Here is a 72,089-nt window from a genome sequence, read left to right on the forward strand (position 1 = left end):
AATGTAATTTAGTCTCATATATTGTTTTCAACATAGTGAACATGTTAGTCTATCACTTAATGCTTGGAACACAAGTAATGCATACAATTAGCAAGTGCAAGGAGGCTTTTGGGCTTAGATGTCTGATTACATGCTTTTACTGGTATCATTTTTTTCATTTTTATTAAAGCAGAATTCTGTAAATATCTAAGCACTCATTTCAATAGATAAGCTATGCAGCCTTAGGACAGTTAAGCTCATGTATGCTACAAAAGAGATGGAATAGCTTTTCCTATAATGTTCACTCATTGAGATGGCAAAGCTAAAAAAAATACAGGAGTTTTTCTAGAGGAAAAATGAATATATGCTGGGAAGAAAATTAACTTTCGGGATATGTATTACAATACAGATATTACTTTGTCATATTTCAAAGGAGAATACTGAGCTTGGAACACATTCTTCTCTGACTGTCCCACTTTTGCACACTCAGCCTCAAACCCCTCTAAAGCTCTCTCACGCACACAAAAGCACTGGGAAAATTTTAGTTCTCTTGTATTAAGAATGACACCAGCTCCCTCCTGCCTTCCCCTCAGCTTCTGACCTTCACGCTGAGGCGAACTGCACGTGCCCACGATGGCTGCAATGCCCTCATGCCTTCTGATGTGTGCCTTAAAGGCACCACGTGCTGCATCAGTGCAGGGCAGCCATTTTAGCACACAGCCCGGCTCTCCGTGCTGTGCTGGAGCCTTAGCTTACCCAACGTGAGTTGTGCAAGGGCTAGGGCAGCAGGAAGGCTGTGGAACCCGCATGCGAAGGTGTTCCATGACAGAGCTGTGGTCCTCAATGTGGGAAAATTTAAAGCAAAGCTCCTGGTGGAAAAACTGTAATGAAGGATGAGGAGCCTGGCTGTGTTTCATTTGCCAGCTTATGCTACAAAAGCACCAGCATTAACATCCCTTTTGAAGAAAAGTGGGGAACAAAGCCCTTTTTCTTCATGAGTTGTAGGTAGCTTAATTGTGAAGATTTAAATCCATCTTTTTCTCTTCTATTTCAAGGTGACTGCAACAGAATCAGCTGGAATGGTATTGTTTCCACCAATATTCACAGTGGTTTATCAGTGGTCTGCCCTGATGAGAGATGTGGAACTTTTAAATGCCTCATGGTAAGAGCACAACAGCTCTGTATGTGAGGAGTCTTCAAGGAAAATTCCACGTTTGTGCCCAGTGCCCTTCTTCCTGAGAAATGCCACTTGGCTGTATTCTGATGCTGATCCTGTGACATTCCTACTTAGGACAACTTGCAGTAAAATTATGTTAAAAATGATTCAAAGTGGAAAATACTTGATGAGTAACATGCTTAATTTGTTTTTTAAGCTTGAGAAAAGTGACATAGATGTGTGTCTGTCTGGTTTTCCATTAGAAATTTAGGCCTTTTCTCTACTTTTTTAAACAATGTCACTGGGAAAGCTTTTGGCCTCAATTCTGCATACAGATGTACACGAGTAATTTTCTTTGCATAAGGAATCATGATCCCACTGAGGACTCAGTAAGACTGTGTACTCGTAAGACTGGAAACTTCTGACAAACATTCCAAGCAGAAAACCTGGGAGAGACTGAAACAGGAATGATTTTTATCCAGGTGTTATTCAAAGTTGTTTTAAATACTCTTAGTTTCGAATGGCATCAGGTACATTTATAGTTCACATGGTTTATGCTGTCACTTTTGTTCAAGTTATTTAAAGCATATGCAAATAATTGTTATTGGCATATTGGAAAGATATGTCATGTATTAGTGTGCAGTGATCTGGAATGACTGCATGCATAAAGAGTCTGGAATAAAGAGCATGATTCTTAAAGTAGCAGATATAACCAAGCTGGGAGGGGTAGCATGCATTTTGAAGGACAAGTTTATGAATAAAATTATATTGACATTGACAAATTGTTTGAGTAGCCTGAAATATAGGATGAAAATCCATAGGGATATGTAGAAAGCACTACATTTAAATAGGATTCAAACCTTTAAGTGAATGACATTCTGATAACAAAAGGGGATTCAAATTTTATTTTATTTTTTTAGTAAATCAGAAACAGTATGAGTCAGTAATGTCATACCGTGAAGAAAGCAAACCTCACACTGGGATATGTAAACAGGAGTCTGGTGTACAAGACACATGAAGTAACACTTCCACTCAGTACTCACAGGGCCTCAACCAAAGTACTGTATCCAGGTGTTGGCACAACGCTTCAAGCAAGTGGACAGGGGCCAAAGGAAAGCAACTGGAATAATCAGAAGTCCAGAAAAGACAACCCAGGGGACGATGGGAAGAAGGGGAGCTGTTTAGTCTACAGAAAGCAAGACTGAAGACAATTTTCAAATACACGAAAGACTGCTGTCAAGTGGAGGTTATAAACTGCTGGTCATTATGCATAACAACACAATGGTTTGAAATTTGGTTGGGAATAAAGTTTTATTACTATTTATCTATACGGATAGCAAAGTTCTGAGCAGACATGGTTTTCTATGGCTTTCTGGGGGCTCTTGGAGGTCAGACAAACAGCTGATGAAGATGGCTGAACTGCAGCTTGGAGAAAACAGGCCAGACAAGGTGTGATGTTTGTTTTTTATGCTAGGACAACACTTCTTTATTGCACATTTGTTGCTCCTTACAAATACTAATAACAAAAGCTAACACGTTTTCAAGGTGATGCCTGAAGCAGGGTCGGAATGAAAGCTGCGAGAAAGCGGCGCACTGGTATTAACTCAGAATACAATGAGATCGCACCGTCAGCTCTGACCCCGCGGATCCACGTCCCTCAGCACGTAGGGGTGTGCCCCAACCCCATCCCCACATCACCCTGCCGCCCCAATCCCGCAGGCGGAGCCGGGAGGGCCGCCGTCCCCTCCCACCGAGGCGACCCCGACTCCGCCCTGTGCCCTCTGACCCCGCGCTCCTTAGTTACCGTGCGGGGCGTCACGCCGGGCCGAACCACTTACCGCCCTGCCGAGGGGGGAGATGAGCGTGAGGGCATCCCGGCTGCCCAATGCGTGCGCCTGCAGCGGCGCTAGCTCCTGTGCTCTCCCCTTCCCTCCGGTCTCTTGTTGGTTTCGTCCGGCGCGGCCCATAGCGACAGCGGCCGCGCTAGAGCAAGATGGCGGCTCCGTAATCGCCGCGCGCTCCTTCCTCTCCCCGCGCCCCGTCCCTCCCCGCTGCCGGGAGCATGTCCGACTCGGAAGAGGAGGAGAGCCCGGACCGCCAGCTCAAGCTCGTGCTGCTGGGGGACGGCACCGCAGGCAAGGTCAGTGCCGCGCCTCCTTCCCCGTCTTTCCGTCTCCCCCTGCGCGGATGTGATCTCCTTCTGTTGAGCCGGCGGAGCTGCCGTGCCGTGATTAGGATTAGTGTTGTGACGCGGAGCCGGAGGCCTCTTGTGAAGTGCACCCGCAAGTATTCCTTTGGATGTGTATTTCAGGAACACAGGTTTACTTCCTTCGTTAATAAGGAAGGGAGGTAGGAAGTTCGCCTCAATTGTATTTCAAGTGGAAAGCAGAATTACTCGAGGTGCTTTAAACGAACAGCGGATCCTTAACAGAAATAAGCTCTTTGTGAAGGACCTTTCATGGTCTTACTCACTTAAGCAGAGCTTTACAAAGCAATAGCACGCTTGTTTGTTTGTTTTTCCTTGAGTGTTTTGAAATACAGTTTGAAGTAGTGTTGTGTTCATATGATGCAGTATATGGACAGTTTCAGGCAACTGTGTAAGGAAAGAATAATAAAAGCACAGGAGTGGCAACTGTAGTGGTATTTTGCAGGTTGCTTTCCCCAGGAGTTTTCCATTCCAGTGGAAGAATCCTTTCACTATTCCCATTCAGCGCCTTGTGGCATGACCTCTCTCCCAGCAGGGTTTTTTGAGTGTTCTTGAGGTTTTGATGCAGATTCACCTTAGCTCCTATCCCTCTCTTTGGAGCTGGTCTTCACTGAATTTCTGCAGGCTCCAGGAATCCTGTGTGTTGAGTGCAGCTTATTTTCCATGAGCAGCAGCTATGTTGTGGTGGGCTGCTTTTCCTTCTGTCCCCCCTAGATGATGCTGTAATAGAGGCTTCTTGCAGTCATCTTTATGGCCTAGCAGCAAACATATGCAATAATGGATTTACTGTGAGATCTTGTAGAATAAAGAAGTGATTGGGTTTTGAAGTGGAAAGATATAACGTGCATAGTGATATTTCAAGCGCCTAGGAAGACTGAATTGTTGAGGTTCCTTTTCTCTTCTGGCTACTCATTTGGCTGACTTGTTGAAACATGCATATGCCTATATGTTTTCAACTAGCCTGCCTTTCACATCTGTTTTACAGCTGGTCTTCACACATGTACATACTTAGCCTCTCATTTGCTGTGCAGCAAGATTTTGTTTTTTTTCCTCTTCCTCTGTCACTGAGATCCTTGGAGAAGAGGATTGTAGGAAATGATGGAATACATCTTTGAGATACCACATATTGTGTGTTTAGTGTGAGATTTTTCAGTTTTGACTTCTTTCTGTTGTTTCTTTCCCCTCTGCTGCCATAAACAAATATTTTATTTCCTCCCTCTTGCCCATCTGGAGCTGTCTGGTCATCAGTTCTCCAGGAAAAAAAAAAAAAAGTCTTTGTGAATCAACAAGCTGAAGGTGAAAAATTTTTCTTCTTCATGTTAATTAGAAGCAACGTGAATTGAGTTCTGCAGGAGCATTAGTGACAGTTTTAAAACAAATCTGTCTCAGTCCTGAACTAAGGGTAGTATTTACATGTACTCTGGCTAGGAATTTCTCCCTCTGTAAGGTGAGGGAGTGATGTTGTGCTTCTATTTGTTAATTTTGTGGTGGTTCCATGAATAATAGAATACTTAAAGTTTTGAAACAAGGAGTAAACACTGCTGAAGCAAGCTTGAAAGAGGTGAGGTTGAAAAGGGAGGAAGAAATAAAAGAAGTGTGAGACTGTAAAATCTGAAAAAGCATTAGGATAAAATCAAGATACAAAGAAAAAGCTGAGTTGTTGAAAAGAAAAAACTGAGGAAGATAATGATTGGTTAGTGAGATATTAGTAAGAGAATGATTTTGTGTCTGTGAAACAGACTAGGAGAACAACCTGAGAAGAAATATAATAAGAAGCAGAGATAATGTGACCCAAAAAAGCCAACAGTTATTAATAACAATAGCTTCCTTGCTTTTGATGGCAAGAAGGAGGAACATAGATGCATAAAGCTGTGTATATAGATTTAAAATCAGCTCTCTCTTTCCAAGCCAAAATGATTTTACATTAAAATAACTAGTTCAAGTATGGATTGGAGGGGAAAAACATGACGTTATCACTCAAAACTTTCTACTCTCACTATGCACGGGTTGGCTTTTATTGGAACAGGTAACAATACTGGTTAGAACTGCACCTATTCTAGTTTGCTGGGCTTCTGAGAGCAAATCTGGGAGCTATTCATGGGCAGGGAGGTCCTGAAACCAGGGCTATGGGAGGAGGGGAGAGGCTAAGGTTCTGTCTTTTTGCGGTCCCTTGCAAAGGAGGCTTAAACACCTTCCTTCTTCCATTAGTGAATGGTGTAAATGAAGGAGATGACACTCAACCTTCTGTAGGCATTTCTATGAGGTGAATCATAGGCTGGAATATGGAGCAATGTCCTAATCCCTTTAGGATTTGTTAGGATACCTTCTTTAAGTGTTGTGCTAATTCTGGATCTCATCATACTTGGGCTCAATACGTTAATAAATGTTGACTAAAAATTGTCACTGTTTGATTTTGAAAATGGAAAACTGCATCAAGTGTCATGTGCAGATGGACTTCATAGAGAAATGTCTGGCTTTAGAAGTCCTGGTGGTCTTCTCCATGTTAGTGAATAAAGCTTTGTTAGTAGTTAGGAGTGGAAGGACTTTACCTTCACATGAAAGAACTGCTTCCTCTGTTTGCAAAAGGTTTCTTGTGCCTCAACCCACAGAGCTAGACTGTTCTCAGTCAGAAATTCCACGTTGGACAATTACTTGTTTTAATATTGCTTTAAGTATTTATTTTATTTTATTTTTTTATTTGGCCTAAGATTTTCATTTTACCTGTCTTAAGATTCTTGCCACCAGAGATGATACATTAATATTGCCATGCTTGGAGAGCTGCAGCTTGGTCTTTGAGAAGGGAGGGTGGGAAGGGATGGATAGGTGTTGCTTTTTGTTTCTCAGCTGGTTGGTGAAGTTGTTATGCGAATGGACATCTGTGGCTCTAATACTGTATGCTTGCATCCCATTCAGCTTTGGCTTTGGTTTTATTTACTTATGTCAGTGATACAATCCTTTGGCTTTGCTTTCTGAAAGCGTTCCTCTATGGGATTTCACTCAAAGGATTGCCTTTGGCAGGCTGATATAAGTGTCTGAGCTGCCTATCATTGCTTGTTCTGTTCCGCTGCTCTACTGCTATTTCGTTAATACTTCTCTTTTCGTTTTCTATTTCTGAGTGTGTAGGTATTTAGGAATGGCATGTCAGTACAGTTCCTAGAGTCTGCTGATGACACTGAAAAATATAAACAAGAGATTCTCATCTCACCTGCATGGTTTCCTTATATCTTTGTTTCCAAAGACGCCCTGTTGTGAGGCCCTGGAGCGTGTTCAGAGAAGGGCAACAAAACTGGTGAGGGGTCTGGAGCACAAGTCTTATGAGGAGCGGCTGAGGGAGCTGGGATTGTTTAGTCTGGAGAAGAGGAGGCTCAGAGGAGACCTTATTGCACTCTACCACTTCCTGAAGGGGGGTTGTGGTGAGGAGGGGGTGGGCCTCTTCTCCCTGATAAATAATGACAGGACGAGAGGGAATGGCCACAAGTTGCGCCAGGGAAGATTTAGATTAGACCTCAGGAAGCATTTCTTTTCTGAAAGAGTGGTCAGGCACTGGAATGGCCTGCCTAGGGAGGTGGTTGAGGCACCATCCCTAGCGCTGTTCAAGAAGCGTTTAGATGAGGTGCTTAAGGACTTAATTTAGTAGTTGGGTAGAGATAGTGATAGGAGGATGGTTGGACTAGATGATCTTATAGGTCCTTTCCAACCTTATGAACTTATGAACTTATGAACTTATGATTCATCCTCTGTGGTGGTCTTCCTTTCTAGAGTGATATAAATACATAACCATAGCCATGCAAGTTTGTCTTTACTTCTCCCCACTCCTGCTGACTTATTTTTAATTCTCTCTGGGCTTGAGTTTGAAGTACATAAAAATGCTGACATAGTCTTTAATTTATTTTTATTTTTTTAATTGCTTCCTAAACATATATTCTCATATCAAAATACCACTTACTGTACCTGTGAATGTCAGTGTAACTGAAAACAAGAAAACAGCTTATCTTCTGTTATTTACTTCACAGGTAATTCTATAGTTGCATATGTTTGCCTGTTAATACTAGAGCTTTAATGCTCTAGCACTTCTGGTCATGTTTTCATGCCGAAAAGAGTAAGTTACCTTTCCTCCCTGTGTATGTTTGACACATTACTAGTGTAATTCAGTTCTTTGTTACAAGAGGTTCATTAACAGATCTCACCTATTCTTGCTTTTTTAGAACTGTTGGTGCTATTTTACTATTGCATTTCTAACTAAACATACTCTAATAGCAGTTTCTAACAACAGTTGCCATGACTTCTATCTTCAGGTCTTGGTGGACTGAAATCTGGCAAAAGTTCCTTTTTGTCCATTTAGAGGGTTTTTTATTATTTTCTTATTTTTTCAAGTAGCACATGGATTTTGTGAAGCTTTCACACTTCTCTGTATATGCAAATACATATAATATCTTCTGTTTTCCTGCAATTACTTTATTTTTTTATATTTCAAATGCCATGCCATCAAGATATTTCAAACTATATGTCACTAACTTGATGTTGGTTATGTTAGCTACCTGACATTCATGTTTAATGTTTTTTTCCTTGTACAAACTTCCCATTCTCTTCGTAATTGCATTTCTCTAATTTCTTAACACTGGATTGTGTTGCTTTTATATTTTTTTACGTGGAGATCTTAAATTGCTAGTGAGAGAATAGAAATGCTGTGCTTTGTTAATTCGTGTAAGTTGTGTACACTTTTAGCAGTATGTAGTAAAAACTGATTCTTTACTACGCCTAAAGGGCATAGGTCTACTTTTGTAAATCCACATAATATAAGTTGAAGACGTAAGTTTCCAAAGTTCTGTCTAGAGGAATGATTCTGCAAATGTGTGTTTCTAACATGGTTTTATACTTCTCTTTGTTAAAAAAAAAAAACAACAACAAAAAAGTGCTTGCAGTCTCTCTTCCCATCTTAGCCATCATGTACTAGCTGGTCCTGAAGCTTCCATGTTCAGTGGCAGGAATCCTGCCCTGTTTTGGAGCCCCTGTGGGGGCTCTCCACTGTGTAGCTATCTATTGCCTTGCCCCTTGACTCTTCCAGGAAAAAAAAAATAAAAAAAATTGGTCAGGATTTGAGGTGTTCTGCATCAGGATGTACTCTAGTTTGAGAAGCGGACATTTATCAAAAGTGAGCCATTCAAGTATTGGTAGTGTCACTTGGATGTGTGTCAAGTTGAGTGTACTCATGGCACCTCAATTAAATCTGTGTAATATTTTATGATATGAATATTGCGGTGTCTTTGAAATGACAAGGAAATATGTGTCTGCTGATTTCTGTATCATATGGTGGCTTTTACTACCTCCTCTTGTTGTGTTGAAGCTACCTGGAATGCTTAATACGTATCTTTGAACACTGTCAGCATGCACTGGATTAACTTCGAGCTTTATACTGTTTGAAATGAGAACTTAATTTGATATTGTTCTGTTTTAGACATCCTTAGCTATGCGTTTTGCCCAAGAAACATTTGGAAAACAGTACAAACAAACCATAGGACTGGATTTCTACTTGAAAAGGATCATACTGCCAGGTAAGAGAATGCTCTGCCACTGAAAGATTGGGACACAGGAAAACTTGAAGAAACAGTCTTCAAAGTAATATATGCTAAATAAGGTTAGCACAGTGCTTTTATTGTAAAATTAGAATCGGTTACTAAGTAAGATTTCTCCAAATATATTCTTGCCAGGTGACAAAGGTGTCTCAAATACATAGTTCTTTAAGATAATTTAAGTAGGAGGTATGTTATGCTATCTGTATTCACAATTTTTGATATTGCTACTTGAGCGTACTCTAAAGCATAAAACAATGAAGTGGAACTTTAAGTATACTTGTTGGAAAAAGTATCTGTGTTTTGAAAGGAACACTTTATTTTTTTAAATGAAATACACAGCGTGTTTGGGTTGTGTGTGAGAAGCATAATGCAGCTATGGAATCGTGGTGCTCTAATATGTGAATGCTGTTTTATGCAAGGCAGCATGAAATTGCTGGCATTTAATAGACCACTAAAATTTAGGGTCCCTCGGCACTCATAAAAATACAGTTTGAGCATTCAAGATGTTTCACTTCACGACGGCAAAGAAACTATTTAGATGCCAATTGCAGCACACAGCATGGAAAATGCAAAGAAATAATTCAGAAAGAATAGTTGCTGCTAGAAACTTGTTTCTGAACAATTGGGGTTTTAAATAAGTCTTTTCATTGACTTGTGGTTGCTCAGTTTCCAAGCCTGAAAGTTTTTCAAGAAAAGCGATTTCTTCTGTTTTCAGAAATTAAAAGAGAAATGTTAAATGATGAAAGTTGTTGTGAGGTTCGATAAATTTGATGTAAGTTCTGTTTCTTCCGTGGGAGGTAGAGGGAGAAATGAACTCAGATAGTTAATATTTCAACTGTAACTTGTAAGAAAATACAAGATTCCTGAACTTAGTTTCTCAAAAATTACATTGCCAATAATATTTTGACTATGTTTATGTATTTTTCTAAAGTGAAACGGAATAATCTTTTCAGATATTCTTACAATCACTGATTTGGTTTGGTCATTTCGCTGCTTTTAGCGATACTTGCAAGTGGAATATGTCCACAAATCATGCTGTTTGCTTGCTGAGAACTTGTATTTTGCAAGGTTCCCCCCCCAAGTTGTAAAGCATGCAGAAACTGTTAGTACTTACTGGGATTCTAAACATTCTTTTTAAGTAGAAAACTTGGAAGATTATCATCTCTTGACCCATTTGCATTTTATTTGGTACTAGGTTTTTTATTTATTTATTTATTTTTTTTAAGAAAATCAGACAGTAGATAAAAATAGCACTGGAACAACAGCAAAGTGTTTGCATCTGTTCTACTTGGTAATTATTAATAAAATACTAACAGACGTGGAATGTATTCATATTTGGGAAAAAGCATTTTTTCAGTAAGTTGTCTTTCAGTTTTTGCCCGTGCCTATATATGTATTTAGGGAGAGATAAATCTGTATGTTTTATAGAAAAGGTGGGCTGGTGGGGGGAGTGAGAGGGCAGGGGTTAAATTTCTAAATACCAGTGTGGGAAGCATTACTTAAGTAAATGGATTTTTTTTTGATTTCTAGATTAGTTCTGGGTTTGCAAAGCCCTTCTCTTTATGTGAAACGTTAATGCACACTTATACACATTATAATTCTTGTGTAGATCAATGGGAAAAAGAGCTGTGATTCCTCTGTAGGAGAGGTGGCAGTTGACTATTTTACAGCATTTGAAGTTCACTCTTCTACTTCAAGCAACATCTCAGAAGTTAAAATTACTGATTGCTAGAATTTCATAGAAGTTTAAATAAAGATGTATTCAAAATCTCTTCTAACTCATTTAATAAAATATTGGTATTGTTGTTTTAATAAAGTCTATTTTTCGCTATTTCCCTTAGTAACGAATGCAATCTTAAAATAAAAAAGGAAAATATTTTATTTCATATAGCTTGATACAAATATTTTGACTATTTGCTGTTTATTTCATTGATGACTTAAATAAATCTTTGGTTTATTGTGAACAATGTCCTCTATTATTCAGCTGCTTAAAAATGCATGCAGTTGAAGTATTTTTTTCAAATGCAAATAAATTTCAGTGTATTTTGTGATGCAGTACTTTGTATAGTCTGGATTCAGCCACGGTGTAGATTTTACTGCTTAAATAGCTTATATGTTAGTCAGGGGTTCTGCTGATAGAAATTCTGAAGTGCCATAATCAAATACCTTTTAGGAAGGTTGTGGGTGCAGTCCAGTAAACAAGATTCTTCTGTGAAAAGGATTTTTTACGTCTTCAGTGCAAGAAGTGGGCAGACTCATATTTTTAGTTCCATCCTGACTGTGCAGCACTTTAAGTAAGGTTAACCAGTGCACCAAGTGTGCTGCAGCAGGGTCACTGTTCAATCAACCCAGTGGCTTCAGTTCGTACCAGAAACAGCCTAGATACCTACACTGTGCTGCTTAGCTATTTTAAATTCATACTTGCACACTTTTTCTACAGACTAAAGAAGTGCCAGCATTTTTCTGTTCTGGGATTCTTCCGTTGCTTTTGAATGTTGACTTTGTTTCTAGCAACTGTCTTTTTAATGCATAGGTTCTTGTTTTGTTTCCGTTCTCCTATGTGTTCCTATTTAATATATAAAAAAACAACAACAACAAACAGGTTTCAAACTTTTTTGCAGAACACTTCTGTGTTGCTCTCATGGTCGCTTATGGATTATTTGCTTGGCAAATGGTCTGGCATTCTTCCTTCTGTATTAACATGTAATTATGTGGAGATGTGAAAAGTTTCAGTTATAAGGGCTTATTAGTTTAGTGCTTCTGAGACATTGGTACAGTTTTGCAGTTCTCACTGTGAAACAAGCCAAATTGTATTATAATATTTGTAAGCATGTTGTAACATGGGCTGCTATGTGCGTGGACTGTGGATTTGAGTTTTTGGCCTCCAGAATATATATGACTTGTAGGGTATTAAATAGTTGGGATTTTTTTTGTTTGTAACTGTGTTTTGGAAACCTGTTAACAGTTTCAACAGTCTTCAGAGATGATATTAAAACTGTTTAGAGTAGAAAGGAAGATTTGTTCTTGGTGTTGATTCTTGGAAGATGAAATTACATAAATCATATTTAACTTGGTTGTCTGCTTTGGGGTGGTGGATAGAGGAAATTTAGTTGGCATTGGCAGTGTGGATTTGTATCTTCACCTCTGAATTAATGTCAACCACATAATTCTTTATAGTAATACTAAGGGCCTCACTACAAAAATACATTCACTCTGTGCATGTTCCATTGCGAGTCCTCCTTACAAATGTGGAGGTGAAGAACAAAGGGGACACAGTGTGTGAAACAATATGGTTAGGTTGACATCGTACCTTTCACTTCCAAGTGCTGCACTATAGAACTTTCCCTGTAAAGTTTTTATGCATTACTTGAGTAAAGTTTGTTGCATGATTTCTAGTCAGGAATGATATACTTTGTGTACAATTTTGTGAAGTAACTATGTTGGAATGTGAATATTTAGCTATGGTTTTATGGCATTGTAATGAGTTACCTGGACACAAGTGGCTTCTCTCCCAAATGATGGTTGTTTTTAACTTTGAATTTGGTTACTGTTTGTGCTATACTTGTAAAAAGCTATTGTTACTGATATGCTAAGGTGTATTTACCAGCTATAATAATATAACTAATTGTATCTAAGCTTTCCAGGTTATACAGTAATCTGTATCATTTTTGTTTCCAGGAAATTTGAATGTTACTCTTCAAGTGTGGGATGTAGGGGGACAAACAATAGGAGGCAAGATGCTGGATAAATATATTTATGGAGCTCAGGTACAGTATCAGTATGATAATTGATTCTATAGTAATTATATAGAATTAATTGAAACTGTTCTCAAAATTATAAGTATCTTCCAGTGCATTGCTTTGTATATCTTGAATCTCTGCTGAATCTAAACTTAATTGATATTAGCATGCTATTGTAGGTTTCTTTTTTTTAAAGCTGACTTAAAAAGCAAAGGAGGAGTGTGCATTTGTAGATCTGAATAGCTCAGTAACAGATGTTTGTTTCTGTGCTTTTGTCTTGAGTTAAGAAAAGCAATCATAGTAAATAGTAAAGGCTATTTAGATATCCACATGGTTGATACAGTGACTGCTTTAGAGCAGATGCCTCCTGGGGAGAAGAAGTAGAAGGAGGAAATTAAGAGCAATCCTACACCATTAAACTCATACATACAAGTGAGGTTATAAGAGGGCAAACAAAAGGAGACGACCAGGTAGCTAAGTATTTTCACAGAACTCCAATCCAGTGAATATTTATTTTATTTTTATTTTATTTTTAAATCAAGCAAGCAGTATAAAATGAGTGGTAGGTTTAGGTAAGAGCTATATATTATAACAGTATGTTGAGTTATGAGCTGATCTAAGAGGAAGTATGTTGTGCCAGAATTTCTAACATGATTGATCCTAAAATGTACTCTGTTCTTAAACTTGGAGTTTGTAATGAAAACAGTAGGCATAGCAGGTTTTAATATTATATTCATCTGAAAGCAAATTAATTTTTTTAGCCTACAGTAATTAAGCAAAAAGAGTAAGGAATTCTGAAACTTGCATTGGATGGAAGTTTTATGCTGATAAAAATAATTTAGGAAAGATTAATTAAGGAGATTAGATATTATTACTTTATTAGATAAAGACAAACTTATGAACTTAATGTTTTGTCACTTTCAAAAAAGATCTAAATGTTTTCAGCTGTTGCATCTGTTTTATAGTTTTTTTTTTCTTATTTCTTTAATAAAAGCATTTTGCTGCCTGTGAAAGATACACCAAGCAACAGGCTTCCATGACAGGCAGAATTTGATTAATCACAAATCGTTGCCATATGCCTCAAGTAAACTCACTGAAAGAAATAAAAGGCAATTAACCTTTTTCCTGTATTGAATTTGGCGATAAACCTTAGGAGTTCCTTGTGAATGATGGTACATCATGAAGTTAATAATGTCAGCGACCCAAAGTAGGTGAAAAAGTTATCAGTAAGTTCAAAGGCACAGTCATTTGTTTTTTAATCATTTTGAGCACTTTAATACAACAACAACAACAGAAAAGCCTACGTACAATCTCTATTTCTTTTGTTTCTCCTCAGCTCTTCATTGTATATAACTAATGACTATTTTCCTTCTCATTATTGGCATATGTAATATCAACGTCCTTATTAGATTTCTTATCATCGGAACTGTCTTTCAACACACTTTTCTATTAGCTTTGTAGTAGCATCTTTTGAAGATAAATAAATCTATCTTTATTTTCATATATGTGCAAAACACTGAGAATAATTCTGGAAAGCATTTATTTTAGCTTGCTGTCAGGCAGAAGCTTATTTAATGTTGAGCATCAGTATATTCTTTAAAGAAGAATGGGAAAGATGAATTAGTGTAAGTAGGAGCATTTAGAAGGAAAAAAAATTCTGTACATAGCAAAGCAGCAAGAAACTAACTAGGAGGAGCTAGAATGGAATCAGCAAGGTAAAATTAGGCCCAACTAACTCGGCTGCTTTCTGTGGCACTCTGCATAGAGGGGAACAGTGGATGTTATTCTCCTTGACTTAAGCAAGATCTTTAACAGTGTTTCTCCTGGTATTAATACAAACAAAACAGAGATGTAGGTTGAATCGACAGACCGTAAGGTGACTGGCAGCTGAAGTGTTCTGTAGCTTGATGCCTTTCTGGTGTCTGCTTATAAAATGGTTTCCTTAGGGGTTGATACTGTTTCAACAAAACATTGTTTCTAAGTTCGAAGAAGATGCAGAACTGGGGAGGAAGGGTCAATGTGCCGAAGGTGGGAGCTGGTCCTGAGAGAGACCATGACGAATAGAAGGGATGGGTCTGCAGAAACATGGTTCAGAGAAGGCAAAGTCCTGCATCTGTGACAGAATAACCTTGTGCAGCAGCATAGGCTGGGAGTCAACTGAAGAGTGTCTAGTGAAGAACCACTGGGCTGATCAGTGGATTGGAGCATCCCTCACATGAGGAAAAATTGAGAGATCTGGGAATTCTCAATCTGGAGAAGGCTTACCAATGTATATAAATATCTGAAGTGAGCGGGGTAAGAAGGCATAGCCAGATGCCTTTTATTGGTGCCTACTGATAGGTAATGGTCACAAACTGAGACAGTACTATCTGAGCATCAAGGAACACTATTTTCCCTATGAGGTTAACCAACAACTGTCACAGGCTGCCCAAGAGAGATGATGGGAGTCTCCCTCTGTGGAGATGCTCAAAAGTTAGCTGGATACAGTCCTGCACAGGTGGATGTTGTATTGAGCTGGATGAGCTCCACGTGTCCCCTCCATCCTCAGTTATTCTGTGAATTGTCTTTTGAAGTGGAGTTTGTGTAGGGGCAGGAGCTGAGGGGAGAGGTCAGGGGAAACCAAGTCAAACAAGGTGATTATCCTGTCCTCTGACATTTTTTTTTATGGCTACATATTCAGTTCTGGATTCCTCAGTACAAGAAATCTTTTAAAATATGGGAGAAATTCTGGCAGAGGCTTCTATAGAAGTGTGTGTACCTATGACGTATTGTGCCTGGTCAGCTTCTGTGGTGCAACTGGCTCTTTCAATATCCTGTTTTTTGAAATACAAGTAGTATACATAAGCATAAAGCAGATAGTTTGGATGTACTTGAGAAACTGTGTTCATCTGTATGTATTTTGCAAGTCTGAATCATTCCAAGTATTAAAGTATGTGTGTAAAATAGCATGTGACACGCCTCCAGTGTGCATTGTGCTTTTGTACAGTTATTTGCAGATGGCTGTAGCACGATTAACATTGTTGCTCATCTGGAAGAAGAAACTCAGAAGTCAAAAGTGGCTGAATTCTTGGTTTTCTGCTCAGAAATTCTAATATGTGGTAGACCTACCTAAAAAATAATGGACTAGCTGTAGGTGGAAGTTTTGAGAATCTACACCAGCTGAAAACATTTACTTCACCTCAGATGGAACATGATCGGGACACCAGGGGGAGTATGCAAAGGATCGATGTGTCCTTTTTTCAGAAGTTACTGAGAGTTTTCTAATTAGAACCAAATCAATTTTACAGGATAGATCATATAGTTAAGTCATGGTTCCATTTTTGATGGAGGTCCCTCATCTCCTTGTCATCTTTTAAAGTTAGAATGCGAGATTTGATGATAAACATCTACTTTCACTTAGTGTCTTAAAACACTTAGCTTTTCTTGCTTTTTCCTTCCTCACCCCCTCCCCCCACATTGGGTCTAAAACAATGCAGTTTCCTGTCACAGTAGTTTGAATTTCGCTGTTGAATCAGAAGAGTTCTGCAAGCTGGAGAGAAGTCTTTAATCTCTATAAATGAAAGTAGCTAAGAAACAACTTTCTGTCAGCACCAATTAAAGCTGGCACATTTATCTCAGAATTGAGAGAAGCTAAGAGAAGTCAGATAGTCAGTTACCACAGCTGAGCTGATAAATAGTTGTATTTCATTATATTGTGGCAACTCAGTCACATGTATCTAAGTAACCATATCCTCAGTATCACTGAAGACAACAGTGGTTAATTATAATTACATTGTAAGCTGTTTTGTCCTGTGAAAATGGTATTTTTGCAGATTTGTGAGGTATCACTACTCTGCTGAAATTGTTCTACTCCAAGGGAGGATATTAAAAATTTTCTCTAATATTTCATGAGTGTTTAATGAAAAAAAAGAAAAAATAAATCATATTGAAGTGTATTGTAGAAGGAGGGTGGCTGAAGATAAGCCTGAGGAGCAAAACAATTTCTGTAGTTATTGTTTTTTATTGCTTTCTTTTATTGTGATGAATTCTGACATGAACTTGATATCACTTAAGTGTTCATTGTCTGGTGTGAATATTTTGTCTGGTTGAATATTGTTAAAATACTTCCATAATTGCTATTCTGTTGCATAATAGTACTCGTGCTGCATGTGTGGTAAATGTCTCAGAACTGTTCCCATCTCTTAGCTGTAATTGCTGGCATGCACTACCATATGGATTGCTTTGTTAACAGAAGTGAGAGTATTGCAGGATCTGCCTTATCTAGAGACCAGCAAATCATTTCTGCAATATGCTCATATGTATTGCACTAATATAAGCAGATGCCTCTATTATGAGACTGCAATTATACAGGCAGGGTCTGTTTGCTCCACTGCTTCAGATGAGAGAATCATCATTAACATACTGTTCATGGCATGCTGTTGTCTGTATGTTTCAAACCTTTTTCATGGCAGGGAACGTACTTCTTTTTGAGTTATTAAAAAAAAATCGCCAATATTGATTTTCCACCCCAATTTCTCATGCATAATAGGGAAATAGCAGGTTTTACAGAAGTGTAGAATGAGTAGATAGCGTAAGCTTGTAGAAAATATATTATTTTTGTGAAAGAAATTGTGGAGTTTCTATCTTCAGTTTAAAAAAAAAAAGAAATTTCAGCTGTGAAGTTATGTCTGGTCCTTATTCACAATATATTAAGCTGCTTAGAGAGTGCTTTTGTAGCAAAAATCTAGGCAGGAAGTATTCTTTATGACTTGGGTGGTGTGCTGCGTTTTTCTCTGAGTCTGAGGTGTTGTATTTGCCAAGTATAACAAGTATTGACAAGGCTCAAAAAGAGAATGGTTAAGAAATGAAAATGCTTTCATTTCAGCACTTTTATTTCATGGAGAAGGAGACAAAAGTCAGGTGAGCTTTAGTTCTAGTCTGGTTCCTTCAGGTTTTCGTCACAGGTCAACTGCTCCAGCCTCTGGTTGTCCAGGTGGACCTCTGCTGAAATTACTGTAGTACATTGGTGTCTTGTAGGGCTTAAAAATCCATGTGATCTGGCAGGTGCTGGTTATGATCATATCTCTTGCTCAAGTTGCTGTGCTCCTGCTAAAGCAGCTCAGAATCCTGCTGGCCATTCTTGCTGCCAGGGATCATTGCTGGCTCTGATTTAGCTTGCTGTTTACCATTACCTGAAAGTCATTTTCAGTTCAACTCCCCAGTCAGTTCCCAGTTTGTATTATCTATTGCTCCCCAGCTGTGGGACTTTGCTTTTGACCTTGAATGCCTCCAGCATTGTCATGCCTGTTATCCATCAGTCTTATTAAAGCATTCAAGGTTTTTTTTTTTTTTTTTTTTTTTTTAATTTTCTGATGTAATGATTTCTAAACTTTTGGTGCTGTTACATTTATCTTCTAGCCTACCCTTCTCATAGAATCATAGGGGTTGGAAGGGACCTCAAGAGATCACCGAGTCCACCCCCCTGCCAAAGCAGGTTCCCTACAATGTTTTCTTACATTGTGTCCAAAGCCTGGGTGCAGTACTTCACCTGGAATGTTTCATGCCAATGTGATAATTGCTTTTGTGGCTACAAAATAAGATTTAACCACAATCTACTGTAACTCCTTGATCCTTTTCCATAGAACCTGTTAGAAAGCCAGGTGTTTCCTATCCTTGTGCTGTTGATTATTGCTTCTTTTGAACTTGTCATGGTACTTATTGAACTGCATCCTTTCATTTTTAGATTGTCTCATTTTATAATCTAAATTTTACTTAAATACTACTGCAATCTTTACTAGTTTGTTGTAGTCTGTGAAATTAATGCTTGCACTGTATTTTGTAATCTTGGGTAATACTAATGAAACAGTTAAGTAAGGCCTGAGCCCATACAAACCTCAGAAAAGCTGGGCTTGGAAAATCTTTTCTGTTGACAGTGAACCATTGAACCAACTAGTTTTGTATGGATGTTTTTTTCCCTCCTCCTTTTCTTCTTTTTAAGGATATTAATGAATATTTAATGTGAGGGACAGTGTGCAGTTGCAGGGATTTTTTCCAGATGTGAACTCTATAAGCACAATAGATTCCAATTCTAACATTATTCCTTGTGTACAAGATACTCAACAATGCTTATTTTGAGTATTTGTTACTTGCAGCCTGGTTCACAGCCTCCTCTTCTTGACTTCTTTTAGTATTTCTTTGAAAGCTAAAAAAGATTGCCAATAATGCATCTTGCTTGTCTACTACAGAAGTTAAGGAAGGGAGCAAGCCCTTCTTCACAAAAGGAGAGCAGAGATGCAGTAAGTTTTTTATAATGCATGTGCATTTTGGCATATTTCTAGTATAACTAATTGTATACCTTCCTGAATTGACACTTTTTTCAAGACACTAGCTGAGCTATAAAAGTAGAAACACTTGTAGTGCAGGAGAAATACTGAAATAACATTTATTATATCGGCTTGTATTGACTCTTGTTTAATTCCTTAGAAGATAAAATGTGATTAATTTTAAATGACCGATTTTATTATAATAATAAATGAGACTTTACCATATTAAAAATATTTCTACAACTTGTAATGTTTTAAATCTATTTTTTCTTCAGGGTATTCTTTTGGTGTATGATATCACCAACTGCCAGAGCTTTGAAAATTTAGAAGACTGGTATAATGTGGTTAAAAAAGTGACTGAAGAATCAGAAATGCAGCCACTTGTGGCATTGGTTGGAAATAAAAGTAAGTTATCCATATAAATAAAAGTAAGTTATCCATTTAAATATTAATTGGAACACTCTGGTTATTGCTCTCTAGTGAAGAAATGTCACAGGGCATATATCATTAGTAAATTGAAACTAAGTTCTGTCTTGTCTTTACTGTGTTCAGATGGTGTATTTGGGTGTACCTCAAGGGTCTGGGCAGTTAAGTTGAGGGACTTGTTGCAGTCTCTCTGCCTGTGTTTTCTTTTCTTGGAGAGTAGCATGCAGGAGTAGAGAGATGTCTCATCCATGTTTGAATTTGATAGGGCTTCAGGATATAATCATGGCATGCTTCTAGAATGGAGAACTGGGAAGCATTTCTGGATCTGATAACAGGTATAATTCATGATTCTGTATAGTAAGAGACTGGTAAATTAAGCACTGGTATCTATTAATTGAAGTAAGCACACTGGATGCAATGTTTGAGTCATTTATTAGATTTTTTTTTTACATGTTATCTCTGATTCTGCAGGTTACTTATTTCCTATTGCTCTTTGGGATTATTATTATTTTTAACTTGTCTTCTTTTTGGTAATGTAAGTAAGATATAGCGTTCTTCTTCCGACTACCAAAGTATACTGCTTTATTCAGCCATCACCTACTTAGTTCCTCAATTAAGATTCCTAATTCCTTCATTTCCAGTTAAGAAATCTAGAAACATCCTTATTAGTATATCTGAGGTCTTGATCCTGGCTCTCACCATTTTTCTAATAAAGATAAGAGCAACATAAAAAAAAAAAATGGAGGAAACAAAGTGAAGTGCTGGAAGCAGACTGGGGAAGAAGTTTTCATTTTAAGAAAACAGCAGCTGAAGGAACAGTGTACTTGCTACCAACTTCCCTTTCCATCAGAAGTTGTATATAAAGAAAGCAAACTATTGCTTTCATGTTATCCTGGAGATCCTTCTTGTTGTTGTACACACTGAGCTTCTTGGTTTCATTCAAAAGGCTGCGCATGAGATACTTTTTACAGAAGTCATTCTTTTGCTTTGATTTTATTTCAGTGTGATAAAAATTCAAACTTTTAGAAAGATATTGCTTTCATGACTTTGATAATGGGAAATGAATGTCTAGGAGGATTTTCACTTCATTACTTTAATGGACTGTGAGATATTACTTTAATCAGGCACTGGATGGGTATGGAAACAGGCTAAGTATTTACACAGAAGCATTCTTGCATATTACAAAAGGATGAAGCAACCAGGGAAGTTTAACCAACCCATGCCATGAGCAGATCACTAGATCAGGTGGCTGAATTCAGTCTGGCCTTGAACACTTCCAGGGATGGTACACGTGAATCTTCTCCATGTAACCTGTTCAATACCTCACCACTCTCAGTAAGGAATTTATTCCAAATATCTAAATCCACACTCTTTAGATAAAACCGTTGTCAGGGTAGGACACAGAGTCCTTCTTCAGTTTTCTTGTAGGCCCCCTGTAGATATTGGAAGACTTTAGTAAGGTTTCCCTGGAGCCTTCTCCAGGCTGAGCAACTGCATCTCCCTCACCTTGATGAGAGAGGTGTTGTAGCTTTCTGTTCATCTTTATAGCTTTCCTTTGGATTTGATTTATCAGGTCCATGCTGTTCTTATGTTGAAGATTCCAGACTTAGATGCAATCCAGGATATAGTTGGCTTTTGGCATTGAAGATCTCGCTGCTGGCTCATGTTGAGTTTGTAATGACGAACCAGCACCCTCGGTCCGTTCTCTGCCTAACCTGTGTTTGTGCTTGGAATTGCCTTGACCTGGGTGCAGGACCCAGCACTTGGCCTTGTTGAAACTCGCAAGGTTCACCCAGGCCCACCTCTGGAGACAGGTAAGGTTTCTCTGGATGGGTCCCTTCCCTCCAGTGTATTGACTACACCACACAGCTTGGTGTCATCTACACACCTGCTGAGGGTGCACTCAATCCCACAATCCATTTTGCCAACAAAGATGATAAATAGTGTTCCAGAAAGCATCTCTTATCACCAGTCTCCATCTGGATATCAAACTGTTTACTGCAACATGTTGAGTTTGCCTATCCACTCAATTCCTGAACTACAGAGTAGTCCATTCCTCAAATTCATGTCCCTCAAATTTGAGCACAAGTAAGTTATGCAGGACAGCGTCAAATGCTTTGGACAAGACCAGATCACTGATGTCAGTTGCACTTCCCTTATCCCTATTGTAACCAAATTATAGGTTTTAAGAATGAGTTATTTTTAATACTTAGGTTTCTTTCTGATAGAAGGTTTTACTAAATTGCAAAGAACGATTGAAAATAACTGCATGGTATTTGAAATGTTGGGCCAGCATTTAGATACTGGATGAAAAATCTGGAAGCTTAGCTGAAACTATCCTTTTTGAGACTGACCTAAATTAGTGCTGCTCTTCTGAGCATACATAGCCCACTTAAGCTCTCAGTTGAGATTTACTTGCATATTTATTTCAAGCAGTGCTTTTCCATTTTGAGATGAGTGCACCTGGAATTTCTGTTGTAGTGCTTCAGGGGAAAATATGTATATTTTATATGTATACTTACATAAATAACTATAGTTTAAAAGGAAGGGGAATAAAGCAGTGGAAAAAAAAATTTTCCTTCCCAGTGACATACAGAAAATTGTACATAAATTCTATTAGATGAAATAGTTTCCTTGGATTATCTTGGTGAAAGCAAGTTACTTCAGGTATGGCAGTTTATGCTGTGTAATGGTGCCCTAGCTGTTAAACTGGCTATAAACCTTCATGGTCTATTAGTGTTTTGTTACAGTAATTTGTAGTCACTCTGTTAAATTTGTTTGGCATTTTTTCAGAATTATACCACAGAAAATGTTCATTTGTGATTTAATGAATCAGTGCTTGTTTTGACTTTTCCATTATATTGCCCATTGCATTAGATGAAAAGAGTGAATACAGTAAGCTACTGTGTGTCCATTGAAAACATGATAATTAACCTCAGAGTGATTGGAAAATCCTGTTGTGATAGTAAGTAATTAAGATTTACTTATGGAACATTAGATAATTTTTCCATACAGAGCTCTAATCAATCTGCAGTTGTCTGTCATCCGTCAGAACCCTATTTTAAAATAATGGAGTAATGTGAATTGAGGTCTGAATTCTAGATCTCCAAACCTCCTTACCTAGCCCTTTTTTTTTCCTTCCATACTAGCTAAAATGAAGGACTGTCATTGCCCAATTCTGAAAATGAGCTTCAGAGATACAGTTTTCGTTTGCGAAAGCAGTACTTTAAGGTGACCATCTTCTTCCTGGGTGCTTTTTTATTTTTATTTTTTATTTTTATTTTTTTTATATTTCACTCATTCCCTTTTTTTTTTTTTCACAGCAGTTTCTATCAGAGAAAGTAGAAAACTAATTTCAGTCAGATCTTATGAAAATTGAATTGTGCCTAGGTCTGCTTTCTGCAGTTATGTTGGGTTAGCAGTTAATACTCTGTCCTCTAATAGTCTATTTTATCTGTTTTGTAAATGATAAATAGAATTGTAAAATTTCATGTCAAATTTCTTTTTGGTATGAATCATAAATCATAAGATCATAATCCTAAAATTTACAGTTGCTGTAGATTCTTAAATGTAACTTTCTTTGTAATATTACTCTGTTTTATTTGACATAAAGTGTATTTAAGCTGTTCTTATTTCTGTGCTGCTATATCCCATTTAATCTGCAGCAGAAATAAAGGTTTAAGACCCATTGTAAAGATTAACAAATGCTTTTGAGCTTCAGTGCAGTAAGTTTTAAGATATGTTGCTGTAAAATACTTTGATTTATATTGTATACTATAAATTAATCTATGGTTATTGTGTGAATAAAGTGTATTTTTTGCACTTAAAAACTTTGCTTGCAGTTGGTATTAATTTAAAGTTCAATAATTCACAATGGATCTTCTGGTCATTAATATGAGTGAAGAGGTTTCATGGTGTTATGTATGATGGATGTGTTTCTTTCCTGTCTACCTTGACTACTACCTTATATATTTTCCTTTGCACTAATCTGAGCAGACTGCTCAAGTGTCCTACCAACATTTTCAGTGGTTATATTGTAAACAAAAATTAACCCAGGTTGCATGGGAGCTGCACTCACTTTGATTTATAGTTACCTAGATGGTCTTAGGTTATCTGTAGCTTATATAGGGGCTAGGAATTATCAGGTACCAGTGTATAGTGGATGGATGAATGATTTCTATCTCTAGAGATATTAACCAGATCTACTCCTCAATGAATACTAATAACTCAGATATTTAAACAGTCTTCATGACAGATGTGGGCACAGAAGAGAATGCATCAACACTAATTAAGAATGTTGACTGTTTGTCCGTCTTAGCCATGATTAATTGATCTCAGAGTGATATCTTTGAACAGGAAGTGATATGCTGTTACATTGTGAAGTTTAAAGGTTATGTTTTAGCGTACCCTTTAACTTGCATTTACATACAATGTAAAATCTTTTTATCAGAAGGAAACATCCTTCAGCCCTGATAACTGTGAGTGTTTAGTACTCTGTACTAACGAGAATCTGGCTGGTAGCAGGACATACTCAGTCTGGGTTTGGGCTGCCTCAGCCACTTAATCTCTCCATTTGTACTCAAGGCACTTCATCAATGCTCTTTACGAATCTCTGGCACATTAAAGTTCAGGATTACACGTTCACTCTCGTGTTCCTCCCAAGCTCCCTCAGCTGCTTTTTGTTCTTGTTTTCTGTGGGCTTGCACTTGTTAGGTTCTTCACCTTTAATTAAGACAAGTGTTGAATAGTAAACGCAAAGACCCTTGTTCTTCAGAGTCTTATACCTGATTAAACTGAAGTTCCTCTATGTCTGACAGCAGGTCCCAAACATACTCATGGGATTGGAGGGTAAACTACTTATATGTAGAAACTCCCTTAAAATGAAAACCTTGTCCTGTGCTTCAGTCAATTTACCAACTCATTTGAATAAATGGATAATGCTACCCTGTTTGAAAATATGTATAGAATGTTTATCTTGACAAACTTGTAAGATTAATAGAAAATTGCAGTCGTATATTTGGGTTTTTTTTATCGGTCAGTTATTTTTTATGAAGTTGTCAGCTTTTATAAAATTATTTTTTATCTAAAACTGTAATGAATGGGGAAATCACAGGTGAGAATGATCTTTTTTTTCACCATAATATTATTTCCAACCCAGTCTCTGAGTGCATTAGATATTACTTTAAGGATGGGAGCAATCCAGAAGCCTGTAAGAATTTGAGTGATAAAATTATGCCGTCTGAGGAAGCATCTGTCTTGTGAGATTTTAATCATAAACCATGCTTGGCATAACAGCAGTTGAGCTGGCTGTTACATTGCCATGAGGACAAGTGTAGTAAATTGTGATACATATGCCACAGGTGTGGTTCTTAGCAAGTCACTAAGCTCACAGAAGACTGTACAGAAAAAAAGGAGAAGGAGAGTGTGTGCATGCAGAAAGTTTATTGCTGTTTTATAGTACTTAGATGTATTCCATTGCCTGGGAAGGCAGCTGATGGGGTTTGTCACAAGGACCTGGATGTATGTATGTAGTGCATTCTGGCTCAGATCTGTTGTGATAAGTGTGTCTGTTGCATCTGGTCATAAATCAGACCATGTTTTAATTGTACCCTTCTTTCAGAATCCTTTGTGAAGTCATCTCTTAGGTGGGAAGTCACAGTGAGCACAGCAGCTGCTAAGCCAGCTGGCTGAAACAAGATTGTTGCTGCTGGAGCATCTGCATGTGATTTTGATGGTGGCTTTTTAGGGATGGAAGCAAACAGACAAAAAAAGAAAAAGGAGAGTAAAAAGGAGAAATCTGTTATACTGTGCTGCTTAAAAGACAGATAATGATTGTTGTCATCATCTTCCACCCCACTTGTTTTGAGATGACTTCCTGATGCTCAGCAGATAGGATTGGCCAGTGGGAAGTTTGCTTAATTTTCTGCTGTGGTGTAGGATGAGGCTGAATAATGTGTGTGTTTCACCCCTAAAGGTATTTTGCTGTTATACCAGTTGTCCAAATCTGAGATTTGTATGGCTAGACATAGTGCTATTGGAAACAGGTGTACAAAGCTCAGCAAATTTGCACTCACTTAAAACCAGGGCAGATTAGATATTGTGTAAACTGTTTGCTGGAAATAACATTTTTAACGTTCTAATTGTATGGTGCTTTGTTTATTAATTTACTTACTTTAAATTTGCTCACGTAATTTTTGTGTTCTAAAAAACAATGAAGAACTGAGACCAGTTTCAAAGACCTGGTAGGTTGCTGTTAGTGTGGTTGGAACTCAAATGCTAGTGTGATAGAAGTACCAGTAAATAGTATGTTCTCATTCGCTCACAGTTATGCTTAAATTCAGGAAAATCTTTAAAGATGTCATTGAAAATGGAAATAGAAATAAACTGTTTAAATATAGAGGTTAGAACAGTATACGTATCCTATTTTTATAATAATACACAAGTGAAATGCTGAGAGATTTCTTGCTGTTTCCATGAATCTTGTCTGCAGTTTATTTAGTGATGTAGACATACATCTAATAAAAAAGATGCTGCATAAACCATAGTCCAGGCTGAATGTGCTTCTGTTTTTGGTTTAGGTGGAAATGTTTTTTCTGGCTGCGTCCTTCATACTTAGGTCTTCTTACAACAAATGGAAAGCCCTTAATTGTACCTAGGGGAATAGTTAATCTATGGTGGACATATGGTGGACAAAAGCGGAGTCTAGTAAATGAAAAAAATTATAAACAGAAAATGTGTGAATGTCTGCACAGTCTGAGAGTCATGGGAGATATTGTGCTGTTGGATTATAGCTTATTTTAAGTTAGTTATTCTTTTCTATTATTATGTAAACGGAAATCAGCAGCATAAAACACACTGTTTTGAACAACAATTCAGTATCTGTTTTACTGGACTGAAAACAAACAAACAAAAACCCAACAAACAGAACAACACAAAAACCACACAGAAAAGCCCAACAAACCTGTTTTTAAGCCAGGACAGAATTCCTTTTCTTTGCAAGTATTCCATCTCTGCCTTTGCCACGTGATGTAAGTGCAATTTGATTTCACTTACAGAGCGAAGCTCTTTGAAATTTTTAAAAGTTATAACTTCTGATTGGGGGCAGTTAATCAGTTTTAACCCTGAGCAGCTCTTGGGCTTTATGGATTCCAGCATTATATGTGGTTGCACTGCTCCAGCAAAAGGTTAAGTATTAATGGAAAATGTTCACAGCTCTTTTAGTCAAAGAAAACATGTTACTTGTAAGTTTTCTTTTGATTTTACTTTTACAGTTACATTGAATGTCTTCATTCATTTAGCCATCCATAAAGCAAATATTGTTGCACATGCAGTGGATAATAAGTCTTTTTAGGACTACTTGTGTGGTATGTCACAGATCATTAACTGCAAGTAACCACCTGACTTAAGGGAAGTCTGGAAGCATCATTACAGTGAAATAAGCTTTTATTTCTGTATCACTGCAGCACATTGATTTGTAGGAATGTCTCCATTAGCTACTGTGAAAATTTATTCTCATATATTATTATTAAAGGAAGTTGCTGATAGAGGATAACCAATACTCGAGTAGGGCACTCGTGCTAGGATTTTGGACAAAGCAAGGAAAAGAGACAAGTGCTATTGTGGCATTATTTTCTGTTTAGAACAGCTAAAACTTACCTTTTTTCAACTGCCTCACAGGTTTAGAGTCAGACTAATAAAATATAGTAATATTTGTACTGTTTCTGTATGCTGCAACTTCAACTGAAATGTATGTACTAATTGAATATGTTTACTACTCCATACAAGCAGAAAACGTGGAAGAGAAATTTCTTCCAAACCAACAGGGGAAACATAAGGTTTTTTCTATCAAAATACATATATATAAAAAGGGGATTTTATTGGAAATAACCAGTAAACGGTTCAGAGCTGGTCAGAAAAAGCAAAGTAGGCTTTGAAATGCTAATTACAGAAGATAATTAATAGATATAATAGATAATTATAATTATAATTACCTACAATATTTATTTACTAATTTATTAATATAATATTCATTTATTAATTATAATTGTTATAATTATTAATAATATTAATACCAGTTTGCTGTATGAAAAAATGCAGTTCAGAACCAGTGTTGTGAAAATACTTTAGATAAGTTGAAGTTCTCACAGTCTTAAAGTTAAGATAACGCAGAAGGAGCTTCTTGCTATGTTGCTCTTCTGTAAAGTAATTTTCTTAAGGTAAAAAATTGTAGTTGCTTACGTAGATGTGAACAATTATAGTGCAATTATAGGGCAGTTCTAGTGACTTCCCATGAGCTGCTCCAAGTTTACTCTGATGTTTTCACTTTGTATTGCTCTTTTTTTTTTTTTTTAGTAGATACCTTGTAGTCTTTGTTTTGCATTAAATATTGCCTAATAGGTTTACTTATGCAATAATACTTACTGTACTAGTATGTGCTGATAGGGTTCATTCATATTTTGAAATATTTTTCACACATGCAGGTTGCTCTGGAAGTAATACCTGCTGTTTATTTCCATGGAAACTACAACAGGTGTGAAGAGCACAACACCACTATTTAAAAGGAGCAAATTTTGTGCTAGAAAACACTCAGTGTAGTTACCACCATAAGCTCTGCATTTTGTTCAGTGATGGAAAGAAACCTGCATGCCACCCTCATAAAAATCTGTATCAGTGGGGGTGACCTACTGTTGCCAGTGCTGGAAACATACCTCCCACCGCCTTGCTCATCCTCAGTGGGTGCTCACCACTGCTTGGTCTCCACAAACGTTCAGCAAGTATTGATGAATGTTGGTGGGTGCTTTTAAAATTTTTTTAGATTTTTTAACAAATGAAGGGATTCTGTTCCATCCCTTTATTTCATATGCACTTTTATGCTGGACATTGTTTTGTCTGGCTACCCCTCTGCTGCCATCTGTCACATGGGAGCAACGTATAATGGATCAACCTCTACTGCTGTACCACCAGCATCCAAATAGAGCAGGACGTGGGAGTTGTTGGTCAGACTGTTAAGTAGATTAGTTATAAAATTTTACGTTCTGCTGTCCCCATAGAAAATTGTCAATGTAAAGGCTGGTTTATGTTTTCTGTTGGTTTGGTTTTCCTTATTTATTTTTTTATTTTTTGAGCAGAAAAGCAGTTTTCATTTAAAAGAATAAAAATCTAGTAGGTCTCTCTTATTCTGCACTTTCTTAGTTATAGAGTGTTGCAGGAGTTTTAAATTTCGATCCATCAGTCAATTCCTAGGAATACTGTTGTGGTACTTTATTTAAATAATGCTACTCTGTGTTTGCAGGTAATGGGAGCAAAAAAAAAAAGCCCAGTCTGGTTATGTTGCAATTCTGTGAGCTTAAAAATGTTTCTGAGTATTCACAGTTCTTTATGAGCACTATTTACTCACACTGCTGTGAAGACAGATGTTTTCTAGAAAACACTGTGTTAGGAATTGCAAAGTATGCAGTGTGAGTTCAGGATGTAGAAAATTTCTCTGTTATCCTAGAACTTATTTACTGTGTGCTTTGCTTTGTTCCTTTTGTACTGCAATAACTATAACACTACTGGTACCTATCAGGAGGTGTAGCTGACAATGTCTGGATTTTGTGATGTTTGAACTTAGGGGTTTGTTTAAGTGAAAGCATTTAAGTTGTCTTAAGCTACACAGATCAATTAAACAATGTAATGAAATAACAAAGAATGATCATTGTAGAAATCTCTACATTGCCAGCTAATACACAGTCAAATTGTTAATTATTAATTTTCTTTGGCTGGCTTTATAAGGAATGTACATTAAGAGGTCTTCTGCTTGCACAGTAACTTCTTCTGCAGCTTTATTTTGGGAATGGCATATCAAAAAGGTGGTGGTGTTGCATCTTTAAGTGGCTGGTCACTGGAGCAATAATGCTGGTTTCTGAGCACAGCCAGTACTTTTTCCAGCTGCTTTATAGTGATATCTTGAAGCTTAAAATGTAATCTATATGGGTAAGCCACAAAAGCCACTATATATTAAAGCAGACTCTGACAGTAAATCAAAATTGAACAGCTGGCAGCACTACTAAAGTCATAAACTTATTTATTAAAAAAACTAAACAGAAGAATTATATTAAAAAGAGAGGAATATGTTGTACAGACCAGTGGATATAGCTTAAAACCTGGAAAGTGCTGTAGATTAAGGGCCCAATTTATGAACATCTGTTCTGGCAGTTTCTGTGAGATTCTAATGTTCTTTACAATAAAAGTGTGAAACATGTTGCCTCTCCCCAGTACTAATCATGCTTTTCTGCAGTTCATAAAACTTGCATTCGGCCTTATGTAACTGGGTCTGTCTGCTTTACACACTTGCTAGAGTAATTACTATTCATGAAAGAGTAAGTTCTATACCAATGTCACAGTCCCACGGTACACAGTTCTCCTGGCTTGCTCCATTATTGGCTTCAAATGCAAGGAACGAACACCCAAACTTCCTTCAAATATCTAGACTTAAAGCGTGGCAGTGAAGCCAGTCACTAGAGAATAAGATGGACAGGAAAACATCTTTTATGTGGTCACTAAGTTCTCCATAATTGAAATTTACTTATATTTCAGTAAAACAACTGATTTCTATTTCATATCTCTGTACACGAGCAGTCACCAGAAATAGCTTTAATGTTCTTCATCTCTTATTTTTGAAGTAATTGACAATATAATGGATATTTTAATATTTTGATTGTGATATTTCCATGGAATACATTTTTGTCCTATTGATAGCTCTCTGGCAATAAGCTTTAAGACATTTTGGATTCTGCTTCGAGAGGGAAATAAACAGTACATTCAGAACTGACTAACTGGTTCCACTGTCAGTTGTGCTGTTTTGCCTTTGATATCAGTGTGACTAAGCTTAACTTTAGAGATTTTAGCTACAAGTCTATTCAAGTTTGACATATGCAACACAGGTGATGATAATATTTTGCTCTCTAATTCTTGCTTCATGTCCAGTAATTAGACTGAACTCAAATTGTTAATTGTGAAATGTCATCATTTTTATTTTCAGCGAGTGCATGAACTTCTAGCATGCCAAGCATTGCTGCCATAAGTAGAGAGTCAGATATTAGGAAACCAAGGTGTGAAGAAATCACTGAGCCATAAAAACACTTCAGTTGTCCTAAATAGTTGATGTTTCTTTGCTGATGAAAGTGGTTATGCTTTCTTTCCTTTTGAACTTGATTAGTTTCACCCATTAGCCTATGATATCAGGTTGGATATGTACTGTTATAGTTATTTAATCTGAGGTTAGATATTTATTATGATAGTTATTTAATCACTTCCAATTTACAGAAGGAAAAAGAGTGTTTCTGGTATCCTTTGGACAAAGGAATGCTGTATGGGAATGAGGCATTTTCTGATGTGCCATCTGCTTTTGGACACTTTTAGTGTGGGTATGTCTTGTGATGCTGCTTGTTGGGCATATTCATTCTCAGAAGTTTTGGCCAAATTACAATATACGTATATATATATTTTTAAGTTATAAAATATTAAGGAACTGTATTTCTGCCAAATGCCAAATTGGTCATTGATAGTTCCTTTTCCCTTTTTATTAATGATGGTTTAATACTTGATTTATGCATATTTGTAGAGCTGAGGGCAGCACTACTAGACAACTAAAAAAATTGCTTATGTAACGACTTCATACTTACAGAACTTGAGTTTTCTTTTTGCTCTGTCTAATATGAAACATGTTTTGTTAATTGGTTCACTATGAATCATTTTATCTGTCAGTGGTATACAGTATATTAATCACAGTTCTTGGAGCATGGCTTCATTCAAGAAGGTTCAGCAACATAAATGATCTATTTGCTTTATATTTATGTTTCCCTGCGGTGAACTTTTGTTTGTTAGGTTTGGTATGTTACAGTGCACAAATGTCATTTATATAGACCTGTGTAAAATATTTCACAAGTGACCCGGGTTTCATTTTCAAATTGTCTCTGTTTCTGCAAGGACCTAACCCAATAGAAATCAAGGCTTTGTATCATCGAAGACAGTATCAAATTCTGTCCCAGGGGAACATTAAGCAGGAATCCAATTTCTGGTGGTTTTTTGTGACCTGACTAGAACATTCTGGATTCTTGGTTCTGATTAGCTCAGATTTTTCGTATTTGTTGTAAGTACTTTGCTTTATTTCTTATGCTTGAGTCTCTTGTATGTGGGTGGACAAGAGAGGGGAACAGAAATCACTGCACCACTAACATTTTCCACTGGCCTCCCTCTACTAGCTGCTTCCCTCCTGGCTGAATTGTATCTCACTCTTCTGGACTCCTTTGTTCTCTCAATTCTCTCTACACATTGTGCTTTGTGCAAAGGAAGTGCCCTTCACAGTGTTGGTTTTCTTTTTCATTCATAGATGATATGCTTCTTAAGCAGCCAGGTGTGGACAGTAGGTTTTTGTGCTTTGTCATGATATCCTGGTTTTGAGAAGTATGGGTTATTATACATAATTCTTTAGTGTATTAGACAAATAAAAATTCTAGCAGCTTCTCTGACTGTGAGTAAACTTGATGGATGAACTATTAAGGTCTTCTGGTTTATATCGTATATGGACTACTGCACTAGAAAAGATTTCATCTGGAGTTGCTACAGTCAGGAGGGTATATAAATCCATGAGAATTAATGTGGCATTTCCTTCATAATCCTATGAATTTTCTTCCTTAAACATATGTTTATGCTTTTCATAAGTGTTTCAGTAGGAAAGACCCTTTAAATACTGTGATGATATCTAGAATTATTACATTGTCATTGTGTGCTTTTTTATTTAACATGTACATGTAGAAATAAAACTTGACATTTTTATTCTCCTTTAAAAATGTATGCAATGCATTTATTAAGTAATTAGGCCACGAGGGCAGAATTTTCATGAGTATGCCAATGCTCAAAACTTAGGTAGCAGTCTGATGGTATTTTCAAATGTGGTTTAACCATTGCCTAGTTGACCACTAGTTGTTTCAGTGCTTGAAATTGTCCCCTTAGGTATTCTTGCATCTTTCAGTATCCAAGTACATTTGCAAATCTGATTTAAAACATTCAGTTTTCCAAGAGACCTGAACGCAGGGGAAGTCAAAATCATTTGAGAACCAAACCATTAAATATATGGCAATGTTAGTGAGACTAGTTCTGACTTGTGTGTCACACAAGATGTATTTGGAAATAAAACTGCAACCCATGAACTCACTCGTTTTGGAATTAATTGTCCCGAGGGAAGGGTGAAGCAGATAGCCAAATTCTATTATATTTAAAAAATGTAACCTAGTTTTTGACAACATTTCTGAAGAAACGTAGGGTTAACTTGCCATTTGCTAATAAAATTTCCTAACTGTAGCGTGCACTTAGTTTTGTGAAACTTGCTTTGTGTGTTTACTCTACCTCACTTCTTGTTCTGGAATTCTTTTCCCTAGCATCAGCACAGCTGCATCATCCATTTCCACGGTCCTTTTAACCTCCGCTCTTAATTAAAAAAAAATTAAATCAGATGCTGTTTAAAGCTTCCCGTTTAGTTTTGGGAAAATAAAAGTTCACATCTAGCTTAGGAGTGTGTGAACAGCTGTTAAAAGTGAAACGATACTTATAAAAGTGGTGGGGGGAATTTTAAGAGCAAGCTGCCAGTCTGACTGTAGCTTTCAATAATTCTTCACTTTCAGCCAAATGGTTTTAACAATAATTTTCTTTGAAAAAAAAAAAAAAAGCCTGTGTTTTATAGAAGCAGCAGCCCAAGCAGTTAGGCCAGTGGTAGTAGGAGGCAACTTGCCATTTCTCTTTAACTTTTTATGAAATTTTTCTTTGAATCTGGGGAAATTGCTCATTATAGAGATTGGAAGGGCTGATGTCCACCAGTGCCCACCCACCATGCAGGTATATCTGTCTCCATATGATTCTATTGAGGGATCTTGTTTACTGAAATTCCAGAGTTTTAAGTCTGAGCATGGAAGGATAATCATTCACTGGCACTATGTTTCACAGGTATTATAGTCCTGTGCATGGCTGTGGCATTCTAAAGTAATAGAATTTCTTTTATGAGTTAACAAATTTGGTTCTCCTGTTGTACATAAACATGCAGAGAACTTAGCAGATGTTGAATATTTAAAAGAGGGAAGACTTAGAATGTTCCTTGCCCAGTCCATGTAGTGTACCACAAACTTTCAGAGGGGAAAAAGAGTTTCCTCAGAAACATTTTGTCTTTACTTTTGTAGAGAGGCTACTGTTGAAATGTTTGGTGGTCTGATGATGGTATATATGTATCTCTGGAATTAGATTGGACAATCTTCATAGAGCTTCCTTAGGGCCTTAGTAGATCTGCTCCTAAGCGAGATCATAGACTCACCTAGGTTGGAAAAGACCTTCAAGATCATCCAGTCCATCTGTCAATTGCATCTCTGCAACGCCTTTTGAGACATAGGACAGCAGTTGGTTGGAGCAGGCATGCCCAGTGCTGCCAGACTACAATGCAGGGAGAGAATAAGTTCCTGTAACTTAAGCTTCATGTGTCCTTGTGTACTGGTACTCATGCAGAACATGTGCCTGGATGTGGGAGTGTTTTCATCCAGCTTGAAAACTCAGCAGATTTTTTTGTCTGTTAAACTGGCCTGGGCTATTGTATAGAAAATGTGAGTCAAACAGGGAAGACTTTGTGCTGATCCGCTGTTGTCAGAGATTTGAACTGTGCTTTCTAATAAAATCTCTTGAGTCTTACTTTGGGCAGCAGAAGTCTCTGCAAAGCTGCAGGTTTTTTTTATTATTATTTTTTTCAGTTGAGGTGTCTGTTTTATTTAACCTCATCAGATGATCTATGCTAAGCAGAGCTGTCACTAAACTGGCTAGATATGTTGCTTTGTTATGCCGTTGGCTGTTATGTTAGGGTTTTCACACTTGCGTTGTGCCTTCAGTATTCAGGTTGAAAGTTTAGTGTGGCTGTCGTTTGACATGGCTGCCTAAACACTAGCTAAAGCCAAAGCTGTAGGGATTATGCACGCATAGCCCCATACTCTCTTAACATACTTTTAAAAGTGAATAAGTGTGTTCAGTCAGAAAGAAACTTAAAAAATCATCAGGGCTATGCTAAAATTTTAATAGATAATATATTGGGATTACTTAACTCCAAGATGTTAACTTCTTGACTCATATTCTCCTTTTCCTTTTCACACCTAGCAAAGGAAGTGTGGTTTATCCTTTAGAGCTCTTAAGTATGATAAGTAGATTGGGTATAAACCAAGAATGATTTGATGTTGTGATTAACCAAATGATATGGAAAAACAGACTTTCAGCATCTGAATTCTCCTGTATGTCAGATGTAGCTGATTGCTTTTCCTATCTTCTGTAAAGATTGGATGAAGTAGAAACTCTTAAAATCCATTTTGGTTTTAGAATGTTTTAGGAAAAATAAAAAAGCTTGCAAAAAGAAGTCTCAGTTGAACCTTAACTTGCTTAATGTTTTCAAATTCAAGTAATTCTTGGTTAAAAAAAAAAAAAAGTTGAGTGCATACACGTGTACAAATTCAAGTGCTCTTAGTGTCTCCACAACACTCAGACTCTGAGAAAGTGGTTTCACAATTGTTTTAACCCAGTTTTGCTTTTGCCAAAAGTAGTACTTTACAGAGGGTTCAGTTCACTGATTGAACCTCAACTGAGTGGAACAAAGGGAACAATTCTTATTTGAATGAACTAAGGGATTTATTTTATACTGTGGTGCTGCTGTCACAAGAGATTTGCAGGTGGTTGGCCAGCAGCAGAGAGAAAACCAGGACCGTCCATTTGACTTTGCAATTAAACTGCAGAAGAAATGACACTTCTAATCCTAATTTCAGGCCATCCTCTTCCACTGAACCTTTCTGTAAGTGAGTTTTTTGCTGGTGAGTAGAAGAGTCTGAAGGAAATGGATTCCTCTACACAGCCAAGTGTAGCTCTTGAGTATAGATGCTAATTTGTTTGATCTGTAATGATAGGAGTATTCTTAAATCTTTGGATCATTTATGCATTACGTTTTTTTTTAACTGTTGACAGTCCTTTGTGGCTACCTTGATGAGTTGGTTCCACTTGCTGAGTTGAGACTGGTTAATACTGTAAAATGGCAATATTAGTGTATTCTGTTTTAGTTTATCAACTAATTGATGTCTGTAGTTCGATGGAGAAAAAGCAGATATAAATATGGCAGAACACCTTTTACATCTTTCATTAATATCTCAGTCAATTCTAGTTTTTGGTTAAGTTAACGAACTCTTAGACAAAAGACTTCATGTCATAGTATAAATTAGTCAAGAAAAAACTAATCATATGCTTGTTCTACTTGGAGATGGGAACAGAATTAATGTGCTGTGATGAATCGATAACTGATAGATACATTGAAAGAAATTCTTTATTTTAACCTGATTGACTGATTAGTGATATTAAAATACATGAGGTGGCAAATGTGAAAGATTTGTACAGTCTTACTCCTACTGTCTAGTTTGAAATTGCTGTATTGTTGAAATAGAAATAGTCTGAATTCAGTTCTTGGTCAGTTTAAGAAATAGCTAATAAAATTATTACTGATAGTAGATTTATTTTCTCCTTTTACAGTAATCAAAGTATGTTATGTTTCTTTACTAAGCAGTCTTTTTTCTTATAAAATCTAATTTAGTATAAAGTTGAGTTGTAGTATTAATTTTTTAACTGCCAGTTGAAAACAGTTTGGCTTGGTAATAATTGCTTACAAAAGCTTCCAAATGGAAGAAAAGCTGGGCTGCTGTCAAAGAGGATTTGATACACATGGAACAGTTAAGCAGTAATAAATTGCCTAGTAACTGAGTAATTTCACTCAAATATGTGCCAATCTTGCATCTACACTGGAAAAAGTTTGGAAGAAGAACTGAAGTGATGTCTGAAATTGCTTAATGCTGGAGTTTTATTATAACAACAATAATACTGACTTGGCCTGATCTTTGAACATTTAAGGCTTGTTTTTATATTCCGGTGAATGACTTCATGTTCACTTACACTTTTTGTTGTGGGAGAGCTCCCAAAGGGGTCTGTCTGTAGGAGAAACTCAAAGCGTCTCCAATCCATTATTGCATCTTCTGGAATCAGCAATGAAGTCAGGCATGGAAGGGCCCTGGAAGTGACCTGGGCTGGCTCTGTGAGGAGCAAGTAATTGAGAGCATTGGTTGAAGGCGTCACACCTGAGAGGGGAGCCAGCTTCATAACATGGCTGTTTGATATGAAATCAACAGAAGTATTCTAGTAGAAATGGTGTGTATACATGGGTGCAGCAGCACCCATTGAGAATGCTGGAGTGGATCCTGTGAGGAGATATTATTTTTTAGGTACATGCTTTTTATAGGAACAAGAAGTTTTTTGTAGCTCATTTCCATTGCCTTATGAATAATATTACTTTGTGGTATGTTCCTATGCATTCTTTTGAGGTAACTGTTTCAAGAACTGTTATATAAAGGATAAAGCTCCTTTCTTGATGTAGTATGTCTGGATTTCCTATTTTTGGAAGAACTGACTCCTCCAACTCTACCTAGTTTATAAGATACCGTAGCATGATGAAGCAACTGCAAATGTATCAGACAACCAACCAAGTAATTATATATATTTTTGTATAGTTATAAACTGCATCTAATCTTCTTCATAAGAACAGTATGCATCTTTAATAGCACGAAGAATTTACTTTTTCATATTCAGTAGTGAAACTGGCTCTAATTGGCCTGCCCTTCTGAATGCTGACAGGTGTTCAGGCCTCTGGTGCTTCCCAGGGCTGTAGTGCCATGATGGTCAGTTTTGTGATGAAGCCTGTTTGCATCTTGAAGTTACCACTGTTGCCCTTTGGGAAATGAGACTGGTGGCTTCAGCTGGGTTAAAAAGAATGTAATAAAAAGGAAACAGCTATTTTTATCATGGATCAGCTCACCGAGCTTTGTAATATCATGCGAGCTGCATGGCCTAAGCAGGGGAGGAATGTAGGGAACCTGCTTTGGCAGGGGGGTTGGACTCGATGATCTCTTGAGGTCCCTTCCAACCCCTATGATTCTATGAATAGTGCCTTGCAGTGTGAAGGTGAGAATGAACAACCAGGAATGAGATAAAAACTGTTGCCAACCTTAGTTTTGGTGCTGGCATTGGTATGTCTTGAAGCTATGACAGGAAGCTCTTTTTGCTGCCTGTAAAAGACAGATGAGAATGACTGCAGCTGGAATCTAAGAAACATATGAGTCTTCCTAAAATCCTCTATTTCTGAAATGGTGTCAATCCACTAAATCTTTTGAATTTTAGACTGATGAAGTCATTTAGTAGAGACCTTAGCATTTAATTAAAGGTGACTATACCTTTTCCTGGTATTGATGAATTCTGTGATGAGGTGGTAGGTACATCAAAATTTGTTTAAATATTTGAGAGATGAAGAGAAGCTGATCCATCTGTGGCTTGTAGATATATTGGACTAGCACCATCTTCTGAATGTTTGCTACATTACAACTTCATGTCTTCACTAAGTTATTAAAGAACACACAAAAAGAGATCACTCAGCTTTGAATTCCAGTAGTTGTAATGCAGTAATCTATTTTCTACATTTTGCTAAGTTTATGAAGTTGTTAAACTGAAACAGGATGTAGAACATCTCTAGCTGAACTAATGAAAAAAACAGATTTTAAAAATGCTTTTATATTTATATTGCAAGGAGGAAGATTATTTTATGGAAAAAAACTATTGAAAACCATTGATTTCTCACAAGTAAAATCCAGCTCTGTCAATATAAACCTTTTTTGTGTGTTGTTTCAGTAATTCTGAATTAAAAATTTTCACACAGAATTGGAAGAAGGAGCTGTTGTTATTTTTCTGCAGCAACTTCTGTTTCATAATGCTTGGTTCCGTTATTACAGTTCAGTATGGGAAAGTTTGGAAATTGGTACCAAAATATAATCTGAAGATTATTTTTTGCCACAATGAAATTAATTTGCCCAGAGTTCATACTAACATTTTAAAAATACATACTGCAGTTGCCATAATTTTAACATTTTCTTACAAGATTATGATAAAACAATGTTGTAATTACCATACGTTGTTCTGTAAAGGGCAGTGATATGTTTGTGAGAGAAAATATAGATTCTAAATGGCACAACCTTTTCTTTATAATAATGCTGAAATGCTAGGAATTAGAAAAATGAAGTACCATTTGCAGCTTGATTTTTGAGTGTTTGTGCTTAGATACTGTCGTTATGAAGGATGCTGATACAAAAAAAAAAAAAAAACCCAAAATGCTGTATTTATTACTTGTAGAAACTTCCTAAGGATGTGACAAGAAATGCTGCAGCTGGAATTTCACAAATACAAAATAATTATTACATGTTTTTATCTGTGTTCTAGTTGTGTTTCAGTGCTTAATTAACAGGATTGCTGCATCTCTGAGATGGTCACCATAATTCTATTACTGTATCATTGCTAATTCCATTAGCTATTTCATTGTCTAGTGCCAGTGTGTAAGGGTGGGCTGGAGGGGACTTGCACACTCCAGAGTGCGGATGATGTGTTGTTGCTGTCCTTGGTTGTGGTATGTATGAGCATAGGTTGATTCATTTGGTTTTGCTTTCTCAGTTTCATTTGGTAAATAGGTCATTCCCAGCTGTTTTTGAGTGCAGTGCTGATTGCTGTGACTATTCAGTGATTGTATAACAGGTTGATATGGTACGGAAGATGAGCTGGAGGTATTCTGGTATGGCTATCTCTTAATCCTAAGAAAATAGCAGTTTGTAAAAACATATTTGAGACCAAATTAAAAGCTTAAAAAGGAACAAAACCTAATTGCTATTGGAGTCCTCACTGTCATTAGTGTTAGGGAGCCTGAACACAAGTGTTAAAGAAGATGAAAGACAATTTAGCGCATAGAGCAGTAAAATTATGCTTCAATGAAAGTTCATGTGATCTTAGGCAAAGCTTTATATTTATTTTTTCTTTCATGTTTCATTTTTCATTTGTAAAAATAAGAATAGTGTTTGCCTAATTTACTGGGAAAAGCATTAGGCAGCAAAATATCTGTAATTGCAAAGTTCTTATAAATAATGACGATAAGGGCTGTGTCAGAATCTGGCTGGATAGATAAAAAGCAATAGTGAGCAAACTGTCTTACTTCAGGAGTAATTTATAATCTCAGCGCACATTTCTTTGCAGAAAGTAAAAACTGATTAACCCAAGGTGTGAAATTAAAGAGCATTGAAGCCCTGTGAGAAGTAATGCTTTTGAGAGACAAAGGCATTCATCTGCACAGGCCGTGCTGATCAAACTCCATAACACTGTGCAGAAAAAGCATTTCATGTTGTTTCATTCACATTCCTTCTTGAAGTGTGAAACTTACCCTAAAGGCATGTTTGTATAGATATGTATACTGCAGTCAGTAAATAGAGATATGTGGTAAGGTAATCTGCACAGAGGTCTGTGCTGCCACATCAACGCTCCTTTTGTCCAGATTAATGCATATAAAGTTAATTTGCTCATCTCTTTTCGATGGCTCTGCCTGCAGTACAGATGTATCTTCAGGGTACATAGGCACTCAAGTTGCAGGGTTGATGACTTCAAGACGTATCTTTTCTTCTCCTCTTTCTTTCTATGACTTAATGATACCCTTTCATGAAGGAAGGAAAATAAAGCAAAAAAAAATTGTTCTAATTATGTTTTAGTTGCAAGATAATACTATAAGGTACTTTATTTATTGATTGATTTTTCTTAACATGCTTTTGACTACTTTCCTTGTTTCCAAAGGCATCTTCATTAGGGGTCAGGATAAGGATTATCAGTGCTTAACAAAGGGGATCACATAGTAGCTATCAGTACAGTCCTACTCAGTGCAGTCAAATGAAAAATGGTGGCAAAGATTTCTGCCAAGAATTTATTGAAAAATGAAAATGGGAAATGTCTAACTGAGAAAAAAATATTATTTTATTCTATTTAACTGTCCCTTCAAGCTGTGTGAATCATTCATCTATCATCTTAGCTTTGAAAAGAAACACAGACATATATATTTTTTTTCTTCCCCTCTCTCCTTCAAAAAAATTTTACTGTGGTATGAAAAGATGCCTGCTGTTTGCATTTGCAGAGGCTAACATATCTTCTTAGATAATGACCTGTCATTTACCAAACATTATACACACTTATTGTTAGGCGAGGATCCTGTCCCATTGTTTCAGTATGCTGAAATATGTTTTAAATCTTGAAGAAGTTATTCCAATTAATCCTTTTTGAGCTTTAGAAAAAATGCTGTTGTCTTTTACTGTTTATCAATATTAGAAAGTTTCAATTAAAATAGCTTATTTTTTATGCAGGAATCTTAATATAAGGAGAACAGCTACCACCTTAAATATAAATCAAAGAGAACTTAAAATAGTAAATTCATTCTTTCTTAATACATACTAATTAGAAAAAAATGTTAGAATTGTCAATCTGATTTTACTGTGTGATCTGCCCTTAGCTAAGAAGCTTATTACAGATTTTGAGTCTTTGTTGTTCTTTAAGAGGAAAGAGAATTCCAAATAGATTCTGTAGAAATAAATGGAGGCCCATAGGAGGTATACGTGAAAACAGGCAAACCTCACTTCAAGGATAAGATGCTGTTGTGCTTTTAACTGAGGAGACTTGGAAACTGTGCACTTTATTTTCCCCATATTGAGCATACATTCTTTATCCTGTCTCTGTAGAAATTTGTGTTTTGGTTTTGCAAGAGCTCTGGACGTGTATTTGTCACTTAAAAGGTTATATTTTTCTTCAGTAATTGACATGCATATTTGTTGATAGTTTTAGTTTTTTAGAGGAGGAAGCGTTAAGATGCTTTGTGTAAATCACAAGAGTTTTTAAGCTATCTTTTTTTTTTGCATTCTGGAACCAGTGGTTTCCTGTTATAGCTGGAAATGTTAAGTATAGTGTTTTAAGTATTAAAGTGCAGCACCAGCTATTATTATTCTCCCTTAGCAAGTCTTCTAATATAACATGTGATTTGTTACTACATCCTCATAGGGAAGCATCAGCAGCAGAGTGTACATGACAGTGAGAAAGTAAACACATGCTTGCAATCAAATTAATGTATTTCATCTGTCTTCAACTAATAACAATCTGTCATGCTATCTATCTGAGAAGGGGCATAAACAGTTTATTTTGTGTTTGGAATAACTTCCTGGAGGTAGTTAATGTGACATGTAGTTTGTCTGACATGAGTATAACCAGATCAACACTCTAGATGTTTTCTTGATAACCTAAAAAAATTACTGAGAAAATCTGTACTTGGAACTATATTTATATTTTGTTGAGCTTCCTTAGATCAGAGTTGTGGTATAGTTTTCAGGACTTCCATGAAGGAGTTTTCTTTTCTTGGCAGCTATACAATTTTAGTGTGAGAAAAAGATTGAAAGTACTAAAAAAAATATAGCTACAAAATGTTGCAGCTTGTGCTCTGGCACTTCTGCTTGAATTACTTGAAAAGTATGTGCAAAATTAATTGAAAAGTACCGAGTCAAAACTGATTTTTAAAGAAGCTAGATCTTAAACAGTTTAAGTTTGGTAGTACTGCAGACTCACTGCTTTTTGTCAGATTCATTGAATTGATTATAATTTCTGCATAATTCTAGTTAGTTACTGTATTATATCAGTTACTAATGAGTCATAATTAATAATATCAGAAATAGTATATTAGATAATTTTATTATTTACACAGAACTTTTGTGTCTATTTAGAAAATGAAAGTGTACTTGCTTGAAGTTCAAAGCAATGCATTCAAATATTCATGGAAAATGAAGGCTTAATTAACTAGCTCCATCCTTTAATGAGAAAGCAGGAGGTTACTAGTAAGCTGAGCAATAAAAAGCTGGGGAGGATTTTTTGTTGCCTTTTTCCCTATTTTCTTTGGAATGATGGCAGAACTAGGAGAGAAGCTGGGTATTATTGCTTATGGCAGAGGAGGCCTGAAAGGGGCTCCTCGTGCCTAGAGCTGCTCATAGTGTGTATCAGGATTTCTGTTTTATTCTTTGGAATAAAATCTTACAGAAATACCCTTTTAGTTCCCCTATTCAGGCACTTCTCCCTTTGCACAGGTGAAGCAGAGTCTTCACACTGCAATTAAACTGACTGCTTGTTGAGCAGTGAAACTGCATAAATTCTGTATAAATTTTATCTTCATGGTTCTGTTAGGTTTTCAGGTGTTCATGCTAGGTTTGTTCTTAAGAAGTGAAGTTGAATTTAAAACAAAAATAGGATGAAAAAATCGCCGTATACAGGCTTTCTTTTTTATGACCCTGGAGTATTTTCAGATGGGAAAATATGTACATAATTTTAAGCACATGTAAATCAAATTAATAAATTATTAAACCATTTTACTTGTCATGTCTGTGTGGGCTAATCGTGATAGCTCATTATTTAAACATTATGTAATTGTATACCTTGTGTGAACAGCTGCAAATACTTTGCAGAAAGATTTGTATTTCGTTTTTCACAGCATACTGTAAAGGAATATATTTTTGTGCACTTCCATAGATTAGTGTAGGTGTTTACTCATAACTTTCAAACTGCCCTTAATTATCTTAAATTATGAAACTTACAATATGTGCAATAATTATGAAGCAAGGTAGTTGTGAATTAATTTATGTTAATACAGATTTTAGTGATAAATATGGTAAACACTGATAAGTAAGTTCTTGAAGGGAGAACTGGCCCTTTATAACCGATTGCCTTGTAATTGTTACTTGTGAGCTTTGAAACACTCAGATTTGGGTGGAGAGGCATTCTTTTACTGAAACACTCTGAATTATCTTAAGTTTCTTTTCATACAGATGTTTTAGCAAATGATTAGATTAGTTACCACTGGAATAATAAATAAAATAACCATATAGTGCTTTATAGTTTGTGTTATCTCACAGTTGTGGAAAAAAGCTGGCAAACAATTACATTCAGACTTGCTTAACATGCATTATGCATGCCACTCAGCTGTTTATGACATTCTGAACAAGTACTGACACTATTTTTTCAGCTGCTTGGAAGTATCTGTTCTAGTTATGTATTTGTGTTTCTTCCAGAATTATCTGAAAGAAAGATTATTGTGAAAATTGATGCTTTCTGACTTTAAGAACACTGTAAATTTATAAGGAACTCTTCTCTAGTGATATTATGAAAGAAGACTCTAGCAGTCCTGTGGGAAAGGCACACACATAGCACAAGTAGCAGCCTTTACATTCTGCATGAATGGTGTTCTGGTGTTTAACGTGTGTGCAGTTACTTGCTTGGGTACCAATGTTTAAATAAAAATGAACTACTGTTAGATTTCTGCCATTTTGAAAGGTGATGAAACCAGAACATTCATCATTTCACTGATTAATGATACTTTAAAGTGCTTACTGGCTTCTTGTCTGTCCCAGTTGTGTTACAGCTGTTTCTAAACGTATTTATTGTTACCATAATTTTAAGACAAAACAGCTCTGGGATTTGATATCGCGCTTTATTACTTGAAGCAGTTCTGGTGAGCTAATTGTATTTGTGGTATTTAATTTTAGTGGAAAGGGTGAAATAAGCCAGTATTTACATTCCCTGGCTACTGGTTTTTCACCTGTGTGTTGTATTGAAATGAAAATCATGGTATTCCAAACAAGTATGGACCCACCAGCACAGACTTATTGCAAGCCTCTGTTACCTCAGAGGAATAATACATACAGTTGAATAGTATAAGAGAAATACATTTGGTGTTAACTTGTTTAGTGTTAGTAGTTTGAGAATCTCAAGACAAAAATAGCAGAACTTTTCAATTGAGACTGGACTGCTGTTGAATCACTACGTGTAGTGGAGATTGTAGATCACCCACTTCCTAGTGTGCTTGCATTCCCTTGCTGCAAACCAAAAACTAAAATATCTGTGGCTTGCTCCTAATTTCTCATGTAAAGTTATACAGGAATGTGACTTACAGTTGATTACTTATACTGTCTCAAGAGCATGCTCAGAATTTTTACCAGTCATATCATTTCTAGGCTTGCAGACAGTTATTTAAAATATTCATCTACTGTTTTCTCTTTAATGTAGCATTGTCTATTAGCTTTTCACTGCAATTAAGTGATGTACGTCAGCAGTTCATAGAACAATAAAAAAAATCTGTCACCTGAGGATATGAGCTAATCTCTCTCGTCTCAATTTAAGCCCACAGTTTTGTCCTTATAATCTCTGAATTGTCACTTGTTCCACAGAGTTGTCTGTGATGTCCTTTGACTTTCTTCCTTACCTAGATTCTGCAGTTTTCTTAACCTCCTTCTTTTCATGCCTTCAGCAATGCTTTGGATGGAGTGTTTGAGACTTCTATGTAAGGGAGATCCAGGCTTTTCTTTTTTCACCTTTCTGGATCTATGTTTAGTATCTTGCAGATCAAGATTGAACTTCCTGAGTTTGTGTAAAGCAAGTCTTATAGCAAGCCTTATCTCTTGCTACAGCAGATGCTGATCTGTTCAAGTTTCTTATGTGAGGGGAGAGTTTCTTGCATCTCTTGGGCTAGGTGAAAGTCATTCATAAATTTCCAGTCTGTTTTTGTTGTACTGGTATCTTCACATGCTACACATGTAGATCTGTTACTTAAGAAGCCTCAATTATTTTGCTAGCCTTTGTTGAAGTCACTCTTCCTAACAGAAAAGCTTGAAGACTAAATAAATATTCTTGCTATATTCTGTAAAACTTACTTATTTGGGTTTTGATTTAGCTTTTAATGAATAGAAAAACATTATTTGTTGATAAGGATAGCACAGTTTGTAGGCAAGCATTTGAACTAAAGTAACAGCTTGTAATATTTGTGTAATTTTAGGATCTCACTCTTTATGAATATTAAAGCTCTTTTTCCTTTGCAAACCAAATCCTTGTGTCTCCTTTTGACGTCTCCTTGTGGTTTCTAGCCATCAACTTAGATTACCCTCAGTAAAAACAGGGCTATTAATTTCCTCCTGCTATTGTCTTCTTCCTCATTCACTTCAGATGAGTAGGGTGACTGAACTGACTGGATTGGAAATGTCCATGCTTTTTGGCCTTTCTCTAAATGTTTGTGTTTGATATAAGTCCAAATTTTTATTCGTGACCTTTATTAGATATGGCCTATCATAATCATTACCATGGATAAAATATTCATCTTTTGCATTGTAATTGCTGCAATTCCTTTTTCTTGGCAAGCACAATGTTATCTAGTCATTTAGAATATTCGGCGAAATCATTTTTCTGGTTTATAAAATCAAACTGTATTTATGTACGATTCTTTTCTTTCTAGCCAAAAGTTATCTGTCTTTGCCTTTAAGCTTTTCATGGCTTAAGTACATCCTCATATCATTCTTCATCCTAAAGACATCTATTTCTGCTGCTAAGTGATTCATCGTACCAGCCCATGTTGGCCAGCTATTAGTTTTTTTGTTTTTTTTTTTCCCCTATGAAGTTTCTACGTTTCCTATAAACATATATTTAGAAAATAAGCTTTCTCCTCCAGATCCCTTTTAAAGTCTTTTCTCTGACAGGACTAAATAGAAGCTGGGCAAGAGTTAGGCCCTGGTAGCTAAGAGTTCTGCTTATATAGCTGATCAACATCAGGTGATCAAATAAATAAAAATGAAGTAATAGTAATAAAAAAACTAGAGGGTAATTATTCCCTGCATTTTATCTGATCTTCAGTAACTGTCTATGATTGTGCCCTGCAACTTTTCATAATTAATTATTTATTAATACTTCTAATTTTTTTCTTGTACAAAAACTTTTTCATTGAGGGCTGATGTTCGTAACATGAATTGCCTTGTGTTTGCTGTGGGCTGAGTGAGTGCACATGGACAGTTACCTGGCAGTTATCTTCTGTAACAGTAACTTCACAGATCACTGCAGACTGCCCAGAAGTCAGAAGCCATGGGATGAAATACTCCTCAATGGGAAGAGGAACTGAGAATTGCACAGATTTCAGAAACACGATTTTTGCTTCCAATCATTTAGATTCTCGGATCTTGCATGGTTTTAATTTCCTGTAGTAAAATACATGTTCCACTGACATTATTATTAATATTTCCTCAAGTAAGAAAATAAGAGGCATTTCGGAATATGATTTCTTATAAGGCATTTTCTTGAAAATTCATGTACCTTTGTATGCTTTTGTGTTCCTGTGGACCTCTGTTCTGTTCCTGGAGAAGAAAGATTCAGAGAAATTATCACTTTTGAGCTTGTGTTTATAGGCTTACATAAGTATGTCATGGTCTTAGCAGAGATATAGTGTAAATATGATCAGTAGTTGAATTTTTAATGTTAATTGTAATTTTGTGTAGACTTTTGGAATTTCAGTACATTTCAAGAAACAGCAATGTGAAATTTGGAGGTGAGGTTAAGGTTCCTTTAAAAGCTTGTTAAGTAAAAATACAGGAAATATATATTGTTGTTTTTTTTTTTCTCCCCAAAGAGTATTCACACTGTTGTGTTTTCCAGGCTACACTTAAAACTAATATATGAAGAGTAAAATTAATAGCTAATAATTATATAGTTTGGACAGTATGCAGCCTTTTTTTTTTTTTTTTTTTTTCCCTTAAAAGCATTTCAACAGAGGATCTCTCCTGGTAGTTATGTTTAAAAGAAAGAAGTTAAACAGCAGTTACATTGACTGTATGAAGTTTTCTTTCGACTTTGGGATTTATCTTCATAAACACATTTTGTTCTTCCTATTTTTTGTAAAGCTCTATGTTCTGCATTTAATATGATGAAGTACTATAAACTGTTACAAACTGTACTACAAACGTTAGTGTTAATAGCTTAGTATTTTAGTCCTTCACAAATTAATGCCTGTGGTAACTGGATGATTTTAGGCCTGTTCTTATAAACAAGGCCTTACTGATGTGCGAGGAACAGTAATATGTGGCAAAAACTCCACATTAACCAAAGTAAGCAGTATAAATGGGGTGTAGGAATCCCCTGTTAGACTAAAAATCTCCAAGAGAAAATCTCCAGAGCCTACAAATTAAAGACCTCCAATATCATTTTAAAATAAAGCCTTTTATGTAGTACGAGGGCATTTTTTTCTGCTGATAATCAAATGACACTATTATGCAGGCTTACTAGATTTGCAAATTTACAAGTTTTTACAAGTCAGTTGGGTCCCTTCCTCAGGAAATCAGTTTAAGTTTTTTTTTCCTGTATTGACTCAAAGAGCCTGGTTGTCCTTAAATCCTTCTGAATATATTTGCCTTATAATTTGACGGCAGAGAGTCAACACCCTTATAGGAACTGTAATGCAATAAAAAGAGAAACTTTTCAATATAGTTTCCAGTTACCTTAGGATCAGATTTGGAAAAACTGGAATGTGCACAATAAAACCTGTGCAAGACTTGAGTCTTGTAGGTAACGAGTGCTTTTTAACATAAAATACCGTTTGAAAGCTTTGCTTTGCTTCCACTGGTTATAAAATGCTAAAAATGAAAATGCTCTGAAACGTGGAATCGAAAACTTCATATAAAATAACTAACCATCACTGTTTTTATTCACTTCATTTTTTTAATATAGTGAATGTTTTTGCTTTGCTGTGTTCTGCAGAAAAGTTATTTACAACTCGTTTCAGATGTACTTTGTGAGTTCTGTGTCTCTAGTTTACACTGGACTATCATTATACATCATACTTGTTAAAAAAAAAAGTAATTGTGTCAGATTTTTTTTTTCATGTAGTTAGTGGGAAAGTTGTTACAAATTGCTTGTTTGAGTCCAGAAATATTTTTTTCATTTAGATCACACAGGAATTGCTTACGTTGTACACTGTTAATTATGATTTCTTTATTTTTGAAATATGATAATATAAAAAAAAACACAAAAAAAAAACAAAAAACAAGAAACTTGCATTTGCATACCTCTGAAAAGAATAAGATGACATTGATGTATTTCCTATGAATGAGTTTTCTAAGACAGGTAACTACAAAAAGAGACCCTATTGTAGTAATTTTTTTTTCCTCTTGCCTTCTAGTTGACTTGGAGCATATGCGCACAGTGAAAGTTGACAAGCATCAGCGATTTTGTCAGGAAAACAATCTCAGTAGCCATTTTGTGTCAGCCAAGACAGGAGATTCTGTAAGTAAGAAAAATAAATTCCTTATTGATCTTTCTGTGAATGTATATGTTCTTTATTAATTAATTACAGAGTCTTCTCATTTGATCTGTGGTTTGAGGTATAGATCTTAATAAGGAAGTGCTCTGGTTTATACATCGGCATGAGAAATTAGGCCTGTTGGATCTCTGTTTGCTGTCAGCCTTTGTTCCAGGTGAAATCTCATCTATAGAGCATCAGCACAGAAACTTTTAAGAGTTGTTAAATTGACAAGATTCTATTACAATAAAAATTTTCTGAGCCAGGAGACGCTTTCTCTGCAGGTCCATTCAAACTTGAACTTTCTGGTATTTGTAATTCTTTGCTGAGCATATTTTAAAATGATCATTTGTCTCAGACCGAACTTAGATACTTGTTTTAGTTGGAAGTGTAGGGAAGAATAGGTTTTCTTTTAGTTGACTAGATCAGTCAGATGAAATCACGTTGTATTGTTGTTCTTGATTCATATCACATGCCTAATGACTTTGTGATTCCTGTAGAAAACATAAGACTGTCTCTGTCTCACACAGACAACATAACTTAGTTTATTTTAGTGTTACTAAACGGTTAAGACTGTGTCCAATTATGTGGAAGCATAATTCTTTATCACAAATGGCATTGCTGATTGTTTTAAGATCTTTGATGAAAGCTCAGTGTACTGCCAAATTTTATAATTTGTGTAATTATGGTGCTATACTGCTGATACAAATGCAGTGAATCCTGATTCTCCTTAGAGTTTGTGTTAAATCTTTGGCAGGAATTTTTGTTTAAAGTCTGAAAATGTTTTTCTTATGTTAGAAAGGGAAGAAAAGTTTTATTATACTTCATTCAGTGAAGTTTGCATATGATGAAATGTTTCCCTTTCTCAAGGAGACAACATGACATTACATGTGGTAATGTAGTAGTTTTTGTAAGGTAGATATAGTTAACCCTACAAATTAAGAAGGAATCTTTGTTATGTCTTTTTAATTGATGTAATTCATGAATTACAGCAGCATCCCACTGTATATGCTAATTGTACTTTCTTTAACTTACTGCTTAAAAACAAAAGTAAATCTGAATGTACTTAAAAAGCATTAACCAGAACTTTCTGTTTAAATATCTACTGACAAAAGAAGGTATGAAGAATTGTTTAGAGTAGTTCATTTTTAGTTTTGGTATAGTTTTGAATTAACTCTTTCCACTGTTTCTGTAGTTCATGTATTTAAGTAGTTGTGCAGGGTAGGCAGGGTGTTTACCCTGGACAGTGATTTAAGGAAAGGCCTTCCATGGCTGCTGTTGGTATGGACTAGAGGAGTCTTACATGCACGGTTAAAGTAGATGAAGTGATTTGTTTTGTTTACCTCAGATCTTCCCAACAGACTCATTTGCACAAGATAATTTTATATGCATAGAAAAATCTGGATGTCTCCTTAGAGGAGAATCTTCATGAAAGACCTGCTGTAGCGTAACCATCGTACTCTCCATTGAACTGCCTAACTAGAGCACTGAGCTCCCACCTGGTGCTTTGTGTACAAAACTTCAACACAGCAGGTGATCGGTTCGCTACACCAGTGAGCTTGGTTGGGCAGGTCTCTGGAAAAGGTCTGCCCGTTTCCTTGCTGTATGGGTTTAGTAGAGTAGGCTGATACTAGGCCAAGTAGTTCAGAGAAAGTAATGTGATTTTGAAAGGGAGAGTGGCTTGTTGTGCCATTTGTTTTCAGCTTCCATCTGATCTGTAAGAAAAAATGGTGTGAATGTTCATGTTATTTTATTTTGTTAAATTTTCTTTGAAAATGTCTGATAATGCTTCCACAGGCATGACCTGGAGTGGCAGCTGTACACAGAGTGTAAGATGCAGCTTCACAATATGCTGCATTCAGCAGCAGTTCAGTCTTAAACTGTTCCTGTTTAATATCTTTTGTGTTCTTTAATTGGATTTAAAATGCAACTCCCTAAACAGTGAGATTGGAGGATCGTATTGATATGAGGTAAAGGAGTTATTTAAGGTAGCCTTCCAACTCAGTTATCTGTCAAACCACATCTGATGTCTAATGCTCCATGCCATGCCACATTTTGCTTACTTCTAAGATATTTCTGTTCTGTATAACACATACAGTTGTATGTAAGACTCCTGAACAAATGTGTTATTGCTTGTTTTTGATGTTCATAATGTTTTTGAAACGTGCAGCAGAGATTTTGGTGCTGTTGATGCACGTTCCAGTTGTTCTGAATTTCAGAAATTTACATCTTTATCGCACAATACACGGGTAAAGTATCTTTGTGCTAAACATTAGTGAATACCCTTATTCATATTTTATAGCACTGAGAGCAGTATTTGGGAGGCGGGTTGTGTAAAAGCTTGTTTAAACTTAAGCCTCTGGAGGCAGAGTAAAGGTGTTGCCTAACAATCTAGAGTACTGTTCATTCCTCATACCATTGTTATTTCTCCCAATTTTAAAGGAAAATTGAATATACCAGATGAGATTGTTTTCAGATCTTTTTTGCACAGGTCACAGTTTTCTATATCTCACTGTTTACAGTTCAAGAATGGTTTGATATATTTTAAAGAACTTTTAGGATGTCTGTTTTTAATCATTCATTTTTTTTTTCCCATAGGTCTTCCTGTGTTTTCAGAGAGTTGCTGCTGACATCCTTGGCATCAAATTAAACAAAGCAGAAATGGAACAATCACAGGTAATTTTCCACAAATAATTATTTAATATTTTATTTAGTATTTAGAAAAACCCACAAATTATGTTGCAAATTAATAACTATCCTTTAAAGTGAACTGCACCCATCGTACTAGAGACAGTTGGTTACTGTCACTACAGCTTCTTAAAAATATAATATTTTTTTATCCATCATGATAAACTTGCTGAAGCAATAAAATGCATCTTCAAAACGTTAAAAGAAAATCATAGTTTGAGAACTGTTTGTAGTATATAAAAATTTTCTTAGAATTTAAAACATCTCTATTTTTTGCATATGCAGGTAGCTAGAAAGATGCTCTTATGTGTACATAAATTGCTGTAGACTGATATAATATTCAGTGTTTTTGATAACTTTGTTTAAAATTCTTTACATACTAATAATAATTTTATAACACTAAAAGCTTAAGAGATAGAAGGCGTAAGCTTCTGAGAGTGTATATGTTCTAAATTAATGTTCAGTGTAGATGTACAGGAAAAAAGTACTATTTGTCAGTTACAGAGTCAGTAATTAACTATGTGATGTCCTTTGGCTAGTCAATCTCAGATTTTAGTCTTCATTATGTGCCATTATAATGCAGGATGACGATGCTTTCCTCAGTAAGGTCTGTTTACCTCAGTGTAAGAGTGCTGTTTCCTACTTGGACATTCTTGTATACAAATGAGAAACAAATCTTTTTCTGGTTGGTTATGCCCATTCTTGACTAGATAAAGACCTGTTGGATCAGATGTTTGGGTAGTTAATATGGCATCCTTTCTCTGAAATTACCTTTCTTATTGTTCTAGTTCCAAATAGTCACCTCTTAAAGGAACTGCATTGTTTTTTTTCTTTTTTACTTTGTGTTTTTTTCTTTGTGTTGCGTTGGATGATTTTCTTCATTCTCCTCTGCAGTAAGGAAGGACTGAGAGAGAGGACAGTGTTTCCCAGTAGTAGCTGGGGAGTCATCAAGAAGCATATCCCCTGTCCTCTCATACTTGCTAGTAGTGAGTTAGAGGTGTGAATACAACAAATGCATGTCAAAAACTTTTTGCATGTCTTCCTTTGAACTGTAACAGAGATTTTTACTGTTTCTGAAAAGAATATTTCAGAAATCATTGTATGCAAAATAATTCTAATGAAAGCTGTTTTATGACATTTTAAATTAATGGGGAAATAATGTTCTCTGTATATTTTTTAATTTGAACTGTAATTTGTTTAACTGTAGTTACTGGAGTTGGATGTTATTTATTTAAATGAGTGGATGTGATGAGAACTGAAATGTGTTAATTGTTCAAATAAGTAAACAAGGAAGAGCCTTTCCTATATAACCCCTTTTCCTCTACCACCTCCTCCTTCCAGGTTCCTGCTTTTAAATATAATTTTCCTGCCAGGAAGACTGTGAGTGCATAGGTTTAAACCAAAACATTTTCACAAAACTGTTTCAGAAACCTCAAAAGCAAAGATTTTACTACTGAGGCAACTTTTACTATGTAATGATATTTAAGATTACAATTATTAAGCCAAAAAGTGGCTGAGATGGTGACACAGTATCTTAGAATTGCTAGATGCTGTTAACATTAAATGAGTAGCCCCAAAATAAGTCAAGAAGTTTAATAAAAGAAACCAAACCAATGACACAAAACATATCTTGTGTAGAGGTTGGTCTCCTGCTTCTTGAAATATATAATAAATATGTAATTTCTGAAAGTGTTTCACCACTTCAGTGTTTACAATCTGTGTTGAAGTGGTCAACTACAAAACTGTATTGCAAATAGTAACGTGGCAAAATATACTTAAGAGTGAATGCCGAATGAGCAGAGGAAAAGAGTTTCAAAAAGCTGTAATTTATAGGTAAATAAATATTGTGTGTGTCTTTTCTATATTTGTTTACTTCTGAGGCACCATTCACCTATTGTTCTGAACTGTATAATGATTTGTATGTAAATAATTACTTATTAATAATAAAATCAATAAATAATTAAATAAAAGAGCTCCTTAATTTTTCCTGAATTTTTTAGCTTACATTGAAGCACTGATCTTAGACCTGTGTTGTGTCCTGCTGACTCAGATGTAAACTTGTAGAGAGGTATGCAAAAGCCTTCAATTAAAGTACGAATATGAGAAAGGAGGTTATATGTAGAGTATTGTAGTGTTGTAAAGAAAGTATCTATTTTTAAGGTAAGAACCTCTGAGTAGACTTGTAAGAAGAATGCACTACTTTCTAGTTTGAACTGGTGCTGGCTTTAAGTAGTCATTTTTCCTACCTTATTTTAAATAATCACAATTTTTAGCGATGTTGAACATATCAATGGAATATATAGTATGTGGATGGGGCAAAGTTGATATTATGCAAATTACAGTAGCAATGACTAAGTTAATACTCACAGTCTAAATACTCACTATGACCCATGTTACTGTTAGTGTGAATCTATAGTGATTTAAAAGAATTAATCTAAATAAAAGTAAAAATCCAGACAATCAATACAGGCAACAACAAAAGAAAAGCAAAGCCAGTCAATGGAGGTGGATAGGAAAGAAATTTCATTGTCCTCATTCTGTAGAAGTCTCTCCATGATGATACGATGTGTGTAGCTAAACAGTGGGAGCTCTAAAGAAACAGTCTGACTTCGCAAGATTCTTCTACAAAAGCACAGTTTTAATTTGCTCTGCATAAGCAATAATACTTTGCTAACAGTATAAAGTTTTCTCCCTTTGAGAGTGCTATTTGAGCAGGTTAGGGTTTCTACTTGAGTATATTTGAGTATAATGGCATGAAGCTGCATCAGGGGAGGGTCAAGTTTGGTGTTAGGAAACGGTTCTTCACCAGAGGGTGATGGGCATGGAGCGGGCTCCCTGGGGCAGTGGTCTTGTCTTTGAGCCTCCAGAGTTCAAGGAGCATTTGGAGAATGCTCTCAGACATATGGTCTAATTTTTGGGTGGTCCTTTGTGGAGCCAGGAGTTGAACTCAATCTTTATAGTCCTTTCCAGCTTGAGGTATTCTATGATTCTATGTTAGTCAGAGAACATCAGGTGTCTTTATTCAGTTTAGGTGGTAACAAGGAGTAACACAAAATACTGAATTTATGGAAGGCACTAACACTGAAATGATTTATGACTTATGATTTATTGTATGTTTCTTCATGATTACTGATTGTCTAATGCCAAGAATGCTCTTTAAATTATTTCTAGCACTTTTGATTTTATGGCTGGAGATCATATTTCTTTTCTTTAAAAAGCAGTTCCAATTAGGAGGATTGTAGAAGCCACTCACCTGTGATTAGTAATAAGTAATAAGAATCCTATACATGCTGCTTCAACTTGTACGAATTTGTGGGGTTTGACTTGTGGCTTCTGAGCTTTGAGAACTGGCAGAACTACAGAAATCCTTGTAGATGGGATTTTGGTCCCCCTTCAAATTAACTGCTAAACTGTTAATTAAGTGCAAGAACAAGCCTTAGAAATTAAACGATTTACCATGTATTGTATTAGAAAGCAGCTGCAGCAGTTTAAGATGTTAATACAACCCAAGATATTTGTTACTGCCCTTTTGCTGGAATTTATCACTCCCCAGCAGAATCAGAAAATGGAAGGTGATCGTGTGCCTTGGCCACATCAGGGTGAAGTTCAGCAGCTTAGCTTAAACTGCTGATGAAAGTTGTTTTTAAGTGAAGTTGCCAGGCTTTGTGCTGAAGCAGATGAGGTGCAAGTACATGTTACATTCCACCAGCTCTCTATTGGCAGCAGTGATCTCCAGCAGAGGAATAGAACAGACATTTGGGGGTGGTAAGTTTTTAAACTATCTCAGCTAGAGCTACTAAATCTTGTCTGTTAACATGCTGAGATGACTGTTAATCAAACCTTTACTTAGTCAAAACTGTGGTGAAACAAAGGAATAGATTACTGTTTGTGTGTGACTGGACCGTGTTTTTGAAATGGAACCGTTCCAAAATCAGAAAATTGCAGATTCTGACTTATTTTCAGTCCTTGAATTCCTCTCCTTTAAATCACAAGGGTCTGATGAAATTTGAGGAAATAGCTCCTCTACTAATCAAATGTTTTTCTTTCTGTATTTTTTACTTTCAACCGTAGTATAAAAACCGCATGGGGTGCAGCTTTGTTCCCTGGCATTGGCAAGAGATAGCATTTTTGTAAGTGATTTGTAGTTTTCTCTTTAGCTACATGCCAGCTCGAGAGATGAGGGTGTGCATGTGCCAGCTTTGTACAATAAAATGTTTGTCAGATTGGGAATTCAGAGCACCTGCACCAAGTAAGTTTACTTCTCGTTATTGACAGCGGATTGAACTTTGGCAATTATAGATATGCCTTGCATAGATGCAAAGAGATTGAAAGTTTTTAATTACCACAAAGCTCATAAAATAAATGCTGCAAGGTATTTCTCTTTTTTTTTTTTTAAGCATGTGAAATTCCTTTAGACAATCCTTGTCATTTATGTTAGTCAGCTTTCTGCTACAATGTGCCTAAACACAGATCACTAACCTAGCCTTGTTTACAAGATGGGATTTAGACCAGTGTTTTGAGGAACAATTAATTGCCTACTGATTGCAAGATTTTTTTCCTTGGCTTTAGTCAGAAGATTGGTATGACGAAACTAGGTCCTGTGAGGTCAGATAACAATGTTTAATGCTAAAACCCCTACTACTGCTTCACGTGGGATTTAGCAACCTTTCCCTTGATAACATCAGGCCAGGAGTCTAGTAAATCACAAACGTTGTCTACTAGATAAGATAATACAAATGTGATCAATTAAACTCAAGAGGAATACATCAGCAGCTAATAAATTCAGATCCTTTACCAGGCAATTCAATTACTAGTATTTATTTGACACAAAGGTTTTATTTACAGAAGTAATACTGCTTATAAATTACTGCTAAAATGTACTGCTTATACGTTCATATAATCCAGTTTACATATAGTTTCCTTCAAAATAGTGACATAAATTTATTTATGCATTCATTTTAACTTTAAAAATGTACTGTGTAAAAATCGGACTTTTTAAGATGTTTTTTTTATCTTCCATAGAAGACCTTCTCTGTAATTTTTTGCTTAAATTGTGTGATTTTTTTTCTCCTTTGCATAAGCATTTTGTTAATGGAAAGCTTTTAACAGATTTGTTTTGACTTTTGGGAAAGAATAGAGTGGGTTTTTTTCTTTTTTTTTTTTATGAAGTAATATCAAAGTTGACAGTGCTTTGATGTGAGGTTTTAATTTGTAGCTAGTTTTTGGTTAATACTTAGTTATAGTGTAGGAACTGTGTAATGGAAAAGATACATGCATACCTCTAATGTTCTTGTTAGAATTTTTGATAGGAAGGCTGACTACTGTATAGTTTATTTATTTTAGGCTTAAAAGAAGAGGCTGTTGTCATTTTCCACTGATATATCTTCTCTTCTCTTCTATCCCTTCTCGTTCTCTAATAAGTTTTTGTTGATTACATGCATGAATATTTCACTTTGATGCTTTGAAAGTGCATGTCCCTGAAGAAGCCTGGGAATGAAAACAGATGCTGATTGTGATGCTTTCAGCTAGATAAGTTCTTGTTCTGCATAGGGCCTGAAAATAAATGCACTTTGTTTTAGCTTCTGCGCTGTCATTTTATGTCATTCATTCTTCCTTTTCAACTACTGATCAATCTTTCCATTTTTTTTCCTTTTCTTTTTGCATTCTCCTCCTTCATCTCTATCCGTTATGTTGATACATGATTTAACAGCATGTTGTCAGGGCAGAAATAGTGAACTATCCTGAAGAAGATAACCAACATCACAACACTTCCAACTGCCAGAGCAAAGTCTGCTCAATGCAGTAGTTCAGGTATTGATGTAGAAATCTTTTTTTTTTTCTTAGCTGCATTGCTTTTACGTGAAATACAGTAGTTTCTCTTAGATATATTTTATATCAGTAAGCAGAAATGATAGGTAGTACATTAATTTGAAGTTTTGTGTGCAATTATGAGGCATTTCTAATAACTCCTTAGTTCATAGAAACTTTGTAATGCTTTATGTTATAGTATTAAGAAGGGCTGTAAAATTCAAAATGTTACATTGCTGCCTCAAGTGATAAAGGACAGAAAACTGCAATCTCTTTATTTCTCTCTCCATGCAGGAGAGACTAATAGTTCTGTTAAATACTTTGTAAATAGAATGGGTAATATCCGTTGGATTTTTAAACAGAAAATTAATATTTAAAGTAGGCAGAAGGGTTTTTTTTTATGTTAATTCAGTCTTCAGTCTGTATGCTTAGTTAAGCTTTTTATGAAGGATGTTTGTATTTGAAATTTGCTTTGAATTCTGTCTGTATTTTCCTCTGAATTGCTTAAGGAGGCAAAGATGAACTTCTTACAATTTCTGTTTAAGGAGGGCAGTTATTCTGATAGTATATCGTAGTCTTCATAAAATTCTGTTTTATTATTTACATGCAAAACAATTCTTGTGGAGAAAAAACTGAATTCATTGATTTTTTTTTTTTTTTTTTGCATTGCTGCTATTTATTAGCCCTGTAAAATTGTCAAGAAAACTTACCAAGGCACTTCCTTTCGCTTAGTGTGGGTTGACATATTTAGTCTGACAAAATAACACCTGATCAGATTTACTGTAAGATGCTGAAGAAAACTGAACGATGTCTGTTTTCCACATTTTCTTTATTTTTCTCTTTATGTTTCATAGTAAAATATCTGTTGAGTAGTTTGCCAGCATCAATATTGTATTTTGGTTCTGATTATTGCTGTGTTTTTCCTTTTATGACAGAGGGTGGTGAAAGCAGATATTGTCAACTACAGTCAGGAGCCTGTGACGAGAAGCGTTAATCCTCCTAGAAGCTCCATGTGTGCAGTGCAATGACTGTATTATTTTTCTCTGTTTTGATACTTTTGGCTGTCCTCCTACTTTGACACAGGCTTCAGGATTGCCAGGAACTTTTAGCCGTCACCATCGCTACAATGCAATTACAAGTTTCAGAAACGTGTCTCACCATTTTACACGGAGCAGCAGAAGGCAGTTTTTTTGACTGGCTGAAAATGAGATGTTAAGACCACACACTTTGAAAAATAAAAAACTACATTCTTTTAAATTATATTTCAGTGAAGTGGTAAAACTGTGTCGATGTTTTCTCCTATCAATCTGACTGATACTGGAATAAAATGAGTGAAGAAGTATCACTGTGGAAGTTTTGCCAAAGCATTTATTTTTCCTTTTTTTTTTTTCTTCTCCTGTGAACTAGCATTTAGCAAAATATAACTGGGGAAACTGTTGCTGGAATACTTTTAGACAACTAATATATTTTACTTAGGGATAATTTGAAAAGTATTCCATAAGTGTATATACATAGTACAAAATGTATAAATTGTATCCAGGAAGAATCAGTGCTTGAAATAAAGCTGTAATATAAAAATTATTACTTTTCTGAAGTCTCAAGTTGTCTTCATGGATGCTCTGAAAAAAGCTAATGTTTTGTGTATTTTCGTTCCCACATCAGTGTTACTTCTTGTGGTAGTAGATATGCTTATATGTCTGCATGAATATGGATGCACTTCAGTTGGCTGTTCAGGCTGTAAATGTTCAGTGATATATTCAACGTGCATTAGAAACTGTTTCATCGATTAGGATCAGTCACTTTTATTAACGGAGTGACTTATTTTTGGACTGATACTTTCTTATTTCTTTTTAAGAGTTAAAAAAAACAACGAATAAAAAGTGGTGTCCTTTGTGATCATCATATTTCTTCTTTGTTCCTTTTCTAGCAGTCTCTTTCAGGCATGCAGTTCTCTCCTGCCACATCTAAGGTAAGGCAAGGAAAAAATTAAGTGAATCTAATTCCAAGCTAGAAAGCTTTTCCTGTTTTAACTCTACAATGCATTCTTATAGAGTATGACAAAACATTTGGAGATTCAGAACATTAATGAGGTTGAGCAAAGGAAGCTTGTATGTTTCAAGCGGGAAAAATGACAAGATCTTTCAATTAAGTGTTCCTATAGAGCTGCTTAAGAAAGAGTTTAAAAGTTAAAATGAATATGTTCAAGAAAAAGTGGCAACCATCACAGAGAATAGTTTGGATTGGAAGGGACCTTTAAGATTGTCTAGTTCCAACCCCTCTGCTATAGGCAGGGACATCTCCCAGTAGACGAGGTTGCTCAAAGCCCCATCTGTCCTGGCCTTGAAAACCTTCAGGGCAGGGGCATTCACAACCTCACTGGGCAGCCTGTTCCAATGTCTCACCACTCTCACAATAAAGAATTTCTTTCTAATATCTAGTCTAAATCTACCCTCGTCCAGTTTAAAGCCATTTCCTCTCATCCTGTCACTACTTGCCCTTATAAAAAGTCCCTCCCCAGCTTTCCAGTAGGTCCCCTTCAGGTACTAGAAGGCTGCAGTAAGGTCCCTCCCCCCTCCAGTGTCTTCCCCAGACTGCAGAACCCCAACTCTCTAAACTCTCTCAGCCTGAGCCCCAGCTCTCTCATAGGATATGCTATTTGATATTATTTTTGTAGATTCAAAGTTAATTGGAAAATTAAGTTCACTTTTAAACTGTTGGGTATGCAATATGTGTAGTTTTATAACTTAGTGTTGTGATAGTTTAGCATTCAAATGTGGGAATTTTTTTGAAACAAGCTGAGTTGCTGAGAAAGATTCTACACTAGAGGTAGGTGTGAATTTCCAGTGAATTATTTATTCTAGGGTTACTGTCTGTGTTCCTCTTCCTATCCCATGGAGTTCATGTCCCACTGCAGAGTGTTTAATTGTAAGGTAAAAGGTGAACTGAAAGGTGAACTATATCTTTCATTTACCGTTGGATGAGAACAGCTGCCTCAAAGAGTTATTCTGAAGTAGATGATGAATGTACAACCTCGTAGTCTCCACAGAGCATCTGGTAAGGTTGTTTTTTTTTTAAATCTTTATTTTTTTGTGTATGTGTGCATGTACCTGTATCTGTACCTCTTCCCATGTACTCAAACATGGAAACTCCCCCCCTCTATAAGATATTGCTGGAGCATTGAGATCTCAATGTTTCTGTAGGACTTACGAGTCAGCGAGTCCTTCTTCCCAAGTAACATGTTGTATGGTCTTAAAATGTGAATATTTTTGTCATTTCAAAGATTTTTCTCCACATTTTGTAGTATGCTTGAATCAAGTTTTGTGTAAAATGACAGAAATAAGGTGGCCATGAGTTTGTATTGAAGGCCTAATGAAGATGTTTGGTACTAAGATGGCAGTGATCCTCAGCTCTTTTCCTTTTGCTGGTGTTGATGTTGAAGAATTTCTGTCTGCAAGAGCAAAAGAAGCAAATGTGAAGGAATTTGTTTGCTCCCAGGATGCTTTTGGCATGCAGGTTTTGATGGTGGGAAGTTTCACATCTCTAAACTCATTCCTTCTGATGAAAGCTGCCTGTTGTGTATGTGATAGCAATTACCTGAAATAACGAATTACATTAAAAGTAACGTGGCTGGCCTGTAACAGGAGATAATGAAAGAGCATAAGTCTACTAAAGATTTCTTGCAATTTGAACTTTGAGATGCAGAAAATCAACATGAAAAACCCTTAGCAGTTTTGATTTAAAAAATAAAAGCATGCTTCTCTTAAAAACTTTTCATTGTTTAGCTTTTCAGAAGAGAATGCTTTCTTGTACCTTGTTAAGGAAAGCTCATTATTACCTGAACCATCAAAAAATTCTGTTCTTATGTACATTTAGAGTAACCTGCATTGTGGAAGCTACGGCGTGTCCTAGACAAAGCTATTTTACCAATGGAATTCTCTGTCTGTGAGCTTTTATTCCCAGTGTATTTTTCTAGGTGTCTTTAACTTGCACGTTCTTTCTGTTTTCTTCCCATTGATCTCTTTAACATTTTTTATATTTCAGTTCCACCTCCTCTGAATGTGTTTGCTTACATTTACAAGACTTCTCATTCTTCCTCCCTAACATCCATGTATATTATTTAGGCTAACCGTGACTCTTGTGTCTTCTTCTGCCCCCAGCCCCTCCTTTTGCTGCCCCTCTTAACCTCTTCAAAATTGCTGTATTGTATACTGACTTCCACTCTCCCTGCCTTTCCCTACCTTAGCCGTCCCATTTAGATCCATTACCTGTCCACATTTTAATCCTTACAAATGAGCTTTGCTCTTTTTGCTCAGCCCTGGGGACCCCACCCGAGCTGCAGGATTCCAGCTGCAGTGTAAATCCCAGGCTGTGGTAGCTGCCTTTTGAAGAATTGCAGCAGCTGTTGGTGGAGATTCAGGGGGTGCAGTTGCCATCTGTACGGCCTGCGTTCCACTGGGCTGAGCAGAAAGGTCAGAGATAATTCCGGAGGATTAAGCAACGTGGACAGAGAGAGTTGCCTGTTTGGCAGAGAAGGCAGGGGCTATCTGTAGGCTGATAGTGAAGATCAGACTGAATGGGAAAGGTGTGTAGCATGGAAGCAGGCAACCAGCACTGCTGGCCCCCAGAGTGCCCCTGCAGCTGGTTTAAGTGTGTACCATATTAATGAGCTTAAAAATTTCTTGGAAGGTGAGAATTGGTTGAGAGCAATTCAACAAACAGCAATGAGGTTAAATAGTGTAGCACTCTCCCCAAGTGAGATGACATGTGCTTAATGTCCACTGACATGGGGGGGTGGGGGGCGAGCTTGTTCTCTCCTGGATCTGAGGCCTGACGGAGGGAAGCAACTTGTTCAGGCCCTGATCTTACACAGATGCACACTGATGAAGTGATCTGCCTGCTCAGGGCTGGGAATCAATGCAGTAACAGCTCCACAGCTAAAAGCTGTGTTATGGTTGAACTCACCACTATGGTCAGCGTCATCTTTTGTGTGATTGTGTGCTTGATCGTTGCCACTTTCAAAATGTGCATTTGAAATGTTGTTTGCGTGCAACTTCTTTCTTTTGTGATTCTAAAACATGGTGGGGCCAAATCTATTCTTCATAAAGAGCAGCATGGCACTGTTTTCCCTTACGACCAACTGTTGTGATTGCCAGCATGTGAGATGAGTCCATGAGCTCTTCCCATTGTATGGTTCTTTTGACAGTTCGTTCAAGCTATGAAAACATGAGTTTTTGTAATTAAACTTTTTTTAAAGCTTTAAAGGTCAAATACAAAGTCAAAAATACATTAAATGTGTTCTTCTGAGCCATTTGAAAATTATTGGTGCTCTGATGTACATCAAATCATGTTTTTTCCTTTTAATGCCTATCTTATGTTAGAAAAACATTTGCTTTTTCACAGACAAGCTTTGTAACCTTTGTTTTGAGGTGATTGTGACCTTATCATAGAACTTGTAGTACAGAGTACTGGTCAGAAGGTGCTCCTATTGCACGTGTAGGTCTGAGAGCCAAGATTAGGGTCACTGAACAAGAGGAGCAAGTGGCATTGACTCAGTCACTGAGCACTTTGCTGTGGGCAGGTCACTGCTCTGATCTGGCACAACAGCTGTAGCTGTCTGGAAACAAAACAAAATCTCCCGTAAGTTAGTACCTTTAACTCTTTGGAAGTGCATCTTGTTATATCTGATTGGAACTGTGCTGTTCTCTTTATCTTTTGTCATTGACAGAAGACTAAATTACTGTTCCTTAACATAATTAATAGTTAATATAGTAATGGGAATTTAATTTCTTAAAGTACTTGTATTTATTTCTGATGGTAGATGAAGAGTTTGTGTGGTCATGCTGTAGAAGTACTTAAAGCAGCAAAGACTTTCATAGAAATCGTATTTACAGTGCTGACATCTGGAACTTCAGTGTTATTTCCCAAGCAAAGATGTTATTCTACAGTGCTGTGCTTGCATTCTTTCTCCTAGTTCAAGTACTGCTGCTTAACGAACCCATCTGATTTCTTTAGGCCGTCTTTAGTTAAAAACGACTCATAACCACTTAAAATGTCAAAATAGCTGAACGCTGCTGAAAAGAAGCAGCCAAAACTTATCTGTGTTTGTGTAGGGGTAATGGCATACATCTGAGATTAAAACACCAGTCCAGATAATTATCTGTAGGAAACAAATTTATTCTCTGATTTCAGTTACTATGAATAGAATGTGATTAGAATTTAATGTGCTACAGTTTTATTTGCAAAATACACAGGTCCTGTATAAAACCTCTTTTTATAATGTACTCTCCAGAAGCCTTGGGGATCCCTGTTTAACTTGCAAATGCAGAAGTTTGATCTTCCCCAAATAGAAGATAGTGAAGCTCCTGAGTTCCACGAACTGATTTCTATTTTCAGCTCCCCATAGAGAGCTGACTGTTCAGCCAATTTAAACTTTTTTCTACTCCACTTCATCTTCGTTCATTTTGGCACTGATGGAACTTTTGAACTGGAAAATTTCCAGTTAGCTTAATTGGCCTTTTGCCTTGTTTTATGTGGGGGTGATGTCAAGTGCTGAAATAACCAATGGACTGAAAGCAATCTTGTTTCAAAGGTTGGTCAGAACCAAACCTAAGAAGGTACCAATTTCAGTTTGTTTTGTTTTTAACCGCTACACTGAGTTCCTTATTCTGGTGGACAAACCTCTGAGAAGAATATAGATTTGAGGTCAAGAACCGGTGTTTGCTCAGAGACCACATTTAGAGCACTGAATTCTAGGGGAAATAGCTTTGGAATCCAGATTTTTTTTTAATTCCACTTTCAAGACTTTTCTCTATATCTGTGCTCTGCTATCATGTTGACAGCCAACATTTCTATAAAGATATGGATTTAAGTCCCTGCTTAAAATACAAAATGTGTTGATTATACAGTTTACAGGATTTTTTTTCTTTAAAGATGATTTGGCTGAACTTGTTTTATTATATTGTTTTGTTATATATCACTGGCATAGTTGAAGGGGTCTGGTGCTTGCTAACGGTCATCTTTGCCAGTTAAGATCTACTGGATATCCTATACTCTAGTTTCTACTTTCCACTTTCTTTAAAAAAAAAAAGGATGATTATAAATAGCAGATAAGATCTCAAATTAATTTTAACTAGTTTCTCCCTCAGAAAAATGGATCGTGCAAACTGCTTCAGGCAAACATTTTTTCTTTGCCAGCTAAACTCCATTTCTGTCTGTTCCTGGGCTGATCCATGCCAGGTAGCTTGCAAGATCATGACCTACTAATCCTTTTTGATTTCTGGTGAGCTTTTAAAAACAAAGTAGACCAAGAAACATCAAAGGAGGATTTGAAAGACACACACTGTGCCCTGAGAAGTAAATGTTGCTTTGGAAAGCATTCTCTCCTTTACAGAGAGCTGAAGGCTGCGGTTCAGTACTATTCACCAAAAGCACTTAAGCATATGCTCAAAATTAAGCACATATTTAAGTTCCCTTGAAGTCTACAAGATTTAAGTACACACTTGAAGTTAAATACATTCTGGCATACTTTGCTGACACAGAAATTCTGGCTCTATTGAAGTAAATGCCTTTGAAGCTAAAGTTCATTCAGGAATTTCAGTGTTGTTTCTGAAATTTGCTATCCATTGTGAAGAGTATAAACTAAAGCCACTCCCAAGTTCAGAAGAAAACAAAAATAAAAGAAGTATTTTTTAGGTAACTTATTTGCCTTTCTGATACTTCCTCCTAGCATGAATGCTATAGAACGTTGAGAGAGGGGGAGATTTATATATATATATATGTATATATACATTGTATTTATATATATATATATATAAATTGAGATGTAGTTCAGCTGTATGGTCAGAGTGTTTGGTTTTTTTGGAACAACTGTTCTTCAGATCCATGACGAATCAGAAAGAGAGAAAAGAAAAGAATCTGGAGACCCTGGTTTAGGCATGTCCCACTGGACTTATAGTGCAGCAAAACTTATCAAGCTCCCCTTTGTAGCATTTGACGTGGAAATAAGGAAGAGCTGGTACTTCTTGCTCAGATTTGGGGAGGTATTTGATCACCATCTTGGAAAAAATGAAGTGTGATTTCTGGAGGTATTCCAAAATTTGTCAGAGAACGGTGAAGCAATGTTTAACTGCATAATGGAAACTAACGAGAAATTTTGACATCCCACTCATCAATCCAATTGCTTTTTTATCTCACCACTGTCTTGGAAAGACAGCAAAGTGTAAACCAACATTTGGCACAAATGGGCTGCCTTTGCCATTTAGCAGCAATTTGCATGTAATTGGTAACAATTATACAGACAACTCATTTATAACAGCAAGTGAGTTCATAACCTAGCATAAACTACATGAGAGCAAATCATATCCCACCAGTAATCACACACTGATGTAAGAAAGGAAATGAAAGTCCCTTGATTTAACCTCTTTCCTGATTTTATTGTATAAAAATGGGTAAGAAAGCCGTAGCAGTTCAGATTTGATAGCTACTGTATCTGGGTGGTTCTGAAGGTGCAGAAATTCCAGGAGAATGTTCCCATTCCCATTTGCAGAGCAATTCCAGTTCCTTGCAGCAATTACGTATACTTCCTGCAATGTCATGTAATACATAATGTTTGCTTTCTGCTACTACTTGTGCTTGTATTGCATTTGAGTTCATACTATTTGGCCCCATTAATAGAGTTTGGTTAAAATAGAAGTAGGGGAAAAACATAAAATGGCAGACTTGAGGAAAATGTGACAGTTTCAAAATGAAGGTGTTTTTCCTCATTTCTGTATTAGCATAAATCACACAAATGAAAAAAGTTCGAATTCAGGGCCTGTGCAGAGCGTTCTGCATTGTGCATGTCCTACATAGATCTGAGGAGCAGCCATGAGGAGAGGCAGAATAATGTGACAGGAACTGCACAAGAACTGGGCTGTTGGCTCTGCATTTCATTATGGGATAAGGTCCTATAACTGGTTTTGTACCCATTTTTTGATGTGTCAGAGTGTTAAATTATTATGCACACGAACCTTCATTTTTCAATAGATGTTTTTTCAGGCAGATTTTATGTTTTTTGTGGATGAAAGTTCAGGTCTTATAAATCAGATCTAGGAATACTCTCCTGTGTATTTGGCAACTTCAGTCATCCTGAACAGCAGCCATGCTTCTGTGTAGATCTTCTGAAGACATGAAATTGCTGCTGAGTTGTTAACAATAGCTTGTATTCATGGAGTCATTTTGTCTTATTTTTGTTTTCTTAAAGCAAATGTTTAGTCTGAAATCTGTAGCTTTGTTTCAAACAGCGGTCATCTCAGCTACTATTTTTCTTTTGGATGAATACAAGTGAAATCCCTAGCGCTGTTCAAGAAGCGTTTAGATGAGGTGCTAAGGGATTTGGTTTAGTAGTTGGGTAGGGATCGTGACAGGAGGATGGTTGGACTAGATGATCTTGTAGGTCCTTTCCAACCTTATGAACCTATGAAATTCATTTTCTCTTGAGTCTGATTTTCCTACTCTGTTCTATCAAACAGGTAATGTATTTCTGAGTATTTTTTGCATTGTTTTCTGCTTAGGCATGAAAGCTCTAGTACGCACATCTTACTGGAAGGATAGGTCTCAGGTCTGTCACATCCCTATTTTAACTTACTCTTGCAAGTTCACAAATGCTTAGAAGGAACTTTGGGATGTGTGATTTGATTTTTGTTGCTGTGGCATCTAGTGGCACATTACATTGCTTATTCACATCCACATGGCTGTGTGTATAAGTGTACATGTAAAGTTGCAAACACTTGTACATATACCTGTGCATTGATAGATGGTTTTGCCAAAGTTTTAGATGGATGCAATTTTCTAACTGTTTTGACCCCAATATTTCAGTACTGCTAAAAGCACATACTAGATAATGTGGCTAGATCTTGGAAATACCTACAATTATTATTATATTAAAAAAGTGTTTTATTAAATATAGCTGAGTAAGCTATGTTGACTCTAAGTAACTTACGCATCACAATGGAATGCTGCTGAGCAGTGGTGCAGTGTTGCTTTCTCTGTTGTGTAGAAATGACATGCTTACATCTCATCTAATCACATGGTGCAATAACAGCTGCAATGAGAAGTGCAGAAATGGGAAGATAGCTGGAGAATCTTGTTGTTTCTCCAAAACACTCCTATCCCTCAGCTCCACTGCCACAATAAGGCAGCAGAGTTATTTGACCATGTAATCTGGACTAGAAAAATGACCCTGCCAAAAAAAAACATGAAAGAGGAGCAGTACAGGACATTGCATACATCCTTTAAGCTCAATTGGGGGAGCAGGGAGCTGTGTGACAGATACACCCTCAATATTTCTGTGAAGAAATCTTCTCATGGACTTTTGCTCCCGGGAAATTGTGTAGCTCTTTATGGTCTGTGTTCCTTAGTCTGCAAAAAAAGTTGTGAGGAAAAGTGACCTTTTTATCATCCTTTTGAGTATTCTCTGACCTCTTCTTCACATCCATTCACCTGCAGAAAATTGTTTTGCAAACAGATCCTTACCTGGACTTCCAGAAGCTCCCAGATAATCAATCCACGATGTTCTTGCTTGTTGCTATTAAAGACCAACATTTTTGATGATTTTCCCCTTTTCTTGCCAGCCGAGCTGACTTATCAAAGAAGTAAAAGACAAACCTCACTGTGTTCTGCATAAGGGATGTTTTGACATCAATGTGGATGCACAGAAGGAAGTATCTGAAGTAAGGCACTGAGCATCTGACAGTAGGGCTTGGGTTGTCCCAAGTTTTAGAAACTGATCTCTCACTTCTGTGTTATATATATATTCTCTTTTTCCTCAGTAAGGAATGATTATTACCTCAAATGACTGTTTTCTTCTCTTCTGTGTTCTTTTTCTTGAAACAGCGAAGTAAAGTGACAAATGCACTGAGATACCCTTCTACTTGTTGCAAAGAAATGCTTCCCACTGCACTTTGGTTTTGCTGGCATGTTTTCCTTCTCATGAAGGTGCAGTTGCTATTCTTAACAGACCTAACTTTTCTCTTCTTCCATCTGATGTTGAATACAATTTGAGGAAGGTTGTGTAATATAATGGCAGTGATGACTCTGTGTGGTTAGGATATTTCTCCTCTCCTGCAGCTCCACTCCTGGATAAAAAAAACTTTTTCACAGTGAGGGTGATGGAGCACTGGCACAGGCTGCCCAGAGAGGTGGTGGAGTCTCCTTCTCTGGAGATGCTCAAGACCTGCCTGGAGACCTACCTGTGCAACCTGGCCTAGGGAGCTGCCTTGGCAGGGACTTGGACTCAGTGATCTCTAGAGGTCCCATCCAACCTTGTAATTCAATGATTCTTCCTACATTCCCATAAGAGAGTACAGAGAGGCTGTCCTCAAGTTCCTGCTGTTCTGGATGCTGCATTCATATATGTCACAAGTGGTGATATCAACATCAGATGTTTATTGTGAGGGTACTTGTGCCTGCCCAGCACCAAAAAGCTGAGTGGCATTGGTGCAAACATCTTCCACGTTGGATTCCAGAGCTGCATCACTTACTCTTTTGCTGGCATTGCCTGGACCATCCCTGCAGAATGCAGAGAGCGTGTTAGCTACACGGATCCATCTGTGCTCCTGATGGGAAAATATTCCTTCCTGTGATTAACTGTGGCATCTAGACAGGTACCATATCTATTGTGTGTTGAGATTATAAGGTTTCTTTTAGCCCAGATTAATGCTTCACAATCCAACAAGATAACTGGAAATATAATGAAGTGGGTTTGCATTATTCACCTGGCGAGTACCTGTTTTAGGAAATGTTTAGAATATGAGCAGTACAACTAATTATGGCATAAAGGAGAGGCTCCTTGATTCTAGGTTGTTTCCACACTAAAGCTTCAGAATATTTGCTAAATTTTAATAAAAAATAGATTCATAAAGGACTGAAGATTTTCCATGCAGTTATACAGTACTCAGTCTGTTACTCAAATGGAGTCAAGAGAAGGGTTTCATACAGTTGGACTCTTGCCCTTGGTGACTAATTGGTTACCATTTACACTCATGGAGTCATTGACCTTTCAATTTGTAATTTATGAGGGAGTCTTACATCTGATGATACTTCAAAATATTTTAGATCTTATTCTTTATCCGGACCAGCTGAATAAATGTTGTAAAAAGTCACTGGGATTTGATAAAGCTGAAATAAACCCCAGCACATTATTTTTGTCAGTGTGCTGCCGATTTTAATTTTTATTTAACTTCAGACATTTCACTTGGTCTTAAAGTTGCAAGTAGGTAAAATGTGTCCAGATTGAAACGGCATCTACACTGCACTACAATGTTGTGTTTGGTCGATTAGGATCTGCAAAGGGAGATGCAGAGATGCACAGATCTTGAAAAGAGCATCTGTCATTGTGCTTGTGATCAACCACTCCATCAACACCAGTTGTTCCTCTGCATGCAGGTTTCTGCTGATTTGACTACCAAATGTATGGAAAGTTCCAAGAACTTTTTTTCAGCTGCTGTCCTGAGCGCATTGCCCCTTCCTCTTGCTGCTGCCCTTATGCAGGGGAACTGGGCAAGGTGGCCTTTAATGGTGTCTTCCAACTCAACTGATTCCATGATTCTATGAAAAGAAATTTAATTTTAAGCTTGTTTGAAAATAAGTTCAGTCTGGAAATTTCTTGTTATTTTTATGAAAGCTCACGTTTACAAAGGCAGCAAGAGTTAACTCAGAGAGGGTAATATATTTTGCTTTTGTTTTTTGAATCTTTCTTTCCTCAGCAAACTTTGCTGGAATGTGGACCTTTAGTGGTGCAGAGTGAGGCCCCCTAACTCTGAAGGTTGGCTTTGCAAGTGAGTTTTTCTCACTATTCCAGGTGACTCTTCTAACTCTATGTAAGATTATGTGTGTGTGTGTGTGTGTATGTATATATTTAATTAGTTCAAGTTATTTTTCCTTACAAGTTGATATTTTCTTTTGTAAAAACTATTAGCAGAGCTGCTGCAGTTTCTCCAGTGATGTGCTGTGTAATGTTACCCCTTCCAGTTCCCTAATTTCAGTTCAAAAAAGCTTTGCAGAAATAGGAGAGGAGTTTTGTCAGCAGGGGTTCAAGGCAGTTGGGAGAATAATCCGAAGTGCTTGTCTGGCTACAGTTACATCTTGGATGGAAACCTTGCTGTCTAGGTGTGGCTCCAACTACGAGTAGATGAGGAATTGGGTGGCTGAGGGCGTGAGAAATGGGAAGGCGGCAACCAGCCAAAGGGATGAGGACCAAGAGGATGGAGATGGGATGCAGTGAGGGTGTGTGTGGTGAGCACTTGGTTACCGGAGCAATGTACAACACCAAACAGCCCGCCAGGAAATGAGTTCTGCCCTCACAGTAAGGTTTTCATTTGGGTGTAGTTAGTAGAGGAATGTGCAGTGCCTTACTCAGAGCAATATCTGAGGGAGAGTATCGTATATGTGTGCAAGTGGACGGCACAGACAGGCAGCCGTGGCATTTTGCTGACTCCTTGGAGTTTCCCTTTGGAGCCTTAATGTTCCTCCACGTGGCTTTTTGAATGTAATATATATGGAATATAATATGCACATATAAATAATTATACTGGGGTGGAGCCAAGGCTGCAAGGCAACATTTAGTAGAGTTTGAAGCCAATTGTCTCGCATCTTAATTAAGTTTTAAGATAGTCTGAACTAGCAACATTGTAAGAAGGGACATTTCCAGTTTCTTAAATACATCACAGAATCACATCCCTCAAGATTATTCCAATTTACCACAAATGCATTCTGTTGAGAATTTGTTCACGTTTGTAACGTTCAATCGGTAATCTGTGAAAATTCATTTTAGTCTGTGGGATTTTTCTTATACTGGTTGCTACAAATTATCCATGTTATGTGATCGTTCCTTGGTTTTGCACGTTATTCTTTTTGTTTCCTTATGGAAAGCTTAAGATTGAAAAATGTGCTGTCTTGTTCTCTGCTTCCAAGTTGCTTAAAGAATAGTAACAGTTATTTCTATACTGTGAAATAACGGCTTTAATTTTCCTGTAAATGCAAAGCTTGTATCCACGCTGTGCAAGGGATGGCTCTCTATCCTTGTGTATTCTCACTGGCTGGATCTGTGAGAGCAAATCTGAGCACAAGTGGGATCCAAGGCCTAAGGGGCAAGCAGGGCGCAAATACCAGCGCAGTGAATCACCAGAAGACATAATCGATGTGGGAATAGCATTTGCAAGTAAAGTTTGGTGTGTTAGACTGCAACTATGAAATAAAAGATGTGGAAATATTAACTGCTGTGATTATCTGACAAGTGAGCAAAATTGCCAATAGTCACTACCAGTTAAGCTTGGAATTAGTTAGTCATACCAGGCTGAAGGGTAAAAAAAAATCTCTATTACCAATAAGAAATGCCAAAAATAACTGCAGATAAAACAGAATGTTTTTCTTTTCCTTTTTTTTTTTTTAAACTCTCTCTGGCCTCCTTGCCCCTTCCCATCTGGTACTAATTTTGATTTTATTTTATTTTATTTTAAATAATCTTTAAGACATCAAGAGCATTAGGACTTTGCAGCTTTGGAGCTCTGCTTTTCACATTTAAGTGAAAAGAGCCAAAAGAGCATACCTCTGGAGTATGTTCATGGTTCAGTAAGGAAGGGTTTTAGAATAGGGTGAACCTCAGAATGTTTTCAATATTGGCTTGATAAATGAAGCTGGAAAATGTTAGGGAGCAGTTTTGTTCCCTCTTGTGCTTTTTATCAGCCTTGAGAGGGATGCTGCTGCCTCTGAGATGGCATCCATCCTCTCTGGATGGAGATGGAGAGGTGCATTTAGCAAGTGAAGGTTCTCATACTTATGGAGAGATGCAAGTTTTGTGCTTTCCTATTTCTGAAGTGATGTCAACTTGTCTGTGAGAAGATGCCATTAGTGAGCAGCAGCATCTCTCTATACCAGGAAGCAGCTCTGGCTACCCCTACACATCTTGTAAGAGCTCAGCTGGAACAGGAGCCTCTTCTGTGTGAGGTCAATGGTTTGCTTGGTACCTGCTTGGTATCCTGGGGGAGGATGGCACAATTCTGCAGCACATAGTACTGTTGAGAACAAGAAGTTGGTCGTGTTCAGACCTGCTAGAGACCACAGCACTGCAACTGCTGCCTGTTCTCATCAGA

At 36.7% G+C, this 72,089-nt stretch overlaps 1 protein-coding gene across 2 annotated transcripts; it reads left to right on the forward strand.

Annotated features, from left to right (window-relative positions):
* Nucleotides 1-3,068: 3,068 nt before the first annotated feature.
* On the forward strand, nt 3,069-58,306 carry RAB28 (RAB28, member RAS oncogene family). Of its 2 annotated transcripts, XM_065735767.1 has the most exons (8): nt 3,069-3,275; nt 8,797-8,893; nt 12,593-12,681; nt 19,232-19,361; nt 48,346-48,449; nt 51,064-51,141; nt 56,864-56,964; nt 57,897-57,984. In XM_065735767.1, exons 1-7 carry the CDS (start codon nt 3,198-3,200, stop codon nt 56,957-56,959), a joined length of 672 nt encoding a protein of 223 aa, XP_065591839.1. In that variant the 5' UTR covers nt 3,069-3,197; the 3' UTR covers nt 56,960-56,964; nt 57,897-57,984. The 2 variants fall into 2 exon arrangements, with proteins under 2 accessions (XP_065591839.1, XP_065591840.1); XM_065735768.1 differs by lacking the exon at nt 56,864-56,964 and having other exon boundaries at nt 3,072-3,275; nt 57,897-58,306.
* Nucleotides 58,307-72,089: the final 13,783 nt, after the last annotated feature.

The sequence above is a fragment of the Cyrtonyx montezumae genome, unplaced genomic scaffold, assembly GCF_038088225.1.
Source record: "Cyrtonyx montezumae isolate F1298 unplaced genomic scaffold, pur_monq_1.0 scaffold_2, whole genome shotgun sequence".
In the NCBI taxonomy this organism is placed as follows: Eukaryota; Metazoa; Chordata; class Aves; order Galliformes; family Odontophoridae; genus Cyrtonyx; species Cyrtonyx montezumae.

Coding starts and splice junctions, on each gene's coding strand:
- RAB28 (XM_065735767.1), top strand. CDS start 3,198: ATGTCCGACTCGGAAGAGGAGGAGAGCCCGGACCGCCAGCTCAAGCTC. Junction 3,276..8,796: donor GGGACGGCACCGCAGGCAAG/GTCAGTGCCGCG, acceptor GTTCTGTTTTAG/ACATCCTTAGCTATGCGTTT. Junction 48,450..51,063: donor CAGCCAAGACAGGAGATTCT/GTAAGTAAGAAA, acceptor TTTTTCCCATAG/GTCTTCCTGTGTTTTCAGAG.